The 68,429-nt window shown below is 55.0% G+C and overlaps 4 protein-coding genes across 8 annotated transcripts in view; 1 reads left to right on the forward strand and 3 right to left on the reverse strand.

The window, feature by feature from the left end:
* The first annotated feature begins 1,327 nt into the window (after positions 1–1,327).
* NID2 (nidogen 2) lies at positions 1,328–16,232 on the forward strand. 3 transcript variants are annotated; one of them, XM_050896785.1, is made up of 22 exons: positions 1,328–1,543; positions 2,285–2,593; positions 5,567–5,799; positions 6,096–6,526; positions 7,184–7,333; positions 7,411–7,656; positions 7,926–8,126; positions 8,290–8,508; positions 8,866–9,009; positions 9,382–9,510; positions 9,601–9,744; positions 9,823–9,942; positions 10,032–10,274; positions 10,945–11,181; positions 11,379–11,600; positions 11,756–11,925; positions 12,765–12,894; positions 13,103–13,274; positions 13,925–14,082; positions 14,358–14,481; positions 15,262–15,374; positions 15,464–16,232. In XM_050896785.1, exons 1-22 carry the CDS (start codon positions 1,349–1,351, stop codon positions 15,472–15,474), a joined length of 4,101 nt encoding a protein of 1,366 aa, XP_050752742.1. In that variant the 5' UTR covers positions 1,328–1,348; the 3' UTR covers positions 15,475–16,232. The 3 variants fall into 3 exon arrangements, with proteins under 3 accessions (XP_050752742.1, XP_050752743.1, XP_050752744.1); XM_050896786.1 differs by having other exon boundaries at positions 10,035–10,274; XM_050896787.1 differs by lacking the exon at positions 10,945–11,181.
* Positions 16,233–16,495: 263 nt separating this feature from the next.
* On the reverse strand, positions 16,496–30,732 carry RTRAF (RNA transcription, translation and transport factor). The gene is made up of 8 exons (XM_050896788.1): positions 30,626–30,732; positions 28,599–28,723; positions 26,947–27,046; positions 25,651–25,737; positions 24,417–24,505; positions 21,247–21,315; positions 17,499–17,547; positions 16,496–16,783 (listed from the first exon to the last, which is right to left on the reverse strand). Exons 1-8 carry the CDS (start codon positions 30,684–30,686, stop codon positions 16,629–16,631), a joined length of 735 nt encoding a protein of 244 aa, XP_050752745.1. The 5' UTR covers positions 30,687–30,732; the 3' UTR covers positions 16,496–16,628.
* A 5,429-nt stretch (positions 30,733–36,161) lies between these two features.
* On the reverse strand, positions 36,162–60,613 carry GNG2 (G protein subunit gamma 2). The gene is made up of 4 exons (XM_050897466.1): positions 60,474–60,613; positions 39,489–39,555; positions 38,164–38,279; positions 36,162–37,098 (listed from the first exon to the last, which is right to left on the reverse strand). Exons 3-4 carry the CDS (start codon positions 38,248–38,250, stop codon positions 36,970–36,972), a joined length of 216 nt encoding a protein of 71 aa, XP_050753423.1. The 5' UTR covers positions 38,251–38,279; positions 39,489–39,555; positions 60,474–60,613; the 3' UTR covers positions 36,162–36,969.
* Positions 60,614–66,004: 5,391 nt separating this feature from the next.
* The window catches only part of FRMD6 (FERM domain containing 6), an 11,142-nt gene continuing 8,717 nt past the window's right edge, over positions 66,005–68,429 (reverse strand). For all 3 annotated transcript variants that reach the window (XM_050898239.1, XM_050898238.1, XM_050898237.1), the window contains exon 13: positions 66,005–68,429. This exon is cut by the window's right edge and continues 128 nt beyond it. In XM_050898239.1, the coding sequence (XP_050754196.1) occupies positions 68,273–68,429 (157 nt within the window). In that variant the 3' untranslated portion in view covers positions 66,005–68,272.

The raw sequence follows: 68,429 nt of genomic DNA on the forward strand, positions 1-68,429 counted from the left end.
CGCCGGGACAGCTGGGCTTTGGAAGCTGGTTTGGAACCAGCTCGTCCCCGGTCCCGGCACGGGTGGGAGTTGCTTTCCAGGATGCCCGGGATGTGGCGGCTCGCACGCTGCCCAGGATGGAGGGGACAGGGGCCACAGTGACAAATCCCCGTCACTGCAACAAGGACGGGGCGGAGGGTGTCCAGCTGCTTGCCCTGTGAGGATTCCTGCCGGGAATGCCACGAATGTGTCCCTGATTTATTTCTCTCGCCAGCCTACGGGGTTTGACACTTCTCTCCTTGTTATCTGGCATTCCTCGGGCATGTATACGTTTTGGGACAGATGCGATACTAACGCTGGCCTGGGGCCAAGGAAGCGGGAAGTCCTCCAGGAAGATGGAGCCGAGCTTTTGGCTGCTCCCAGCCTGGATTTCCAGGAGCACTCAGTAAGTCCAGCTGCCTAGATTTGGGGGTGTCCTTTCACCCCAACACCCCAAATCAAAGCCAGGGAACCCCCTCAGGCTGCCCGTCTTGAAGCGTTGACCCCTCCGGACCTCTCTGGGCAGAGATGATGGAAGATGGGTCTGAGAAAAGATAAACAGCGGTGACCCTGGGGCCCGGGCCATCGTGCGTTCGTGGGGAGCCCGCAGCGCAGCCGGCTCCGCTCGCTGACAACTTGCCAGTTGAGCTGCACGACATATTTTGGCCGGGTGGCTGTTCCAGTTTTCCACCCCCCCTCTCTCCCCCCCCCTTCCCCCCCCCCCCCCCCCCCAGCCCCATCCCGGTCCCCTGTGGATAAGGAGTCACGTTTCTGTCCGGCTCAAGGGAGCGGGATCCGAGGGGAACGAGTGGGGAGCGGCCAGGGCCTCTCGCCCACGCCCCGGCCCCGGCCCCCCGACCCCGGCTGGCTGCGGGCCCGGCGCCGGGGGCGTTGCAACGGGGGGGGGGGGTGCAGGGCCCCGGGAGCAGCGGGCACGAAGGGGGGGATCCCCCTCTCCCCCCTCTTCCCCCCCCCCTCGCCCCGCAGCAGCGCTGAGGCCCCGGCCCCCGGGATGCCACCGCGGTACCGAGGCCGGAGGGGGGGGGGAACCGGGGGGGGGGGGGGGGGCTGTTGCAGCCCGGGGCGGATTTTGGGATAAGACCCGATTGGTCGAGGCCGGGTGCGGGGGATCCAATAGCGGCGCGGCCGCGCCCCGTCCCGCCAGCGGCGCGCCCCGCCCCGCCCCGCCCCACCCCGCCCCACCGGCTCCGGTTCCCTCCGCCGGGTCGGGGTCGTCCCGTCGGGTCCGCTCCTCCGCTCCGGTTCGCCCCGTCGGGTCCGGTCGGGGCGGGGCGGGGGGCGGGGGGAAGTGCCGTGGGTCGGCGGCGGGATGCGGGCGGCGGCGGTGGCGGTGGCGGTGCTGGCGGTGCTGGCGGTGGGGGCAGCCCTACCCCGCCCGGGGTTGCTGCCGCACGGCCCGGCCCGCGGTGATGCCCGGCTGCGGCCCGGCGACGACGAGAGCTCGCCCGGGGTGCCGCTCCGCAGCGCCCTGCGCCTCTACGGCCGTGCCGCCCGCCGCCTCTACGTGAGTCCCGGCTGGCCCCGGTGCTCCTTTCCCCCCCCCCCTCCTGCCCTCCTTCCCCCCCAGCCCCCCGGCCTCCCGCCGCTCTTCCTTCCAGCCCCGCTTCCTCCTCTCCGTCATCTCCCTCTGTCCCTCCATCTCCCCATCCCTCCAACCCCTCTATCCCTCCCTCCTTCCATCCCTCGTCTCTCCATCTTCCCACACTCCCCTCCATCCCTCTGTCCCACCATCCCTCCCTCCTTCTATCTTCCCCCCCCCTCCATCTTTCCATCCCTCCTCCCACTCACCCCCTGTCTCCCCAGCCATTCCCCTTGCCACCCATCTCCCCTTACTCCTTCTCCCCACCCCTGCCCCTCCATACGTGTCCTTGCTGCCTCCACCCCTGCCACCACCGCACGTGTCTTTTCGCCATCCATCCCTTTTATCCATCCATTTTCCCCCCTCCGCCCCGCTCCCGCTGGCTCCTGCCCGGTGTCTCCGGCTGCGGAGGAACAAGAGGGCTTTCTCCTTTGCAGCTGTTTCCCCGCCAGCAGCGGCTGCAGCTGGGATGGCCCCTGAGCTGCAGCTCTCTGGGGGATGGAGAAGCCCAAGGTCTTTGTTTTCTCCCTGGCCAGATGGGGCCATGCGGTCTCAGGGCTCTCAGCCCTGTGCCCCATTCCACCGGAGAGAGGGGGGACATGAGGGGGGACCGGTGGCGGAGGCACCTCTGCAGCTCCTGAGCACCCTGCGCCGCTCTCCCTGCAGGTGGGGACCAACGGGGTCATCTCCACCCAGGATTTCCCCAGGGAGACCCAGTACGTGGATGACGATTTCCCCACAGACTTCCCCGTCATCGCTCCCTTCCTGGCCGACCTCGACACCTCCGGTGACAGAGGGAACATCTACTACCGGCAAGATGATTCTCCAGACGTGCTGGACCAGGCTGCGGGCTACATCCAGGCTGGGTTCCCCCGCACCACCAGCTCCTTCATCCCCTCCAATGCGTTCATCGCCACCTGGGAGGATGTGGGCGCCTACCAGGAGGTCTCACAGGACACCGAGCCCTCCAAGAAGGTGAGGCCAATGGGCCGAGGTTGGACGCCCATCCTACGTGTCGTGGGAGGATGAGTCTTCTTTGTGTAGCACCCAAAAAGCTCGGGCTTTTCTTTCTGGGCAGCTGGATTGTGGGTCCAGCCTTGGATGAGCATTGGGGGAGACATGGAGCTTCTCCTCTCCGCTCAGAGCTGCGGCGTTGGTGGGTCTGTTGGCTTTGCCGATGGGCAGAAGAGGTTTAGAGGTTGCCTTCAACTCCATGGTTGGAGGTGCTCAGGCTTTTCCCTGCTTTTCAGGCAAAGCTTTACAGGGCCGGTGGCTCTGGATTTGCAGGGCAGAGTTGGGTCGGGGAGAGCTGGGGGAAGCCGTGGCCCAGGTCACCCCATCGGGCTCCAGACCTTTTGCCGGTGGCTTGGGGCTGGTCCTTCCTTCTGCCCGCACATTGATTAACGCTGCCGGTGAGGAACCGGCTTCAGAGTTTCCACCATGGGTTGATTTTATGTCTGGAAAACAAGCTCGTAGGTGGTCCGCCGGGTCGGGGAGGTGACCTGTGCTCTCCACCCACGGGCTGATAAGGCTCCTGCGTGGGTGCGTGCCGGCGGACCTACGGCACTGCCTTTCCCCGAAAACGCTGGATCCGCTGCTGGGGCAGGAGCCGTCGCATTAGGCTGATGACGTGTCGAGGAGGTGACGGTGACGCTCTGCCGGCAGGACGGGCTTCTTGAAACGAGCTGAATGTGAAGAGCTGCAAGAGGAAGACTCTCGTGATGAATACCCAGAGCTGTGCGATGGGTGACGGGCTCTCGCTGCGGTGGGGTGGGCTGAACCCAAAGCCCATCAGCAGCCACCGGGTCCCCACGGGCCACCGGGAGCCATCCCTGCCGGCCGTCCCCCCGCTCCGGGGCCCTTCGGTAGCGGGTTGCTGAGAGCGGTGGCCAAGCAGGGGAAGAAACCGAGGTTTGGAAGGAAACAACGCACATTTTTTCCTCTAATTTAAAACTTGGGAAAGCAGCTGAAGAGATGCCATCAGGGGCCTCGCAGCGACCTCGCAGCCATCAAAAATGCAGCCTCCTCTTCTCTTCCCAATTGTTTTTTTTTTCCTCTCTGAGAAGTTGGATCAGGTTTTAAAATTAAACCGGTCTTGCTTGGAAACAAGCAGCTCCAGGGAAAGCTTCGTTCAAGACGCACTGAAATGCAGCTTCTGCCTGTGCTTTGCTGGACTCCCCCTTAGCCAAAACTGTGAAAAAACTCCCCAAACACCACTTTTTTTTCTTACCAAATATGCCATTTATTGAAACGCTGCCCTCCTGCTGCTCAGAACCAGGATTGACCTCGACGCCTTTACCCCCCGCTTCGGAAAGTCACGGCTCATCCTTTTTGAGCCTCAAAAGCAGAAACCTGGGTTAAGGCCGGGGGGGTTGGAGGCTCCCCGGTCCCCTGCCTTGGGGGTCCTGCCTGGCCGGGAGGTCTGGCAGCGCTCCCGGCAGCGCCGTGTCCCCTCCAGCTCCTTGGGGACACTCTCCTAGTCCCTGCAGTGACGCTTTCCAGGGCCGCGGAACGGGACGAGAGCTGACCCAGCTTCTGCAGGAGCAAAAATTGCCCTTTGGGCTGGAATTTGCCCTTTGCAGCTCTTTGCCGGGAGCAGCCGGCCTCGAGCCGGGGGCTGCCCCTCCTCGCTCTCTGCCCTGCATCCCAGGATGCCAGCACGTCGGTGTCACCCACCGGGTCCCCCCCCTCGCCGCCCACCACAAGGCAAAAGGAGTCCTGCAGCTGCCGCCACGATTTGGCTGCGTGGGGGAGGAATCCAGCCCCGGGGGGGTGGCGGGGGTTATCCCCCCCCCCCCCCCCCCCCCAGCTTTTTGGCCGCCTTTGCACAGGGTCTCTGAATGCCCGAGTGTGCGACGCGCACAACAAGGCTCTTTATATCCCAGCGAGGCCGCCGGGAAACCCTGCGATGCCCCGGGGGCCCTGCGCCCCGAAATTGGGGCTAGTGCTGCGGGGACGGGCAGGGAGGGCAGCGTGGGGGGAGCCCCCACCCCTCCTGCTCACTGCTCCGGGGGTGAAACCAGGAGTTTAATCATTTTTCCTTCGCTCGGGCGCCGTTCCCTGCTTGCTGCTGCCAGCAGCTCGTGGGGAAGGGCTGCTGCTGCGTCCTTATATTTATTTATTCGGACAGCAGGACCTATGTGGGGTGGGGGAGCTGGCCCAAATGCTGCAAGCGTTGGTTTCTCCGTATTCGGGGTGACAGCGATGTTTGTGCGTGTGCGTGGATTCTCCGGTGGCTCGTGGGTTATTCTGCCCGCCCGTGGGTTATTGCTGCGGTCCCGCTCCCCGGCGCAGCCTCGCTCGGGGCTGGCGCGGCCCCAAGGCTCGCAGGGCTGGCACGGCAGGCAGCCAGCGTGCCTATAGCGGGACGTATGGGTGTGGGGAAGGCGGGAGCACATGCATGTTTTTTCCTGAGGAAACCAAGCTAAAATTGTTCTCAGGGAGAAGCGGGGGGGGGTGTGTGTGTGCCGGTTTTCCTCCGGTGCTGTTGGGACGGAGGAGGGGCTGCCGGTGTCGGGCGCAGGACAGGAGGAGGGGGGACGGGAGCGAGGGGCTCCGAGGCTGCAGCGTGCCAACCCGGTGCATGGGTTACATAGCCAGGGATGCTCCTGGGCATGGTACAGGGCTGTCACCTCCCTTTGTGACAGCTATGAGGGACACTCCTGCACCGATGACACTGAAAGGGGGGGGCCTGGCTGTGCCGTGGGCTCCTACGGAGGATGCTGAGCATCTTCCCAGCACGTTGCACCAGGGTTTGGCCATGCACAAGCAGCCCCCGCTCTTCCCCAGGATGTGTCTGCGGGCTGATGGAGGGCTCTTTTGGGGTGCTTACATGCACTGCTGGGTGCAGGGAGCTGGCTGTCGCGTCCCCAGTCCCCTTCCCTGTCTCAGTCCTCCGCTGGAGTCCTCCCCCTGTGACGTCCGTCTGTCCTGCTCTCCCCTCGACAGCTCAACACCTTCCAGGCAGTCATAGCTTACGATGATGAGGATACCTATGTCATCTTCCTCTACCCTGACGGCGGCCTCCAGTTCCTGGGGACGCGGCCCAAGGAGTCCTACAACGTCCAGCTGGAGCTGCCGGCCAGGGTGGGCTTCAGCCGAGGGGACGGCGATGACCCGAAGAGGGACGGGCTCTTCCACAGCCTGGCCAACAGCGAGCAGGCTCTGAGGCGGCTGGAGCGGTGCGTGGTGCTGGGGGGCCATGCAGGCCGGGCAGGGGGAGCAGGATCACCTTCTCCCAGGCTCCGGAGCCTTTTAAAGGCTGGAAGAAGGAGGGGAGTGACCTGGGGGTGATGGGCTGCATCAGGGAGCTCGGCTCCACATGCACAGGAGCTTTTTGGGACTCCACATGCACAGGAGCTTTTTGGGAGCTGCATTTGGGGTCCTGAGAGGGGTGGTGTGGAGCGGGGCTGGTACCTTTGGGGTGGGTTTCCCACCGTGGCTGTGATGGACGTGGATGTGTGCTGCTGTCCTGCAGGGAGAGCAACGTGGGGTTGCCCGGCGTGTGGGTCTTCCACGTGGGCAGCGCAGCCCCCCTGGATCACGTGGAGCCGGGGGGCGGCGGGGGAGCCAGCCCCAGCATGCCGCAGAGCCCCGTGCATCACGTCCCCGGCACCGCCGACTACGCCCGCGCGCTTTACAGCCGTGCCGACCGCGCGTCCACGGAGCTGCCGGCGCAGCACGGCTTGGAGGCCATGTCACCGCATCCCGACCATGGACCCCGTGCCCCGGCACCGCTGGGCATCGTCCCCAAGGGGCTGCCCGCATCCCCAGGGCAGGAGCGGAGCCGCCGGCTGCACCCCGATGGGGACAGCAGCATCTGGCAGAGCTACTCCACCAACCCCTCTTCCTACAGCTCTGGGCATCACGGTGTTGGCGTGGAGGAAGATGTGCATTTTAACCCCGACGGTGAGTGGCCGCAGCCCCTCCGATGACCGAACGGGGATGTCTCGTGGCGCGTGGCTCCCTAAAAAAGGCCTCTTCGCTGCAAGCTCATCTCTTCCCGAGCAGCCAGGGCTGGAGCTAGCGTGGGCTGGCATTGCTCCTGCAAAGCTGCTGCCCTTCCAGCTCCTCTCCTCCCAGCCAAATCCTGCTGCCAAGGGGCTGCCGGAGCTATATGTCCCTGCCCGCTGGATTTGCCGCTGCTCTGCCCCACGTTGCAAGGAGGGAAGCTCAGGGGATGGGAAGCTCAGGGGACGGGAAGCTCAGGGGACACATCCCGGTGCGGGACCAGGGCTGGCCCTGCCGCCACCCCCCCCGCTACCGAGCCGGCTGCGGAGCCGCTGTGGCATGTGCTTGGGGGAGCAAAGCCCCGTCCCTGGCCGGCTGTCTCCCAAAAATATGCAGGAACTCGATCTCTCACCCTCTGTCAGATCTGCCTGAAATCAGGCAACAGGTTCAAAACCCTCAGCCTCCCCTATGCATCCCGGGTGGCTTTCTTGGGAACCGCCACTGCCAGCTGGCCCGTCTCCCGACGGTGTTTTTGGGGCCTAGGAGGCAAGGTGCCCACACCCCATGAGGGGTGGCTTTGTCCCCGTGTCTCCAACCCTTTCCCCTTGGCCCCAGTGTTCACCTACAGCGCAGCCAGCAAGGAGACGTGCGCCCAGCACCACGGGCGCTGCTCCCCGCACGCCTTCTGCACCGACTACGCCACTGGCGTCTGCTGCCACTGCCGGGCCACCTACTACGGCAACGGGCGGCAGTGCCTGCCCGAAGGTACGTGGGGCAGGCGGCGGGGACGGGCACCCCATCGCTGGGTGGCCGCTGCCAGGGGTGCCCATCTCCCTGTCCAGGGGCCGTGCATCGCCTCAACGGGAAGGTGAGCGGGAGCCTGACGGTGGGACGGGCGTCCGTCCGCTTCCAGGACGTCGACCTGCACGCCTACATCGTGGGCAGCGACGGCCGAACCTACACGGCCATCAGCGGGGTGCCCCAGCCCGCTGCCCGTGCCCTCCTGCCCCTCCTGCCTGTCGGCGGGCTCTTCGCTTGGCTTTTCGCCCTGGAGGAGCCCGGCTCTGAGAACGGCTTCAGCATCACCGGTGAGCAGGGCCCCGGGATGCGCCTCCAAGCCTCGTTGCTCCGAGGGACGTGGCTCCTGGTGGGGTGGCCCCGGGAGGCGATGAGGGGTGCGGGTGGGGGTTCAGGGCATCCCCACGGTTCCTCCGATCACCTCCTCAGGTTCAGCTGGCTGTCACCTCCCTGCTGTGAGCCCTCGCGGGTGTGCCGGAGGAGCGGGGAAGGATGCTTTGGGGATGTATTCCCTAAAAATCCTACAACCAAATGCCGCCTGTTCCCTTTTCCTGCCCAGGCGCCGAATTCACCCAGAGCCTGGAGGTGACCTTCTACCCCGGGGACGAGAGGGTCCACATCACTCAGACAGCCGAGGGCCTGGGGCCGGACAATTACTTAAGCCTTAAGACACACATCCAGGGCCAGGTGCCGTTTCTCCCGGAGAACGTCACTGTCCACATCGCTCCCTACAAGGAGCTCTACCACTACTCCAGCTCAGGTAAGAGCCCGTGCTTAGCCCCAGGTTTGGTTTCTCACACACCATCCCTGCTTGGAGCAGCCCCAAAACACCCCGTCCCCACCGCGGTTCCCAACATCCGAGAGATATCGATGCTGAAGCCGGTTTTCCCCCATCCCGGGGTTTTTTTCTCGCCGTCTGGCAGCTGTAACATCCTCAGCTCAGCGGGATTACGTCCTGGCTGCGGGGACCGCCAACCAGACCTTGTCCTACCGCCTGCGCCAGAACATCACCTTCGCCGGCTGCCCGCACGCCCGCCTGCCCGCCCGGCAGCGGCTGAGCGTGGCACGGGCCTTCGCCCTCTACGACGGCCAGGAGCACGTCCTGCGCTACGCCCTCGCCGCCCGCGTCGGCTCGGCACAAGGTGAGCTCCAGCACCCACCCCAGGGGTGCCCACCCTGGGGTGCCAGCCCATGCTGGGGGATGCTGCTGTCTCCTGCCCGCTCCCAAAGCTGCAGCGTGCTCGCTTTGCCCAAAAACAGCCAAAAGAGAGGTTTAGTTTGGGTTTTTTTTTTTCCCAAGCAGCTTGAGCTGAAGCGCTCCCGGCATGGCGGGGGGGGCCGCAGCGGGGGTGGCACAGCCACAGGTCCCTGCATGGGACGAGGGTGCCGCAGTGCAGCGGTGATGCCCATGATGTCAGATACAAGTGGGAACGGTCGTTCCCTGCTCCCCATGTCTCCCAGGCCTTTTTCCCCCCACTAACACCTCCCCTTGCCCGCAGACGATGCCGAGAATCCCCCGGTGAACCCGTGCCACGACGGCACGCACGCATGCGAGGCGACGGCGCGCTGCCAGCCCGGCGTGGGGATGGAGTACACGTGCGAGTGCGCGGCCGGGTACCGCAGAGACGGACGGGGCTGCCGAGGTGAGCGGGGGCTGCGGGTGAGTGCGAGGGGAGGGCTGGTGCACCCCGTCCCCCACGGGGCACCATGGTGGGTGCTGCCATTTGGGGTGCTGGGATGCAGCACGGCATCGCAGCACCCACCGTCTCAAGAGCTCCTGGAGCTGCACCAAGGATATGGGTGAATCATGGGGGGAAACTGAGGCAGGGTGCTGGGGGGCTGCTGGGGGCACTTGGGGAAGCGTTCCGGGAGCACTGCGGGGACGGAGGAATCGGCAGACATGGGACAGGCAGCTTGGGGCAGGATGTCCACCCCCCAGGCTGGGAGCAGCCAGACTCTGAAAATGGGGGTGTCCCACCACTGCCGGGGTGCCCGGTGTCTCCCCCTTCCTCTAGACGTGGACGAGTGCACGGAAGGCCTGAGCCAGTGCGGCCCCTTCACCGTCTGCCTGAACGTGCCGGGCAGCTACCGGTGCGAGTGCCGCAGCGGGTACCGGCCGGCGGAGGACGGGCAGGCGTGTGTGCGTAAGTGCCGGCCCGGCGGTTTGGGGTCCCCCCACCCCTGTGCCCCACGGGCCTCGCCCCAGCCACCCCCTCACCACCCTGTCCCCGCAGCGCTGGCGCCGGTGAGTGACCCCTGTGAGGACGGGAGCCATCCCTGCGCGCCGGGGGACCGGGCACGCTGCCTGCCCCGTGCCGGGGGCCGCCCCGCCTGCGAGTGCCTCCCCGGGTACACCGGCGACGGCATCGACTGCTCCGGTATGGGGGCGCGGGAGGGACCGCAGGGTGCCACCGGGGTGCCCTGCCCTGGCTGATCCCCATCCTCCTCGTGCACAGACGTGGATGAGTGTGCTGAAAACCCATGTCACCCAGCCGCCACCTGCTACAACACGCCGGGCTCCTTCTCCTGCCGGTGCCAGCCTGGTTACGAGGGCGATGGCTTCCAGTGCACGCATGGTAAGGCTGCCTGGCTCGCCGTCATGCCAGCTCTGCCTGAGGTGGCTTCCCCCATCCTCACTCTGCTGTTGCTTTGGCTCTCGCGGCAGCAGAAGGGAGCACGCAGCGGCTGACGCCCTGCCAGCACGAGCGGCTGTACCCGCGGGCGGTGCCGCCGGGACCCTTGCCCGTGGGTGACGGGCACGTGCCCCAGTGCGATGAGGAGGGCCGGTACCGGCCCCTGCAATGCCACGGCAGCACCGGGTACTGCTGGTGCGTGGACGCCGCGGGGCAGGAGATCGCCGGCACGCGGACGGCGCCGGGCAGCACGCCGCCTCGCTGCGGGAGCCCAGGTCAGTGCCACCCCGCGGCGCTCGAGGGGGCAAGGGGAGGTGGGTCGGGTCCTTCGGCATCTCATTGGCATCCCGGTGAGATCGGCGGGCACCCAGCTGTTGGGGCGAAACATCTCCCAGCACCACGGCGCAGGAGATGCCCTGGGTGGCTGCGTTGGTTGTGCTCGGTGGCAGAGGGTGTTGAGAAGGTGCTGGAGCAGGCAGAGCCCTGCCTGTCCCTGCCCATCCTGCATGGCTGCAGCACTTTGGCCCCAGCCACCAGCAGAGTGGGGACAGTGGGGCTGCAGTGAGCGGAGGGGACCCTCTGCCTGACCACCCGGCTCGGGGCTTCACTGCCATGGCCTGGGTGCAGGGTGCTGCCGAATGGGTGGTTGGGCACATCAGGGGTCTGCTGGGTTTTTAGGGTGCCCTGGCCCATGGAGTTATAGTGGCAGTGGCCATGGGGGTACCTCCTGTGCCATCTTGCGATGGAGGGGACAGCCATGGGGTGCCGAGGGGGCTGGAGAGGGGCAGCCCCCTGCCCCCCTGACCCAAGAGGGGAGGCCAAGCGGTGCCTGCAGAACCTCACCCAGCACCTGGGTGAAGTAGGGCCAAATCTGGGTGCCAAGCAGGTCCAGGGGAACTGCGTGGCACCCCCTGAGCCCGGGGCGGGGGTGTTTACTGCCGGCAGAGTCCGTCCAGCAGCTGACCCCCTGCGAACACGAGCGGCTGTACCCACGGGCGGTGCCACCGGGACCCTCGCCCGTGGGTGACGGGCACGTGCCCCAGTGCGACGAGGAGGGCCGGTACCGGCCCCTGCAATGCCACGGCAGCACCGGGTACTGCTGGTGCGTGGACGCCGCGGGGCAGGAGATCGCCGGCACGCGGACGGCGCCGGGCAGCACGCCGCCTCGCTGCGGGAGCCCAGGTCAGTGCTTGGGGGAGCGAGGGGTGCCGTCCCCTCCCCGTAGCACCCCAGCCCCGTGGTGCCTCTCCCGCATACTTAGCATGGAGGGGCACCCAGCAAGGAGAGGGGGACCCGGGGCTCCAGCAAAGCCCTGAGTCCCCCAAGCTTGCACATGGGGTCCGTCACAGGAGGGGTGACTGTCCCCCTCCCTGTGCCAGAGCCCACGGAGCGGCCCCGCACCATGTGCGAGCGCTGGCGGCAGAGCTTGCTGGAGCACTATGGCGGCAGCCCCCGCAGCGACCAGTACGTGCCGCAGTGTGACGCCGGGGGAGAGTTCACCCCACTGCAGTGCCACGGGGACAGCGGGTACTGCTGGTGCGTGGACGAGAGCGGCAGGGAGATCCAGGGCACACGCTCGGAGCCCGGCAGCACCCCGCCATGTAAGAGCTTGGCACCCCAAGTGAGACCATCCCCCCCATTTAGCACAGCAGGGGCTCCCAGTGCTGCACCCCGCTCCTGCTTGGGTGCAGAGCTGAGGGGCCGATGCTCCCCGAGCTATCTCTCTCCCTGTTTCCCCCCGCCATTTATGTGCCAGGTATTCCCAGCGTCGCACCGCCCAGCGTCCGGCCCTCGCCCCGGCCCGACGTGTCCCCACCGGCCACGGGGACCTTTCTGCTCTACGCTCAGGGACAGCAGATCGGCTACCTCCCGCTCAACGGCACGCGGCTGCAGAAGGAGGCGGCGAAGACCCTGCTCTCCCTGCATGTACAGTATCTCAGGCACCGGGGCCGGGGTTGCAGGATCACCGGAGGGAGTTAGGGACAGGCTGATGCTGCGGCTCTGTGTTTCGCATCTCCCTGGACCGCTCTTGTCCGAGCTGTGATGGTTTGAAGGGTCACCTCTTGAAGGTTGATGTTGGTTTGTGGGGACATTTGGCTGTGCCGGCAGCCTTGGCGCCGAGATGGAGGAGGAACGTTCTCACCTCTTCCTCCAGCCGTCCCCCAGCAGAGAGGCAGGTCACAGCCCTGGGGCTGCCCGCAAAGAGAAGGAGCACGGGTGCTCGCAGAGCTCCCCTGGCCGTCAGTCACGGGCCCCGGGGCTGCCAGCTGCACGTCTCAACTGCAAACTTGCCTTTTCCCTTCCTTGGACTCCTCTTGGAGCTTGGCCATGTGCATCTCCAGCCAGGCCAGACCGAGGGGGAGGAACGCTGAAAGCTGGGCCATGACCCTCCCCGCACCCCGGGGAACTGAAACACCTTGCCAAGTATTCCCTTTCCCCATCCTGAAGGTCATTCCTCGGGCTGGCTTCACTGTTGGAGCAGTCTCTCCTTGAGCCGAAGGGTTTCAAACCCATCTGGACGTGGGTGTGTGCCTGCACCAGCTGGCCTAAAAACCTCGGCTGCAGGCTTCAGGCGGGGGTGTGCAGTAGGAGCTCGTCGGTGTTGGGTTTTGCCGAGGAAAAGGGATTTGAGTGTCCATTGTTGCATCTTGCAGAGTTCCCCGGGCAGCTCCCAATGCCGGCTGGTGGGAGAAGGGTGCTCATTGAGCCTCTTGGCCGTGGTCAAGGCAGGATTTCACCCTGTGTCCCTCTCCCAACCCTGGTAGGGCTCCATTGTGGTGGGGATCGACTATGACTGCCGGGAGAAGACGATCTATTGGACTGATGTGGCCGGCCGGACCATAAGCCGGGCGAGTTTGGAGCCAGGAGCTGAGCCGGAGACCATTATCAACTCAGGTGTGCTCCCATCACCAGTGACATCTGCCCAAAGCCACATCAGCGAGCCCACGCCAGTTTGTGCCCATCGCGGCTCTGGGACTGTCCTGCTTTGGGGTCCTCCATCTGCGCTCACATTCCTTGGCTGTGGGTCAGGCGGGTCGGGGTACGGTGACGGGTCCAGGAGCAGCATGTCCCCAGCTACTGACCACGTCTGTCCCTCCGGCAGGACTCCTCAGCCCCGAGGGGCTGGCGGTGGATCACCTGCGCCGAGCCATGTTCTGGACTGACAGCGGCCTGGATAAGATCGAGAGAGCCCGGCTGGATGGCTCTGAGCGGCGGGTGCTCTTCGACACGGAGCTCGTCAACCCTCGAGCTATCGCGGTGGACCCCGTCCGAGGGTGAGCAGGCAGCGTTTCTGGAGGGATTTGCACGCAGGGCTTTGCAAGGTGCTGGCAGGACGGCACTCGCCAGATTTGCAGTAGGAGCCGTATTTTGGGGGGCAGGGGAAAAAGAGAGGGACTATTTGCCTCCAGCCGGGTGTTTGCGGTGGTCTCCTCTCTCAGAGGAGAGTCAAGCGCATGCAGTGGTGCCAAGGCCCCATCCTGACCCTGGGAGCAGCTCTCCTACATTGCACACACCGTAGGAGGGATTGGCTCTGTTCCCTACCTCCTCTTTTATTTAATAATTCAGGATTTGGCTAAACCTGCTGTTTCAGTGTCAGGACGTACATTATTTTTAAAAGCTTTGAAACACGCCTGGCGTTTGAAAACACAAGCTGTGCCTCTAGGGTGCTGTTGCGATACAAAATGTGCTACTCCTAAGACTCACCCTCATCTAGAAGCTACAGTTTGGGTCGTAAACATGTTTGACATCATTCTGGTTTTCTTTTAGAGCTTTTTTCAAATCAAGTGATTTATTTCAGGCACTGTTAAGGGGAAAACCAGGCCTCTCTCCTGACAAGAACCAGTAATGAAGAGAAAGCCGATAATCTCCTACCGCTCCTTACTGGTTTGTGTCCTGTTTGTTCATTATATAATTATTTCCCAAGCAACCTTTACTGGACGGACTGGAATCGTGAAGCACCCAAAATCGAAACTTCCACTGTCAACGGAGCCGACAGGAGGGTCCTGGTGAATAAGGACATCGGCTTGCCCAACGGCCTGACGTTTGACCCCTTCTCCAAGCTGCTCTGTTGGGCAGACGCAGGTAACTTCACCGAGGATGGATCAGACTACGACACAGTAGGCCTTGAGGGGAAAAAAAAGCTATATATGTCTTTAGCCCATTGCTACCTGTGGGCTTCTCTGCCCCCTTCCGCTGTCCTGCCCCAAAGAACTTGGTGTGACGGGGTCGAGGGGGCTCGCAGCATGAGTTGCTTCTACATCCCTAGGCTGAGAAGCTGTTTCAAAACTTAGTGAATACAAAGAACACGTTTGGTGAGGGTTTTTTTGCGGCCTGGTAACTGTCTTGTGTTTGAAAAGGAACGAAGCACCTGGAGTGCACATTCCCCGACGGCACGGGCCGGCGCATCATACAGAACAACCTCAACTACCCCTTCAGCATCATCAGTTATGCCAATCACTTCTACCACACGGACTGGAGACGGTAAGGAAGGAAAACCCGCTCCCTCCAGTGGCCCGGAATGCTGAGCTAGCAGTTCCTAGGGCTCCGGTCCCCTCAGCGGCCGGGAGCCAGCCTCCGTCACTCCCTGCCCAGAGTCACGCTAGCGAGCAGCTTGGAGGGGCTTTGAGCCAGAGGGGGGGAAAGAAACGCTGTCCCCAGCCTGCTCCCTGGTCCCAGGTCCTGGCACCTCACCACAGCGCTCTCTTGGGTCTCCTGCAGTGCCACGTTCAGCAACAGCCGCTTGTAAAGCTCAGCGCAGAACGGTTGTTTAGAAACAACCCCAGCTTCCTGGGAGGGACAGAAAGAGGGGTTGGTGGTGGTTGTTTTTTTTTTTAAATAAAACTTGGCACAAGTTTCTGAATCTAGATTAAGTCAAAGAAAAGATTCTGTCCTCGGTCGTTCCCTTGCCCCTGCCACCCAAGGCCCTTAGCATCAGGAACTCGTCTCCAGCTGAAAGCTCTCAAAACTTCAATCAACTCTTAGCAGATTACAACAAACACTTAAGTGCTTGCCATGCTTGGAGGAGACTCTCAGGGAGCTAAGCTCTCCTTGGAAGGCTGTCTCTGTGACTCTGCATCACCAGAGAGAAATGTACTGAATGAGCTGGATGTAGATTTTATGGGGCAGATTTCTTTCCACTATTGTTCTGCAGGTGTTCAGACCAATCTTTTTAGCTGCCTCTGTTCTTAAGTGCACGTAGACGGGGAAAAAAACCCCAGGTTTCATAGATGAGTAAAGCACTTCTCCCCCTTTTATCACCAGGGATGGTGTCATAGCTATTGATAAAGAAACTGGCTCCTTTACCGATGAGTATCTTCCAGAGCAGCGATCACATCTCTATGGAATAACTGCAGTTTATCCCTACTGCCCTGGAGGTAAAACACACAACAAAACCCACCCCCTCTTTATTGTCTGACAGCTGTTATGTGCTTGACATGCTAAAGATACCCACTTCTCTCTGCAGCAAGGAAATAGTAACTGCTATTTCGAGAAACAACAATCTTTGCACCCGAAAGAACTTCAGACCCAGAAAACTGTCACTGCATACAACTAAAGGGAGAAAGCCCTTAACCAAGGCCAATGAAGCGACCTACTTTCCTGCAAAAGATTATCAAGTATTTTTTGAAGTTATCAAGTATTTTTTGAAGTGATACCTCAAGTCTTTACTACTGTATTTTTTTTTAAATGGAAAACATTGATATATTACAAAAAAAAATGGTCCTGTGAATCTTAGGCCATTACTCTAACTCTTGCTTATGCAAGCAAATTTAAAATGTAGCTTTCTTATTCAAATATTTTATTGGAAGAAGAATGGATTAATTTTTAATAGTTTTGACAATCTGACCAACAGGTCCTTTTATCTAAAAATAAGCGCCTACGGGGAGCTTCAGATGCAGTATCTTGCTGGGTCTAACTAATCTACAGCCCTGAAGACAGAGACTGTGTGTGTGTGCTCCAAAAGTGTGCAGAACAGTTATGTGATATGGCAAAGGCATTGAAGTTTTTCCAGAAGACAATTCTGTATTTTCACCACTGCCTCAATGCATGTCTTTTAGTATTTATATTAGAAGAATATGCTAGAATTGATCTGTTCATGCTTGTTGCTTCTTCTAAGTGCCTTCATAGACCTACCCAATGTAGACCAATACATGTTCAGAAATACCATTTACGCTGTAATGCTTCACTTTTTCTAGGTTACTTCAATAATTGAATAAAATGGTTGTTTTACGTTTCCCTTTGGATTTAGTTTTTAAATATTTCAGTGGTAGGGTAGACCATGGAGTAGCAGCAAGCAAGCCAGGAGCGAGCTGTTCATATGGCAGAACCTCAACAAGAGAGGAATCTGCAGAGCCTTTACATAACACTCCCCTCTCAACACAAAGCCAAACACAACAAAAAAGAAAAAGGCATATTTGCCAACTCAGAGCTAATCAGAACAACTTGTCTATTTCCCCCAACTTCATTTATTTAAAGAAAAATGATAATTCATTAGAAGTCAGAATTCAATTTCCTGTTTTCTTGCAAAACAGTAAAATAATACCATTTCAAACTGCATGCCAGAGTTGTACAGAGTTGTACATAGTTCCTAATTGTACTAAGTACACAAGAGACTACAAGCTTTTATCTGTTCATCTCCCGACTTTCCCCAGTCTGTGGTCCGTCTTGGGATCAGCAATAATCGCCTGAACTGCTACAATCGCTTCATTAATTTTTGTTTGCAGCTCTCGGAGCTCCTCTATATGCAGCAGTCGGAGAATTTGGGCAGCTTCATTGAGAACAGCATCTGGGTGAGTTGCAGAAAGAGAAGTCATATCAATCATTTTCATCTGACATGACGGTCTTAAGAAAAGCTTAATCTAAGTTACTGCTCTCCACTTCATTCATGCTTGCGGTTTTCATACTTGAAATAGGAAACAACTTTCCCTGCTGCTAGAGAGGGACAGGGTGCTCTGCAAAACCTCACTCAGCTTCCTGCAGCCCTCACAGTAATCCACAGCCAAGTCGGGTCAGTATGAAGCTGAGTAGTAATTTAGGTGTAAGTGGGGCAAAAGCGAAGCCAGACTAGTGGAGTCCCAGGTCATCTGGCTATTGCTTACAAAATAAGCTATCAGGTCATGCCAACTCGCACTGCCTCCGATTAGATTTTAGGTAAATGATGCAGCTGAAGCACAGGGCAGAGGCACAGAGGTCCTCTGCTGGTAGAAGCAAGATTTACAAGACAACAGCAGCGAGATGCATTCCTTCCGCTTGCAAACGTGGCTGCCATTAAAAGCTGTTATTTAAACGTTACTCTGAAACAACATATTCCACAGCTAAGATTTATGCTTTTCTGTTCCAAAACAAAACGCTCAGGAGTGCTCATAAATAACAAGCTGGGAGGGAGCAATTCTTTCCACTACAGGCTTTTTTACTGTACGCATTAGCTACATATTTGACAGTAATATACTCTGTCAAAGGCAAACATCACTATTAAAAGTAACATTAAGAGAACTGCTTACCTCCTGTGTCAAAACCAAGAATGTGCTTTTCTAAAGCGACAGGCAAACCCTTTAAAAAGAAAAAGCATGTTCAAGTATAATTAGAAATGTCATTTTGCACGTTTGGAAAATAAAATCAAGTACTACAGCAGGTAACTCTAGAGGAGACGACACTTGAGTTTTGCTTATATAGACACGTGGGACAACTTCAAAAAGTCATCATGCTTGATTACACACGAGTGCCTTTGTGTCCTGAAACATCAAACCCAGAGCATTAATAAAAATCTTCATGCTTAATAATCCCCCTACTTGTCAAGCAAAGCCCATTGGATACACACTGCCCACATTCAATCCTTAAAAGGCTAACAACAGTACTGCGAGAGAACACCCAATCCAGCAACATCGCTACCCAGACAAACAAAAAGCATGCACAAACTAGGCTTTCTTAGAAACTATTGCCTTTAAACAGTTGCCAGTTTTCAAAGCACTAGCTGATTTGAAAGAGTTGTAAAAATCCTCTGTAATCAAGTGAGTTTCTCAAGCCCTGAACTTGCAACCTCCATCAACATCGCCAGAAGCATTTTCTCATGTTAAGCTTAGGAATAAAGCTAAACATTCAATTTTCTAAACACTTGCTCTATTAAGACAGTACAAGAAAAAGTTTTATTAGTGGTCATTTATAAGCATTGCTCTCTTTCCTTTACACTCTCCAGCTGTGGAGGAGCGGTCATGGTAAACAATCACTCACCATGTTTCAACATGCACACAAAATTAGATTTAAACAATGCAAATCTCAGAATTTGCTTTTACTACCTCTGTAACTTTTTTCAACGTTTGCCTTGGCAAAAACATTCAAATTCAATACCATTAGTTTCTACAATGATGGGATTGTAAACCTTCTAAACAGTGAGGATTTCTTTTAAGGGCTTTTATATACATGTAGAAAAATCCTGAGTTGATCGAAACACACACTAAATACCAAACGGTGACTGTAAGTCATTAGAGTTACCCCATTTTCAAAAAGTGGTTCTTTTCCATGACCTTTACAATAAAATGGATCTTCAACTGCTATCTTAAAAATACATCTGCGTTGTTAAAATCTAACCCGCTTGTTGATAAGAATGCCACTTCAAACAGATTCTAGCAATAGACTTCACACATATACTTTTTAAGAAATCAGGTTTATACTTAAGGCTGCAAAGAGCTCACTGCCACCCCAGCGTGGTCTCAGAGCCACACGAGCAGCAACGTATTTCAGTCGGTTCTTTGTGGATGAATTCCCCAGGGCCACTGCAGGCATCTCCAACGCTGAGTGACCACAGTGGCACCTTCAGAAGTGGTCTTTTGAGACACCCTGGTAGCGTAGCATTACGTTCCCCGTCTCCCTCCCACCACCCCATATGTTAGCTCCCTCTTGGCTGGTGGAAGTTGTCTTTGACAGAGCAGTAGACCGGCCTTTCCCAAGCCCCATAGCCCGTAGCAGTGGTCTTGTAGCAGGCACTAGGCTGTACCGCACCCACTGCTGCTACAACTACAACAAGCACATGCCGATTTGCACAGCAGCTTCAAACAGGGAGAGAAAGGAAGACCACCTTTAAATCTGTAACTACACAGACTACTTCATTTCACAGCCTCATTCCTCAAAATTTAAAAATGCTGCACAAAACACTTGCAATGGGCCTGACCACCGCAGCCATCTCCCCTGTAACTGGAAGTGTCAACACAAACTAGATTCACTGGGAGTGGGAGGAAAAAAAAGTTTCCAGATTTCAGAGTAGGGGGAAAATGTACCCACTTTGTTGTGCTTTCAAATATGCCCCAGGTACAGCCTTCAGGAGCATCCTTAAAGTGATCCTGAAGGGCATTTGTTGTACTTGATCCTACCTGGGATACGCTCATCAGGCAAGGAAAGCCCAGAAGGACAGCCTATGAGTCTGTCAGTATAAATCTGAATCCTGTCTAGACACCGAGTACATTGAATTGCCAGCCATTCAAAATACAATCTAAAAAAGTGTCATGTGTTATCCTGAAAACCATACCTTGACAACCCAGCACGATAAATCTCATTTTATTTGGTACAGTTAAACCACAAGCACAGCAGTGTAAGTTTCCTCAGCATAGTCCTCACACATATCCTTCAGTCAGAGAACATTTCTGTATCTATTTTATCTTTTCCCCACTCTATCTTGATATTGCCAAGAACGCAACTCATGACATTTTGTATATTAAGTCATCTATCATGCAGCAGTCAGACATTTATAACCTGTTTCCAGGGACAAGGCTTAATATACAAAGTGTCACTGGCTAGTATTTTGGCCACTAACAAGCCAGCCAAAATCAGAAGCAGAGGTTTATTTTTCCTCTCCTATCCTGCAATCCAGCTATCCCCTCTTCTTTTAAGATATTTTCTTCATTCATCTGGTACATTACGACGTTGATGATCACTGCTGGCACAGATAAAGCTGTTTTCCTGCCTCCAACCCCCTGCCTTTTCTCCACCCCACCTGAAATTTAGCATTCCTAATGAGAATACACTCCCTATGACATATATCACGTTCAGTGACACAGTGACATTTCAGCCTCAGACCTGACCATGCTTTGAGGACCTATGGAATATGAAGAACTCTTTGTCATGAAAAAAATTCACTGTTCCTCAAAGAAGCCAGTTCTGCCAGACATACAGAAAATCTCATTTTGATCCCTGCATGTCAGCTGCGCAGCTACATGAACAACAACTAAAAGCAGCTTTTTATTAACACTAATTATAGAACCTAAAATGACTACAGCGGTCTCAGCTGCTTTCATATTTTCCTGCTCTTTTAATGGTTTTATGGATATACAAGACCAAAGCTTTGATTTACTGTTCCAACGCTTCTGGCAATTACTGCACTGCAACTCAGAGCACCTGCAATTGCCACTTTAGTAAACACCAAAAGCAGTGTTATGATAATAAATAAAGCATGGACTGTTCTGAGCAGCTGCCAGAAAAGAGGAAGGGACTTGTGCTCTTTGACCAGATCCAGTCACTTTAGCAGGGACACTTCCAAACACACACCTGCAGGGCAAGAGAGGCTGCCTGCCCTGGCTGCACCCAAGACCCAATGCCAGCAGCTGCTGCGCCAAATGCCGGAGAGAAGAGCTGGAGAACTGGGACGTTTGAGAAATGACAATCTGAAAAACCACAGTCATCCCCTGGAACATCTTACAGACAGACAGCCTGTGGTTAGAAAATAATTCTGCAAAACCTGAGGTTTAAGTGCAGAAGTTTCCTTCACCACCTCTTTTTGGGGAAGGAGGGGGGGAGGGAGGAGTTGGGATGTCCAACATCCCATTCCTCAAACACGAACGAGGTGTACTTATGAAGCCAAACACTCCACACAAGGAACATTTCAACCTGTTTACACAGCCAACACTGCCAATTCTAAGGAAAAGCCAGGTCATACATTTCTTCTCGTACTGCAGGCCTGCTGCACTGAACAGTAAGGGTAATCCTCTAGCAAGTAACTAAGATAGGGGAACAGCTATTTACATGATATATCATACAGGTACATATATTTGTATTCAACTGAAACAAAAAGAGCTTTGTATACTACTCTCCATAATCCTCTTTTAGAATCAGGATGGTGAAGATAAAGCAAGTTTCCACCACCCTCCTAAATGAAGTGTTTAAGCAGAATCGGTTTTGACCGAGGTGGCAGACATTGACGCTTACACTTCTTTACTCAATATGGAATAATTAACACTAGACTCATGCAGCGTATATACAAACCTCCTTGGACTGACTGGCCTTCGCTATGGCGTCCTGCGTCAAGCGCTCTTGAACCAAAATGCGAATTGCCTAGGAAAAACATTTAAAGGTGAGAGTAATTAATTCAAGTCTTGATGCATTTCTCGGCAATTCCAAGGGAAAAGGAGCCAACGTTATAACCTAGCACAACCTCAAACCTACAATTTTGTGAAAGACTTTTTGGAAAACTCTTTCAGACCTTAAACCTTTTCAAACAGCACTATTCTTGCAAGTAGTATCTTACACCAGTATAGTCTTTGGCTGCGGGAAAGCAGCTTAACCAGAAGAGACAAGGACATTACACTATTAATTTCAGCCACTACTGGGCCAGAAACCACAAAGTACTAGGAACAGTCAAGAAAGCTTACGATTTTTAGTCTGGAGAAGAGGAGGCTCAGGGGAGACCTCATGGCTCTCTACAACTACCTGAAAAGAGGTTGTAGCAAGGTGGGGGTCGGTCTCTTCTCTCAAGTAACAGGCAATAGGACAAGAGCAAATGACCTCAAGTTGCGCCAGGGAGGTTTAGATTGGGTATTAGGAAAAATTTCTTCACTGAAAGGGTTGTGAGGCATTGGAACAGGCTGCCCAGGGAAGTGGTGCAGTCACCATCCCTGGAGGTATTTAAAAGACGCATAGACGTGACATTTGGGGACACAGTTTAGTGGTGGACTTGGCAGTGTTAAATTTACAGTTGGACTCGATGATCTTAAAGGTTTTTTGCAACCTAAATGGTTCTATAATTCCAGAATGGGCTGATCGTGATCCCAAAGCAGCAGCACCATTTTTATTTTCCTGAGATCGCACACCTTTAATGCTGCAGCAATACAGCTTCTTCAGGAAGGAAATCCTGCTATCGGCATCTTTTAGTAGGTGCTGAACCATCTTCCACATGCAGAGAAACCTGGAGCAAGGCTACCCACCCAGGTTTTAAAAAGATTGAGAGCCGAAAGGAATTATTTTTAGACACAGGAACAAGAACAGCCTTGATTTTAACAATCCTGCTGCTCATCTGTTTTTACTGGCTCCAGCACATAGGATGAAATCTTATCGGAGCTATCAGTTACTGATACCTACAGCTGTAAATGCCTCTAAAAATAACTGAAGGAATACCATGCAGGCAGACTTCCACCAGAAAGAACTGGGTCTGTCAAACACATTCCTCAGACTTTCCCTGATGAGTAGCCAAATGTGACAGAAGCAGACTTACTGCTCCATGTTTCTCCCCCAAGATTTCTCCTGGTTTTGGTCATGATTAAAGTTGAAATACTAGAAAGTTGCCACTGAATACTTCTAGAATTCTTTCTAACTGAAGGGAGTAGCCTGGACAAAAGAGTGATTTGATGAGGAGTTCAACTTTAAATTCCAGCAGTGAAACCAGACCTTGTATAAGAGAATTTTGAGTGCCTTTTGCATTAGAAAAAGGATATCCAACTGTGTTACACAGATGCTTTCTGATCAACTTGCCAGATTTAAATGAATAAAATGGGACTCCCAATATCTCTCTGCTCACTCTGGCCAAGGTCTGGTCAGATGTCTGTGGCATGCTTGCACCCTTTGGCCTTCCCTAAGCATCCACTCCTGAGTGTCCAAGCCTGAACAGGGATCATGAATTCTCCGCATGCGCACAGCAAACCTGCTTACTGCGGTGTAGAATTAAGAGCTTCACTGACACATTCTAATACCATCAAACCCTGAAAACTAGCATTGCTGTTGTTCATGTAACATTAATTGCCATTGCAGGAATCTATTCTCACTGTAACTAAAAGCAAGAAAATTCAGGCTGGTGGTTTTGTCCAACCACTTCTGTCTGAAAAAAGCGAGACTAGAAATGCAGAAATAGTGACAGAAATGTAAATACATTTATGCAGAAAACACATCCTGCTATCTCGTCAAGTTGCTAGTACCAAATTAGATGAACCCAGATAAAGTTTGCTAGCCTTGAGACAATCCCATGAGAAGACCTCAAGGAACTCCATCTAATAAGGGCTGAGCTCATGCTGCAGATCCTCAACATCACCATTCACAGGGCCTCTTCTCTCTCTACCTGATATCCCTTTTCACTGATTTTTGTACGGTTTGGGGTTTGGTTTTTTTTTTTTTAAGGGGTTTGATATATGAGATCTCCACCGCTCTTTAAAGATTGATGAAGGGTTCAAAGGCTATTTTGGGAACGCAAAGGAGGATACTATACTGGAGAGAATGAGAAAGTGGTTGATGGGATAACTGCAGGCCATCATTTTCTTCAGAAACCAGGCTAGCATTATAATACTGTTTAAGTATACCTCTTATAGACTTACGCACACTATATAACCTTCAATACTCATGGCATTTAGTTTCTCCAAAATAAGTTTAGCAAATATCACAGCTACTGTAGCAAATGTACCTTCTTGTTTTTTCAGTGAAATGAGTTTATTTTGGTGCCAAACAAAACTGAGTTTATTTCCATATTATAACATGATCAAGAAGGAACTCAGGATCGCTACAGTCTCAGTAAATACAGTACTTCAAAAATACAGTACAGAGTTCCACCAGTAAGTCACAAATTTTCTCAAAGTCATAAAAAAGATGCTTTAGAAAATTAATTAGCCTATTTACTGCATTTAAAAGCCATGATTAGTTGTCAAGGGTAAATTAAACTGACTTCAGTCGTGACAAGGAGTAAACAGTTCATAGGACCAAAAGGAAGAGGAGAAAGCTTTTAACTGTGGCTCCTCCCTAGTATGTTTGTTTTAAAACATCCTTTGCATCACTTAGTCTCTATGTTTTCAAGTTTCTCTTAATTTCTAGCACTGGAATACAATCTTCTCCTTTGAGTGTGCTCCTCAACATTTCTGAGGTTCATTAAAAAACACATAAAGCAGTACTTCAGCTAACCTAGGACACTTCAAATTCTGAACAACAGTTCTCAGTGTTGGAATTCCAGGAACTCAGCTACAATTGAACTGTTTACCAAGATAATTATCCCTGCATTAATTTCCATGATTTATATTCTGTGTTCTTATCTGCTTGAAAAGGCACATACAGGATGAGTTTTACTTTCTATTTGTGCCTAAAAAGTCATAGTTATCAGTAACTCTGCACCACAAGCTATTACACACCAGCCACTGGGGAAAAGAAGGAAGAAAGGAGGTCTTAAAATCTGTGAAACTCACCTTAAGCATTACCAAGTAATCATCATGTCGCTGAATTTGAAGCAGATTAGCTAAAGCCATCACTCCAGCCTTGAAATCAGGATTATTCACTGTAAAAATAATCATCGTCATTAAAAATATATGCTAGTCTAACTGGGTCCAAAAGACAGAACTGGCTTCCTGACTGCACGGTATCGGATTGCTCTCAAGGATGGGCAAGGCCATGGATACACAGCAGTGAGCAACCACTTAGTCTGGCTACAAAGCAATCAGTGTGCAGTAGGCTTCGTAACCAGGTTGCAGAACACCATCCAAGCACAAACAGCATTGTTTTCAATGTCAAACACATTGCGTAAGTCCTACCGCACAGGAAACCTGCGTTAAGTCTTTGAAAATAAAGCCAATTACATGAAGGTGTTCTCTTTTATATATCTTTCTATCACTGCAGAGCAGAACTGTGCCTGCTGGGCGAGGGCAGGACCAATTCCTAGCTGTCTTTTTGTAGAAGCAGCAATGGAAGAAGACTTGGGGGACTTAAGGCTAATTTTAGTAGCTATTTTCCACCACTTCCGTTCATTGTGAATGTGCCTAGCAGTCAAAAAATTAAAATGATTATGAGAGGTACAGCTGGGGAAGACCGAGCCAACACGTAATATGTGACAGTACTGAAGTAAACAGTCTGCCATTGTGTTTCCTTAGCTTTTTCTTTTTTTTTAAAGATATGTTAGAGTCTAGAGTCAAAAGGTATCTTGCTATTTCACCCTAACCCACAGTAAGTACTCATGTCTTATAGAGCTCTCTGCAAAGCTGTTAAGGTAAACACCCTTCAGCTGCTTCCTCATTGCCTGATAAGAACCCTCCTAACTTATTTATATCCGATCAAGTCTCTGGGCACCTCATTCTGCTGGGAAATATTCTCCCCTCTGCCCTTCCCCTTCTTCCCAACAGGAAAAGCTCTGCATCAGTGCACATCCAGACACCTGGGATTCACATGGAGCAGTTCCTCTTTCCTTTAGTAGGAATGCAGACAAGTGCAAAGAACTCAAAGTAACTCTCAAAACACTGTTCACAGACAGGCAGTTTCAGCCAGCAGTAAAAGAATATATGAACTCTGCATTCCTAAAGCTTTAAATGGGGCTTTAAAAAGGTATATGTATCACAGTATTATAACAACTTAAAATCTGAAGAACACCACACAGGCCATGGAACACATTCACATATGATGCATCCGTACAGTAGGCTGCTGCACACTTACCGTCCAAGTTAATCAGCGGTTCTGCATTTTTTGCTGTGTTGTCAGTATTTTTAGCACCATCAGGGGTAGAATCCTTATACTTATCAGCTGTTAAATTAAGAAGTAAACATGAACACCATTAGAGCTAATGACAAAAGGTTTAGAGCCAAGCTGCAGTTTGTGATAGCTGTATTTTTGGGGTGTGGTAATTGCCCAAGAGCCTTCTGGGCTTATACACTGACATTTTGGAGCTCCCTACTGAGGTCCCCAAAGGCTGCCATTCTAGTGAGCTATCCTAACAGCTCCCATCTGCAGAGAGCTTAGGTGCTATCCAGAGCAGCATCAGAGCATGCTCCACACTTACGCAGCGCATTACGTTCTTGACTACGGCTCTTCCTGTAGTCTTCATCCCAGAAGGCTGAACAAGCTGCACCTTACAGTTCTACTGCTTTTAAAATCCATCAATTCAACTAGCATTGGCCCTCTGCCTCAATCAGCAGCATATGCAGAGCTCAAGAACTACAGATTGAAGTTGGTTCTGATCAGCAAGTAAAACATTTCCAGTGAAGGCTTTGTTTTATAGACTGCAGCATTCATCTACAACCCACACAGGGGTTTTTCAAGCCTTTTGAGGATGGGACCTCCTGGCTCCTCCATCTTCATGTACCCGCAAGTCACAGGCAGCTCGCTTTCTCCATCATGAGGACTGAGAACCAGCTCTACAGATTGCAGGTATTCATATGCCCATCCCTGTCTTGGGCAGAGCTCAGCCCTGCAGAAATTCAAGGTAATGGAAAACAGTACTTTGGCTATTATTATGTTTGCCACCAGTAATTACATTTGTATCTGCATCTTCACTACAAGGAAATGAAACTGCTGCTGACTGTTGAGATTTAACTCAACTTTTTCATAACCTTGCCCTAGTTCCCAAGGGTTCCGGACCTACTCCCTGTGAAACAAGGGTCTAAGAATAACTTATTCGAATAAATGTAGTACTAAAGAAAATGCATTTAATCCACTTCCGAGTAAGTTCTCATAAAGGCAAACCCGCAGGTAGAAGGGTATAAATATATACAATGGGGCTTGCCATATCCAGAAATAAAGTAATAAATGCAAGTATGCTGCTGCATTGTCCCACAGGAGCTGAAGAGAAACAGTTCACATCTGAATATGGTGCAAAACCAAGCAGATGAGATTATATTTTTATTTTTTTAAGAAAACAATACATACTTTTGACATTGTCTTAATCTGATGACTACTTCATAAAATAAACGCATTTCCCTACCATTTTGAAATATTAAATATATTCACCCATACCATTATCTCCATACTCGAGCCTAACCGCTAAGCCGAGAAGCCAGTCCACTGTTTCTTGTCGTTCTTGTATTTTGAAAGGACAGTTTACATCTTTCATATACTGCCGAGTAGAAAGAGGAGAAAACAAATAGATGTTATTGACCCGTATGAATTAGCTAGGAGCACAGAAGTGTTTTGTAAACAGTCACTTTCCCACAGATCTTACAGTTGTTAGAAGATAGTTATTAACAAGAAGCATCATTGTGAAGTGTCCTGATGTGGCATCTGATCCATCTGAAACATTTTAGAGCGCTCCAATCCACCGCTAACTCGAGTCTGCCCTTTAGTAATGGCACCTGCTTTTTAATGCATGTTATTCATGTTATCCATTGTCACGCTGCAACCAGAGAAACCAAAATACCCCTTTCTTTGCTCTCTGTTCATTTTACACAGTAACTGGAGGCAAGGGAAAGGGAAAGGACAGAGAACAAACTACAGCTAAAACTTCCCATCCAAAGCAGGAAGGGAGAACCATGCTACCTAAGGCTTTCACGATGCTGGTATCAGAGGATTCTGAGGGGCAGCAGAAGTAATTTTCCCTTTCTTAGGGATTGCGTACAACAAGAGAGGACAAAATGCGGCTGGGACACTGTCTCTGCTCTTCTGAAGCCAGAACGCAGGATCCAGCCCAGCCTGCTGCCAAGACTCCCAAAGTCCAGGACATAGTCACATTCTGCTGCGCCCCTTTGCTGGAAGGAGAAAAGGGCCACACAGCCTCCGCTCCGGCAGCAGCAGCATGGAGGGAATGGGCACCAGGGGCTGGAGAGCACTAGCAGGCAGGGCTCCCCTGGCAGGCATGCAGAGAAGGACAGCCTGGCCAAGCCAAGAAAGATACCACTGATACCACAACAGTACCAGCTGCCAGTAATTCTAATATCACATACATTTATATACGTGATATTAGAATGCTTTAGGCTCCCTCCTGCAAAGCATGAGCACTGCAACTACAATACTCCTGGGCATTGAGCAAGGCAAGTGGTTCCGAGGGGAGGGAAAAAAAAAAGTGAGATGAATGGGCACTGAGCGTTATGGAGCAGCATTCTCAGCTCCTCGCAGGGCTGTTTGGAGAGAATGGAAATGGGAACCAAGAGGGAAAGCTCAACAGCCCTGTGGTGACTCAGAACGCTCACAGGCACACAGGAGATCACTCACAAAACGATGGCTGCTTGCCATGCTTTGCGCTAGCAGTGGAAAATCATCTATCTGAAACAACAAGAGGTGCAGAGACGAGCTGCAGTAGCTTTCTTCGACACGCCTGCAAAGCCTACGAGTACATTAGCCTAATCCATTTTCCTTTTGGTACATAAGAATCATTAATGCAGAAAAAGCTGTTTATTTGTAGTCAATCTTCTTTCCGCTTCAAGAGCTGAATCAAGTCAGGCAAAAAACAGATTAGGATGGATACTCCACCTATTGCAAAAACAAAGCTGGGTGAAAATTACATACAAAAAGTTCTACCATCTTAATAACTCCTACAGTTTGGCTTCAATAATACATTTAAATTCCTAGAAACGTAGAAGTTCAGAGACAGGACAAATATTCAGTCATTTACATTCAACAACTACACCAGCTGTTAATTTTCATTTAAAATTGTGTTTGAAACAACGAAATACCTTTTCAAACGATTTAGGCCAGTCATCGCTGTGTATGTTTCTTAAATTCCCTCGGTCTTCAATCTTGTAATGTCGGATTTTCTGGTCTTCGAGCCAGACAATAAAATTTCTGAATTCTGTTTCATCTGTTGGGAGAAGTAAACAAAGCAAGAATTAACCGATATCTTAAAAGCAAAAACAAGCCCTTAAGTTTTGATCCAATTCATACAGATACTGGTGCCCCCGAGCGCTTTCGTATCTTACCATAAAGAAAGATACATCTAACACTAAAATCATGTATTCCAGGACAACCTCTGACTAAAACTCAACACTGAGTGTTTTTCATTTTTCAAGTCACTTCAAATTGGCCATGGTTGACCGACTACACTAAAAGGCACCAACCAACAGATTGTTTTTATTGGGAATATAGTTATAACTTAAGTGAAGAAGAAAAGGTGAAACAATGATAGAGAAATTCAGTTCCTAACCCTGTTATCTGGACAAACAAGTTACATGTAGCAGTAACCCTCCGTCTCTTCCAAAGAGCAACACGCACAACTCGTGACTGTGCAAAGACATTTTCTCCCTTCACTGTTGACTCAACTTTTCCTGGTTGTTGACCCAACATCTCATTATTTGGGAGCTGGAATTCCACAATACAAAGACCATGGTCCAAATGAAAAATATTCCTACCGGACAAAGCAATTAGCCTGCACCTGCGCTTCAGTGACAGAATTCATTTCTGGACACAGCAGATCACAGCTCTACGGTATCACTGGCCCCTCAAAAACCAGCAGTGATATTTTGGCTTTGGATGAGCTTTAATATCCCAAGTTAATGAATTTAATATCCTCCTGCATCTCAGAGTGGGGTAAGCACATCATTTTCCCCATCAGGGACAAGAATGATACTTCTGCTTCTCAAAAGTGGCTTCTTAAGTGATATAAGTGCCCTACTTCTATCAAACGTGTTGTAAGAAACAGAGACATGGTCACAACACACGCGAAGGAAAGCTTTCAGCAAGACCTTTTAAAACTTGTAAACTGATAAAATGAACCTTAAAGGGGAAAAAAAAGGACCGTTAACCATAAGGAACTTAAGACTCACAACAAAAGAAGATGCCAGTAGACAACATCTCTTGATAGAGAAGCGAGTCTACCAGAAGCACTGAATAAAAGACAACCTATTAAACAGATGACCTGAAGCTTATAACTGATCACACTGGGTAAATAAATTTGCTACGGGGCCCTTTCAAGCAAGAAAAAAGTGTTGCAAAAATCAAAGTATTGATATGTATCAGTGTATCAGAAAACAGCTCTAATCGTGTTACTAGACTACTCTTATTCACCACGCTGTCTCTGCCTTGCTTCGTGTACAGGTCGCACCAGGCTCCAGGGCTAAAGGCAGGCTAACGCAGCAGCTGAGGGTGTTTTCTGTGGCACGCGTGACTCCCGTCCCTCGTGTTACGTAAAGCAAGCCTCTTCACGGGAGGAAGCCAAGAACAGCAGCGACATTGTCCATCCCTGGATCGCGTCTCTGCTTTCACTCTGGTCCTGGACAACGCTCAAAGAGCCACCGAAACCGAGCGAAGCGCGCGCACCCGCTGCAATGCCTGGGGGTCCCGGTTTTCCTGGTGGAAACTCGGGATTTTCCCTAAATACTGTGCTGCAGCTAAAACTTTGAGCCCAGAGAGCTGCACTAGCGCTCACAGCCCAGCAGACCCTTTCGGTCTTAACCTTCCTTCCTCGGTGCGTGTCGTGTCCGTCCCCGTCCCCCCCCCCACCCCCCCCCGCCCCCGGCTCGGGGCACACGGGGACACCGCGGGGGTGAGAGCGGGAGATTTCCGAAGCGCTGAGGCGAGGGGATAGCAAGGGGAAAGGCGAGCGGCCCCGGCAGCCCCCGGCCTCGGAGAGGAGCCCTGGGAGGGAGGGAGGGGTGAGGGCCAGGGCCGCCGGTGCGTGAGGAGAGCGGCGGGAAGGCCGGGGGGGGGAAGCGGGAGGGGAAGTCACGGTGCCGCGGCCCCGCGGAGCCCCGCCGCAGCCCCTCACCCCTGCAGTTGAAGCCGGCGGGGTTGTGGTAGTCGAGTGCCGAGAGCTTGCGGCGGAACATGGTGCCGGTACCGCCCGCGGCGCCTCCGCTGACGGCCGGGCCCAGCCGCTCGCCCCGCTCAGGCCGAGCCGACGGGCCGGACGGGAAGGAACACCCCCTGCCCGGCTCTCTGCCCGCCCATTGGCCAGCGCGCGCCGAGCGGCAGCCTCAACTACCAATCAGAAGGCGGAGGGGACTGCCGGGAGGGGAAGCGGCCCTTCATCCAGCTTTATTGACACGACGGCGGGCGGACAGCGACAGGGGCGGGGCCTAGGGCAGGGGGCGGGGCCTAGGGCAGGCTGGGGTCGGCGTGTAGGCCGCGGCGGGGAGCTGTGGGGCGCGGGCGGGGCGGTACTGGGGAGCACTGGGCAGCACTGGGGAGCATTGAGCTGTACTGGGGGGCACTGGGGCAGCCCCACAGCACCTGCCCAGAGCTGCATGTGGGGCCGGGGGGCACAGGGCCCCCCATGGCCCTCTGCCACCCCATGTCTGCCCCACGTCCACCCCGGCACCACCTGAGGGGCAGAAGGGCCTTGGGGGGGGCCCAGCCCAGTGCCCCCACACTGGGACGGGATGGGCACCCCCAGCTCCTGGGCACGCTCTGGTGGCTCTTGGGGCCAGCCCTCAGGCCCACCATGCCCCCCCAGTGAACGGCACCGTGGGGCCTGGTGCCCCTGAGGGCATTTCTCAGGGCAGTTGCCCCCAGCCGCCGCGCTGGGCCGTGCCCTGGGCCCGCAGCAAGAGCTGTGGGGAATGAGGGGGTCGCAGGCTGGCCAGCAACGGGGGGGCTTTGTTGTCAGATTCGGGGGGGAGGTGTTCGTGATTCCACCCCTATTCGTTCTATTTTTAACACTGCACTGACGCCACTGCAGCGTGGCAGCGCAGATGCCAAGAAGTCCCTCACGAAATGAGGCAAGAGCAGAAGTGACCTTTTCGGAGGGGAAGAAAAACCCAGCCCACCAGAGAAGGGGCAGTTGTTTTCCCTTCTCGGTGCGTGTGTTACGTTTTGCTCTCCAGAGTTTAGAAAGCCGGCCTTTTTTATAGTCTTCAAACCACACGTAAACCGTCCCAATTTTGCGCAGATCCGTCCCAGCCCGGAGCTGGCTCAGCAGTGCTCCGTTGTCCTGGGAAGCAGTGAAGAGGGTTTCTGGGCAGGGACAGGCAGGGGATGCAGCTGCCTGCCGAGCCTGAGCCCCCCTCTCCTTTCCGTGCCACGTCCAGCTTGTAATGAAAGTGTTTTCCATGCGAACGCTGTTGCTGCTGTTCGTCGGGTTTTGCTCCCAGATATATTTCAGTCATCTCTGGGGGGGTTATGGGGTTTATGGCCAGGAAAAGTTTCTGCTCTGGTGGCATCTTGAAAAAAGGGCTCTGCGCTAAGTGCCAGCCGGCAGGTGAAGGATGCCCGTTTAAGGGTTTTTTGGGTGGTTTTGCCTGGAGAAGGCGATGAGCCCGGGTTGGGAGCGAGACCACCCCCGTCCTCCCCACCCCTCCCTGGCTTGGGTGCCACTTTGCAGACGTGGTGCTGACAGCGCGACGAGCCAATGCAATATTCATCCTGACATTTCTCTCCGCGCCAGCACTTCCCAGCGCTCCAGCTGGCAGCCGGCACAGCCAGCAACTGCGGCGGTGCGATGGCAGGGTGGCACGGGGCTCAGCCAAACACCCCCCCCCCCCCCCGCGGCCACCCCAAGCCCCGGGGGGAACTGGGGGGGCTTCTGCCTCCTTTCCCCTTTAGGAGCATTCCTCTCCCATTCAGTGTATCTCCTCCGGCTCGCTCCTGGAGTGGTTTAACTGAGGGCAGAGGTCCCCCACCCCGCTGCAGCCCTGCCTGCAGCAGGCAGAGAGCCAGCTCTGCCTCCTTCGGCTTTCGCAGCCGGAGCCCACGAGCGCTTCAGCGTGTTGCCGACACGTGTGCGAGCGGTGACATGCGAGTGAGCAGTAAAAACACAAAGACTCCGGTGTGGTTAAAAGGAGCTTGGGACCATCCCCAAGGCGTGCGGCCATCTGAGGGCACGTGCCCTCAGCCACGCGAGTGTCACACGTCCACCCCAGCAAGGGTGACCAACGATTGAGGTAGTGAAACCTCTGCGTGGGTGTGGGGGGACAAATACGCAGCCTGTGGCCGGCATGGTCCCGTGCCAACAGTCGGATGGGGCTCTCCACTCTTCCTCCACCTCTCCTGCCTTCATCACCCTCAGGACAGCCCTTGCCCTTCCTAATCCATCCTGTTTTGCCATGGATTTGGGGATCTTCCCCTTCCCTGGTGGGTCCAACCCCTCCTGCAGTCATCCCCAGGAGCTGCGACGAGGGGTTGTGCTTCTCCTCTCCTCTTCCCACTGCATGCTGCAAATCTAATGTGCTTGCATCTAACGAATGCAATTAGTGCAAATGGGTTTCTTCTCATTAGTGAGCCGCACAGGGCCGGTCTCGGGGTGTGTGGGGCAGGCAGCAGCGTGGCGTGCGGGGAGCAACATCTCGCCGACGCTTTCCCCCGGCGCTCCACACCTCCTCCGGCTCGGCAGATGCTGCTGGCTCGGCGTGCCGCTGCCGCTCTGGAGCTGAAGCCTGGGGAGGTGAGGATGAAACAGAGCGAGCCTTGGAAATGGAGGAGAGCCAGCGAGGTATGGCAACAGCTGAGCGTTGCCTGGCTTGGCATGCCGAGCAGGCAAGGCGTCGCGGGAGCGACAGTTGGCTCGCCCCTTCGCAGCAACTCCGGTGTTTTTTCTTTTAAGCTGGCCCGATGGACACAGCAAGGGATGGGGAGCTGAGAGTTGAGCCAGCCGGTGCAGAAAAGTCAGGGCACGCTTCTGCCATCTCCCCCGGGGTAGGCAACATTTGCTGCTCACTGAGATGCTCTTAACGTGTGCGGAAAACTGAAATACCTGCACGGCATCTGCGCCAGGCTCCGTGGCCATGGATTTCATTGCAAAACCCACGCTGCCACTTTGCTCCTGGCCTCAGAGATGACCTGAGGCTAAGCAGCCTCAAACCGTGGCCAGCTGCTTAGCTGGGAAATCATTGGTCTGCAAGGGCCCTACAAAACCGGAGAGAAAATTCAGGGCATGGTAAATTTGGTAGGAGCAGAGCATCTTTCTGAGCACCGGGGAAGGGAGGTGGGTGTGAGGGGGGGCATGGGGGGGATGCTTTCCTGCAGCCAAGCTGGGCATGGGGCTGGGCTGCTGTCTTGCTCTCCATCACTCCTTCCCCAGCCTCCCACCGCAGTAAGGACGGGGCTCAGACCCTCAGAGTTTCCCCAAAAGAGCCCCAAATGAGGCCATTCCTGCTCTGGGCCCCAGGCTGGACCTCAGCGGGCCGGATCCTGTGCTGGGCGTGCTGGAGGTGGCACTGGGGAGAGCCTGTACTCACTGCCAGGGATGGGAGAAGAAGGAAAACGGGGGGGAGAAGGCATGGACACCGAAGCTAGAGCTTTTAGGTGTCTCTCAATTTCTGAGCGATGGTGATTTTGAGCAAGGAGCAATGTCCCACCCTGAACGAGCCCGATCCCTCCCTGAGCTGGCTTGTCCTGCGGGAACAGAAAGCTGCGGCTCAGTGGGAGCTGAAAGCCCGAGAGGCTTCGCTTTCCGTCGCCGACAGGCACCAAAGCTCCTGCCAAACCCCGCACCCCGGCGGGGAGACCCCCTAAACCCACTGGGAAGGGGATCCAGCCGTAACCAGGATGGGAACCCACCTCCCCAGGGGCCGGCGCGCACAGAGCATCATCTCCAAAGGCTTGAAACAAATCCAAAATTTTATTTCCAACGAGTACACAGACCACGTGGGATGGGGATGCGCTACATCACAATGCCGACCTCCCCGTGCTGGCTTTCGGTTACAACCACCCCCTCCCCAAAAGCCTGGCAGCGGTGGGTTGGCACCGGAGGGACAGACTTGCCCCCGCCACCAGCAACCTTGGCAGGAAAAAAAAAAGTCCTTTTCCAGTACTCCAGATATTTTTCTTTAAAAGCTTGGGGGTAGAGTTGAATGTCATTTGATGCCACGCTGGAAATACAGCATCAGGATGGAGAGATGGCTGGTATTTTTGTTGCGAGGGGGGGGGGAAACGATCTTGGCAGGCGATCTCTACTTGGCTAACAAAGGCGTATCTGTGTAAATATAAATACTGGGGTGAAATACCTGGCAGCACACCAATGTCAACACCACTACCAACATAAAATAAAGACCAGCAACATAAAACACCTTCAATGAGTAGTTTAGGCTAACTCAAAATTCCCCCCCCCCCGCCCCCTACTCTTCATGCAGCTTTATTTCTTCGTTTATTTATTAAGAATTCGAGTTGTAAAATACGCAAGTCGTTAAAAAAATTATTACAAACCACTTCATGAGAGCATTTGAGAAGGGTTGGGGTGTGAGCCCCGGGTCAGACCGACTGTGTTTCACTCTCTGTGACGGTCAATCAGCGTTAAAAAGAAAAGACAAACCCGGGACGGGGTATTTATATGTCTGCCTTGTAACACCAAGAGTGAAACCAGCTGCAGAGCAAACGACTTCATCCGTCCTTCATCCTAAAGCTACGTGAGCTGTAGTAAAAAGATCGAAACAGGGAGGTTAGGGGGGGCCAAAAGCCAGCGCGGGAGGGCTGGGACCGTCTAGGCTACTCGTGTCGTATAAACGTTCCCAGATGCCAAAAGTTTTGAGTCCAGTGTAAGAACAACTGGTCTTCTCTGTAGAAGACTAGAAAAAGAGTATGAAAAGGTAGAAAAACCAAAAATGCACTTGTTACGGGCTAGAAAGTTTCGCCGAAAGGTACCTAAAGACTATTGCCCTCTTGAATCCACAGGGATTTTTAAGCTGATACCTGATTCGGAACTGCAGTTTAGCGGGGTCACTGCAGACCCCCAAAACCCCTACGTGACACCCACCTAATTTTGTACGCAGATCCCCAAGTTATGATTCCCAAAGTTTCCCAGGAGTGTAGATGAGCGGGGAAAGCCAGGAGGCGTTCAGCAGCGGAAAGGAGAGGCAAGCCAGGTCCGCAAAAGTATTAACCCGAGGCGGAGCCAAAAAAGGTGGCGTGTGTCCCCCGAAACGCTGACGGCGGATGAACCGGACCTGGGAATAATTCCCCAGCCTGATGTGGAGCTCAGGCTGCGTGTAAACAAGGTATCAGGCACATCCGTGAAGGGGTGGCCCCACGGCTCCCCAAGCTGCTCCCCTGCCCCTTGCCCATCGCGGCAGCGGGAACGGGAGAGCCGGCAGGAAGGGGCAGAAGCATCCCGCTGCGGAGCAGCATCCCACCGTGGAGCAGCATCCCGGCCCAGCCCCAAGGGGAGGAGATGCTGCCGGGGAGCTGAAAGAGCAGGAGAGGGACCAAGCGAGGAGGGCAGAGGCACAGAGGTGTAGGAGAAGAGGAAAGACCCGGAAAGAAGTGGTCGACTTTGATTTTCGGATTGCTAGCTACCTCACGACGCCTGGGGCAGGGGCCACCCCGAGCCCCCGCACCCGGGGGCTGGCACCTACCCTAACGCAGGAGGTATTTCAGGCACGTCTAAGGCATCGCAGGAGTTGTCTTTGCTTTCGGAATCGCCTCGGTTTCCTCCCTACAGCTTCTCCCACCAGCACGTGGTGTCAAACGATAGAAAAGAAAAGTCTGGGGCGGATGAACAGTGATAAACTCTCATGCACTACCACCGAACGTCGTCACAGGAGTATGAAGCACCAACCACGACACATGATTCACTTTTACTTGCAGAGCCGAAGCTAACCATATACAAAATGTTAGAAAGTGGGGTTCGCTAGAAACACGGAGCTGCCGGCGTCCTCGCTAACCCACCGCGGGGCCGCTCAACCCCTGTGCTATGCTACCGCCAGAAATTAAAAAGCACAAGACCAAACATTGAGTAACATCATAGTCATCTAACCTGTCGCTATATATCTGACAACTTAAATAAAAAAAAATATTCTGGAAAGAAACCAACAATATCATTCCAAGAAGGTTATACACATCCTTAGCAGTTACTTTGCTCAGCACAGCTCTGGTGCTTTAAATATGGAACAATCAAACAATTTTGTGAGCAGAAAAGTGACACAAATTTATTCTTTACATATTTTTTTTTTTTCTTTCTAGGCAACTCTACAGACTTCAGATCTTTTGCCTCGCAATGCAGATCATCTTATTCCCCCAAAGGTGGCCAGGTTCTTTAAACATGCACATCTCTGTAGCTTCCAGGCCGTGTATTTTACTTATTTTTGTTTAAATTCTGTGGACTAGCAGGTCGTCCCCGTTCCTAAAAACTCTACGTCAGTGTTCAGGGTGGCCTGAGTGCCGGTCAGGCTCCTCGAGGGTTTACAGGATCACGCAGAAGAACTTCTTCTCTCTAAAGGGGTTTTCTGAGGCCGGGACAGGGGTCAATAGAGGGTCCTCCTTGGCGTGGGCTTCGCAGTACGCCATCAGGTCTGCTGCTGCTTTTGATACCTGGAATAGAAGGAGCCCGCGTTAGGGACGGGCTGCGCTGGGGACATCCCACCCCGAGAGATCCCGCCGGTGGGGCTGGGCTCACAGCATCCCCAACCCAGGGTACGCAACATCATACCCTGGCCAAAGACCAGACCGACGAACCGACAGCACGTCCCCGCTGGGGCTGGTTTTTCACCTCTGGGCTCTGAGCTCGCCTGTCAGCGCACGCTCCCCTGAGCATCCTTCACCCATTCGCATCCTTCACCCGACTTGATCGTAGCGAGGACCGACTTTAGCAGGCACCGCATCCCTGCCGTCTCTCCCCCCCATCCCTCAGCAGGGACATCCACAGCTGCTATAGCAACGTTTGCTGCCCGCAGCCACCGACTTGGCTATTTATTCAGGACACGGTGGCAGCTCCCGAGTCACCGGAGCTCACCCCAGCCCTGAGAGGCGAGGTTTTGCTTGCAAGCACCCAGACGTGCCTGCAGCCAGCAGCCGGCCCCGGAGCACCTCTCTCCCCGGGACCAACTATCGTCCAAAACCACCTCGATGGAGAAGACAAATCCTCTGGGATCTCAAGCTTGAAGCTGATGAGCTTTCACGTGCCCAGAAGCAGCAATTCCACCGGGGTGGAGCAGAAGCAGTCAGAGCAGAGGAAACGCCTCCCAGAAAGGATTGGGCTTTCCGTAGGAAAGAGGCTTCAAGACAATGTTGCTTTCAGAATTTCCCCGCTAACCTCGAGGCTGAGCACCGAGCACTGCCCAAAGGACAGTTTTAACATCAACTGCAACAAACAGCGTGGGTTTAACCTGTTCCCAAGAAGGTGAGATGCCCTGGGGAGAGTCACTCCTTCCCACCCCGCAGCAGGGCTCCAGGTGATGCTTCCAGCTGCCTTCCACGGGCGAGCATCTCCCGCTGCCTTCAGCCACGGCCATCGGGATCACTTCGACGAGCATCCTCCATAAACACCACCCACCACCTCATCCTGGCTCCCACAACGTGCTTTTGGCAGCTGCTCAGCAGCAGACACCACCTTGCAGCATCCCTCTGAACCGACAGCCAACTCCCGAGCCACGCTACCTTTATCCTGTCGATGTTGGCCTCCATCTTCAGCTGCTCCACCAGCTTGCGGGCTTGCGCTATGCTAGCAGTGTTGTTGCTAGCCATGGGCGGGCCAGGCGTGATCTCCGGACGGGCTGCGGGCACAAACACACGTGGGTGAACTGTTGGGCTGGGCAGAGAGCTGCTCCCAGCCCTGAAATCCCCAAAACGATGGGCTGCGATTGCATGTGCGGAGCTGTTAGAACCGAGCCGTGTGAATGAGGGCGTGAGGATGGGAGATGCAGACCCAGGCATTTCAGCCAGCGTCTAATCCTGCGTTTATACAGGGGCGGTGAGCCGCCAGCCTTTGTGGGTATGCGGGCAGTCACACGCTGCCAGTGGTACCCTCCTGTGCCCTCCTCATCGTCCTCAGAGCAGGGGATGCCCTATGAGCCACGCTTAGGGGACACTGGGACCTTCTAGAGCAGGACCCCAGCTGAGCTGACTTTGGCTTTTGCTGTTAGAGGAAAGGCTGTGGTGGCCACAAGGCAAAAGGAAATCAGAGAATGGGCTTCCCCTGAGCAGCCCCGCGCTGCCCGGAGCTGCCGTGCCAGGCTCGTTCCCCTGCCCTGAGCCAGGCACATCATCCAGCCCCGCTCCGGTGCCCAGCATGCGTCCGGTGTCCCTCGGCCTCTCTTGCTTTGTCCCTGCTGCCAACTTGAACATTGAGATGCTAAACAGGATGCTGGAGTTTCCTGTTTCTCGAGATTTCTACCCCAGGCAGGCGGAGGTGGGGGGGAACGCTCATTAAGTCCACGCTGTCTTGATCACGGATGTTTTTCCGTTACCTTATAACAGCCGCGAGCTCTGGCAGTGGCGGCCAGAAACCCAGCGTTCAGATCCTCTGGCAGCCGACGCTTTTACGAGCGGCGAGTATTTTACAGCGGAGGCACAGCCGTGCTGTGCTGGCCCCTGCCTGGCCAGGGCTGCCTGCGAGCTCGAGAACAGGGGGTGTTTTGGGGGTGTCCTGCAATAGCAGGCTGCAGCGAGCCCCCTGCCAGCCCCTCGGGCGATGGGGCAAGGATGGCACAGCCCTAAAATGAGGGACTCGTGGCGTTTTAGGGAGGACACTGAAAAGCTGTGGGCACGTTCAGCTCGAGTCCATCTCGGGGGATATAAGGGTGTTTGGACAGAAGCTCATCTTGGGACCTACAGAAAAAAGCAACCTGGCACTGAGCAAGGTGCCCATGCTCGGAGGTGACCGGGGAGCGAGTCGTGCCGGGGCCAGCCGGGGTTTCAGGATGAGACCCCTCCCCAGCCACCCCCTGCCTGTTGGGGAGCGCGAGGAGGAGTGATTTTTTTACCAGAAGCAGGTCTCTCCGGTGATTTGTGCCTCTAGGGGAAGATCTGCTCCTCTTGGCCGTTCGCTACCTTTAAATAAAGAGAATATAAAAAAAAAAAAAAAAAAAAAAGGAGCCAGGTTAGGTTGCTGTGATGCCAGTCAACGCAACGAGAACATTATTTATGGCACCAGGAAACCCAGAGCCCTTGGAGACGCTGAGTCCCGTACCCGGCCGGGGAGGCAGAAAGGCTGTGGGTTTCCTTCCGTATTCCCCCCCGCCTCGTGCCCTCCAAGCACGGCCCCCAGCGACATTATTTGTTTGCATTCAGCGAGGTTTTCGGCACAGGAAGAGGTTTCAAGTCGGCGGGCAACTATCCGAGGGCTGTTGGCAGCCAGGCTTTGAGCTGTTCCGCAGCTTGCGGCGAGCCCCGCGGCACATCCGAGCACGCTGGAGGATGCACGGCGAGAAGGGATGCAATTTAACCGTCTGGTGCACAGAGCACGTGGCGGGGCAGAAAGAGCATCCCCCGGGGAAGGCTGCCAAAATCCTCCCCCCTTCACCGCAGCCCAGCTCCCACCGAGCGTCCCCGACAGCCCGAGCTCCTGCCTGGGTCTGCCCTCATCGAGCAAAGCTCTGCACCATGGCTTGAGGTTTTAGCTCAAGCATTTGTGCTGTTTCCGCACTGGTTTTTCTCGGCTCTCCCCCAGTTTCTTTGCTGGATAGGCGTTTGAGCAGCAGGCTAACAGGTTGCCTCTCTCTTGCTTTTGCTTTCAGTTCTCCCTGCAAAGCCACGAAAGGTGGTCCCACCACCTTTCTGGCGTGGCAGCCGGCACTGGGCTAGTGGGAAAGCCGGTGGCCATATAGGTTCACCGAGGCGTACATCAACCAAGATGCCGTTGCGTGGTTTGGATGCCGCAGAGACTTTTCTAATGCAGCAAATGTTATTGTCGGTGATGTTGTGCCATTTCATACAGGGGACCGTGGTCTGGTGCTGCTGCGGTGGCGAGAGGTCACTTAGGGAGTGAAGTTTAATGTCATGGAAGGAGGCATGGGAGCGGGGACGACTGCTGAGAGCTTCTGTACAGCTGCTACAGCCCTGATCTTCTAAAAAAATATATGTATCCAACCCTGCTACCACCCTCACGCAAGGAAACCCTCCCATGCTCTTACTACAGCTAGCCCTAGAGGCACTAAGGTAGAAAAGACAGCCCCAAAAACGAGGCCAGAGGAGACCGAGACCCCGCTGGGAGAGAGGAGGGGACATCTGTGTGAGCACCTCGCCGTGCACAGGGCTGCTGGGACGATGCCGGGGACCCGGGGGCAGCTCAGCCAGCTCGCAGGACCCCGGCGTCACCAGGAGCTGGCCCCGCACCCCGGCCACGCTTGGTCCCTCTGCAAATACTTCATGTAGGAACTTGAACCAGTTTGGGGCCAGTTTGACAGCGTTTCCACGCTGCGAGCAACTGGGCGTGCTTCCTTCAACATGAATAACAAAAAAATAGCAGGTGACACTTCGAAGTGAGCTCGTGAATATCCCCCACCGAAAAACAACCCCTGCAACAGCCCAGGCACCGCTCGGGCAGCAGCAGAGCTGTTCAAACAGGGCAGCCACAAAAGCAGCTTTTTTTATCCCAACGTGAGGACACCCCACTGTACCCCCAGGAGGGTGTGGAGCCACCAGGAGTAAACCCAAAGCCTCCGTGCCTTTTCATTGGGATTTGATTTAAGCCAAGCCAAGCTGCTAGAGCATCTTCCTCTCCTTTAACCCCCAGTGCCTCTTTACTACTAATTGCAATCAGCCAAACTACACCCTGGCAAGTGCCGCTACCCCACACCACAGCAACACGTGTATTTCAGACTAGATACAAGGAAGAAATTTTTTACGATGAGGGTGGTGAACCACTGGCACAGGTTGCCCAGAGAGGTGGGAGATGCCCCATCCCTGGAAACATTCAAGGTCAGGTTGGACGGGGCTCTGAGCAACCTGATCGAGTTGAAGATGTCCCTGCTCATGGCAGGGGGTTGGACTAGGTGACCTTTAAAGCTCCCTTCCAACCCAAACTGTTCTATGATTCTATGATTTATTTCTCTTCCCCAAGACCCAACGAGGTGTGGGGTTCCCTGCTGCCAGATCCCATGCTGAACTAGAAAATACTTGTTGGTGGGTAGATGCCAAGAGCATCAGACTTCAGACAAATTAACACCACCCCGGAAAGTATATACATCCTCAGATCGGAGGAAAAATGCCAAAATATTTGAGGATGGCTGTTAGAAGGAAATTATCTTTCCAGACAGCTTATTTCCTAGCGGTGTCATCCCTCCGTGGGCAGGCACTGGGACGGGAGCTTTCAGAGCCGGGGTTGGAGACCCAGTGGATGCAGCGAGCCTGCCTGACCCTGTTAGGGGAATCCAGGTATTCCCAGCACCGCGGGGTGATGGCAGCCCTTGGACACAGCGGGTTTGTACGGGGAACAATGGGGCTGAGCGAGCGCAAAAGGAGCCATCACGCAGGAGGGACGCGTGCCGGCACTCGCCACCTTACTCCGATTTACCTATAGGTCCCCTCTGGCTGGCAGAGCTCGGCTCCTGACCCTAACCATCAAAATCCCAACCGTAAAGCTAAAAATCACCGTGCTTCCCAATATTTCCCATCCCCCCGTTGTCATGGGGCTGTTCTCACACCCGATGCTGTTGTGCTAGAGTTTGCCTGCAAAGAAAGGGGTTTAATGGCGCTCACAAGGGAATACGGATGGCATCTTATTTCACCCGCTTAATGGCTCGTGTGCCTGGATAATAGGATTCCTGCCTTGGAGCCCACAGGTTAATGAGTAAGGATGCGATTTTATTTTAATGCTAATGATGTTTAGCATGTACAGTACATGGATATCATCTGTTTTGGGCTCTGCACTGTAATTACAACTCAGGATCTTGCCAGGTTGTTTTGATACTTGTCCGTTGCGCAGAGGGGTCACGGGTGATTTACTGCATGTGGCAAGAGGTTGAATTCATTTAAAAGGATGCAAAAGCGCTTGCAATAAATGTCTGGAGTCGGAAATTCTGCTGCTGATTTTTGCTAGCTGGTACCTACGCTCCAAGAAAACACCTAATTTGTTGTTGTCGTCTCTTTGTTTAACGAAGAGCGATTGATAGTCAAATGGTACTTTCTTCTTTCACCAGCGGCACCCAGCCAAAACAGGCACCAAAAATTGGGATTTAGTTGGGCAACCGGTGAGTGACACCCCTGACATCGGGGCACTGATCCAACATTTACGGCTGTGTCTGCTCTTGGTCTGCTCGCTCCGGCTTTGCCAAAATCTTCAGCTTTTACCCATGACGTGGAGCAACAAAACCCAGCCCACGAGCTGCCCACCGTCGCTGTTTCAGCGTGCGCACAGCGAGCTGCTGCCCAGCGGGATGAGATTGGGGTTTAATTTGCTCTGTGTTAAAAGCCACCATTGTTTTGGGCCAAGCGACAACCAGCCCTCCTCCGTCCCAGTAAGCTAATCACATATACCTTGCTTTCTGGATGCATTTCTCCCTCCCAGCACATTTATGGATCCTGCACCCCCTTTAAATATTCTTCTGATCCAGGGGAGAGCATTGGCGCTGCTCCTGTGGCCCCCCCCGTCCCCGAACGAGCCGGCACAGAGGCGTTGACCCCCATCCCTCCTGCCAACACCTAGCCCAGCCGCTGGAGACTCGTTTAAGTCAGCAGTAAATTAATTTGCCAAGTTGCCTGCTGCTCCCCATCCAGCTCCAGCCTGGTGAGCTGCCAGGGCTGCCTCCTGGCACAGCCTGGCACGAGCTGCTTTGCCACGACCTCGACCGAAGAGCGAGGCAAAATGCCGCGTACAACCCAAAAAAGCCACTGCGAAAGGAGCATTTCTTGATGCCAGAGCAATCGAGCCCTCCTGCTAAGCCGCCATCCTACTCCTCCCTCCCAAACTGGGCTCCTATGGGGCTCTGGCATCCCGCAGCTGCCAGCCCTGCTTGCAAGAGTAATTAGCCTTCGTTTGCCAGCTCCTCGTCAGCACGAGCTGCCGCCTGCTTTGCACAGAGCTGTGCCGAAAGGCTGCAGAGCAAGCGCTTGGGCAGAGGGGTCCCCGGCCGCCGCACACCTTGCACCAGCTCCATCACCAGCCCAAAACCCACAAAATCTGAGCCCAACCTCCCCCCTGGCTTTTTTCCCCCCTTTCGTTTAGGTTTTATCTCAAGTTGCATATGAGTGGAGACCGGAATTCTCCTAAATGTTTAAAAAAATGGCACTTTAAGGGTGATTATTTAGTCCAATTACCTTAAATAGGCAGCTATCATTACAGAAGGGGTATCTCGAAGCACATTTTGCACTGCGTTGGGTCCGTCACTGTTCAAAGGCAGTGCTAACCCCGGCTGGGACACCAGCATCCTTGCAAAGCATTTTCTTACATTCTTGAAGGTGCAAACGGGCATCGAGTGAGATTTTACAGGTGTCACGAGACACCTCCTGCGTCTCTAGGGACCTGCAGCCTTTGCCCACCCCACTGCGGTCCTCTGCGTTTTTAAACCTGTGGATCACATCCTCTCCTATCGCCCAGTTTTCCAGACTTTTTTCACCTCCCAGTGGGTTTTTCTCTGCTTTGCAGAAAACCATTCTCCCCACACCTCCCGGCTGAACCGAAAGGAAAAGCGGTGGCTCTGCAGGAAAGAAACCGAAAGCGCTGACATCTGCCAGGGCAAAACCTCGCCGTTCCTCCGCCGTAAAGACCGAAAGCAGCTCCCCAGCGCACCGCACGGCATCACCCACCACCGAGAACAGCTCCTTTGCGGAGTGAAAGCAGGAGCCTCCCTGCTTCTTGGTTTCAATTAAGAAGTCATGCTTTCCATCACTGATGCACCAGTATTTTCCACCCAGTTAGTAGCAAAGTGGGCGAACCCCATTGGGGCAGCCAGGATTTTGGGGAGCACAGGGCTCAGGCTTGTTCCTACCAGGCAGGCATCACCCAGGGTTTTTTTTTGGTCCAGAAAAGGTGCCAGGCTGGGTACCGTAACGAAGGGATTTGTTCCAGCTCTCATTCATGCTGGGATTGTCCTGGCCCCTGCGCATCCCAGCGGCTGAAGCCAGTCCAGCTCGCTGCATCCCAGGGGCGCAGCCAGGCGCAGGACCAACACGGTCCCCACCGAGGCAAGCAGACTCTCCAGAAAATTGCCTTTGCCTCCCCAAAAACCAGGTGTGACACAGCATCCAGAACAGATAACCGAGCGTACGGCTGTGCCGTCGCCCCACCGCAGCCGGCACTGCCGGTCACCGGCCGGCTGGAGCGTGGGAGTCCCTCGTGCTTGGCTGGCTGACTTTTCAAGCCATCCTGTTGCTTTTGCTAAAAGCCATCGCTAAAAATAGGTGGCTCAGCTGAAAACTAATTCCTAAATATACATAGAAAAATATAAAAATATTACAGACAAAAAGAAAATAGCAAAAAGCCACGTTTCCAGGGGGTGGGAGCTGGTGTAGTCGCATTGATCTCGACAGCAGTTGCAGACCTGGCTGGGAAAGGAGCCTCAATACGCCCAAATTACATGTGTTTCATTATTTCCTTAAGCAAAGAAAACGTTATGAGCTAGATTTGTGCCCGTGGGCTACCATCACACTGTTTCGCTGGGGCAAAGGACCTTAATCCTCAGCGGTGGTTACAGCCACAGCTCTCAGCCCCCGTCCACAGGGATTTTATTCCCTTTTCCAACGTCCATTTTTTACGCCCGATATCCAATACGGTACTTAAATCACCGAAAAGCAGCTCGCAGGTCAGAGACATGCTGGCAAATAAATAAATAAATTAAAAGGCACCTGAGTGGAAAATGAGCCTGTTTCCATGGAAATGGCTTCGTTATCACACCAGCATCCGATCCTTCCCGCCAAACAGGGGTGAGGTGGGATGGGTGCCCGTTTCGGCCCCAATGCCAGCGTTTCGCCCGTGTCAGCAGGTTTCAGTGCCTGGCCTCCCACTGCTTCTGCGGCAATCAGGGAAGGTGCCAAATCTGTTGCCCATCTTAGCCTTGTGCAACCCTATTCAGCCATATTTCACCCCAAAAGCAGCACCGGGGTCAGACCCAGCCCGCCGCTGGCTCAGCCAGCCTTGGCTCTCCCTGGCAAATCTCGTTATCAAGGCAATGCAAAGCATACAGAATGAGAGGGAGCCGCAGCAAAGATTTTTCTCTTCCTTAATTTTGCTGGGGCATTAAATAAAGAGCTCAGCGCTGGAGCTGGCTTTGCAGAAAGCCCGGCTCAAGATGTCCCCTCCATCCACCTTGTGCTGCCGGAGCCGACCGCGACTGCAGCCCAGACCTCATTAATATCCGCAGTCGATAGCACGCTTTTCCATGAAGTTTGCAAGCAGTAGAGGTTTTAGCAATGTCCATCCCTCGGGAGAGCTGAGTGTGTCCCAGCGCAGCCCGCCCAGGCTGAGGCTCCAGGAGAAACCTCCTTCCCAAGAGGCACGTACAGACCCGGAGAGGAGCAGGGGGGCAGCTGCCATGGAGCCAGGCGGCTCCGGCCCCACGGGGACATTTCAGGTCTCGCAGGGCTGTCCCTTTCGCCTGGAGAAGTCACCGTGCCGTGGGCGTCACGCGAAAGTGAGAATCTCAGCTTTTTATTTTCTCACAGGCGTCCTAACGGCTCAAAACGAAGGCAAACAGAAACCAACCTCAACTTCCTTTTTTTTTTTTTTTTAGTTTGTTTTTTGGGGTTTTTTTAAGAGATTATTCACGTGAAGGACCAGCTACCAGACAGCACAGCCTGGGACATCTGCTCCAGTCCCTCCTACCACCGTTCATAGGAAATGGTGGCTCTCTCCGGCCGGGGACCACGGGGAGGGAGCATCAACCCATCCTTCTCCCGCTCCGGGGTCGGCACAAGGCTCTGGCACTGCGGGAACGCCGCCGGGGTTGCCGATCCCTGTGCTGAAGGTCAGGGGTTTAACAGCAGCATCGTTTCCCCGGCTGACAAAGCTGAAGATTTCCAGCAAGCCAAAAAGCTGTGCGACCCCCCCACCCTGCCCCAGGGCCTCCGGGGATGTACCCGTGAAAAGGAAAAGCGCCGTTTGGGGGAAAATCCCGGGGAAAAGTGTTTGTTTTTAATGCACAAGGGACAAACCCAGCAGTGTGCGCAGATCAGGCACTGGGAGGATGGGTGCCCTGGGAGCTTGGCCAAATACTGGGGAATAAGGATGCCCAAATACATGGTCCAGCGGTCCAAGCAAGCAAAGCTGCAGCCGAGCATCGCCTTCTTCCCGTAGGCCGAGTTTTCATCCAGATTAAAAACACCCATCATTTTGCCGACTCACTTCTGACCTCCGGTCAGCCCCTCGTCGTGCTCTCCGCACCCACGCACGCTCGCGGTGATGCTTCCCGGGGATGAGCGGGGGCAATGCCTGCCGGGGGGGGCAGCCGGGCTCCTCGCTATCTGCTTATGCTGTGGCACAGAAAGAAAAAGGCCTCGGCTGTCACATTTCGGTGTGACACACCAGAAGGGACAGATAAGGGCACGCATCCTGTCACGCCATCCCCAGCACCGCCTTTCGGGCTCTCCTGCAGCAGAGGGTTTAAGCACAGGCTCCGCTTCTGCGGTCCCCACCGGGGCTGAGCAACGCCACTGCTGCACTTCACCGAAAATGAAAATGATTTAAGGGTTGAGGTTTTTTTTGGTTGTTGGTTTTTTGGTTGGTTTTTTTTTTTTTTAATTTAACGAAACTTTAAAACACACCCAGAGGTCAACAGGAGACTGAAGGCTCGCTGCAGTGCACGTAAGCGGAGGAGCTGGAACTCAATGAGCCTCTGCCCTGCAAATCCCCGGGCGGGCTTGCAGCGAAACCCTCGCATTAAAGGACATGGCTGCCCCCCATGCAAGCTGCAGTTAGCCTTCATCCTACCCAGATTTAAAAAAAAACACTAATGCTTTCAGTTGCTTGCATTTTATTTTTATGAAAATTGCCTGAGAGAAGAACACGTAGCTTCAGAAATTCCCTAAAACCACCGGCACTCCCCGGAAAGCCAGGGTTTCTCAGAGATGCCCCACTGGCCGCCTCCTCCAAAGCGGTACCCGTGCTGCCTAGGGCATCCCTGACCTTCCCGTCAGGCTGGGAGATGGAGACATCTCCACAATCTTCAAAGTCCTCTGGCCCGACCAAAGTGTCTCCAGCACACAGATGGCCCAGTAAATACAGAAAAGAGAAGAAGGAATCAGGCAGGGAGGAGAAGTGCTGAGGAGGGACGTACAGACGGGTCATGCTTCGCCCCAGGGTCCTGCAGGTGTTTCTGGTGGAGGAGCTCATGGCAGCCCCCCGACCATCGCCCACCGATGCAGACCTCCCCTTCCCCACGTGCCTGCAGTCCCCACGGCAGAGCTCTCGCCTTCCTTCCCCCTCGCCGGCGTGTGGGGCTCTCCTGTGGTCCCACATCCTCCCACGAGTCGGACACTCGGATTTCTCCCCATCGGGTTCACAAAACCCTTGGAAAAGCGGCTGCTAAGCCTCGGGACAGCACAAGGCCACAGGTTTCTCCCGCGCTGGAGGGTCTCTCCCCTGCATGGTGGCGAGCCCAGGCTGGAGGTCAACGGCACTATCTGCAGCCCTGGCCAATGCACCTTTTAACGTCAGTTAAAATACTACACAGATATCCTTGAAAATATTTGAATATATTATTTTGCATTTCTACTGCAGCAACGGCCAAGGAGAAACTAGTTCCTCTCCTATAATGCCCTGTACCTACACTATATAACACAGCAAACCCTTTCTTTAGGATTACTCTCAGCCTGGTAAAACACTTACCGAGGGAATGACTCTTCCCAGGCTGGAGTGACCCTGATATAACCATGTCAGGGGCAGCTGGTGATAACCCGGCACTACCAACGCCCACGCGCCGATGGAGCAGCAACTGTACAGTAAAAGGACAATTGAATCGACCAAATAAAAAATTCCTGTTGAAACCTGATCGTCTCTTGACTGCCAAAATCCACGCCAGAAAACCTGTCTCCTACCGATGAAGCGGCAGCAGGCTGGGTAGTCCCTTACTTCATGGGGCAGAAATTTCTGCTGTAAAGGAGACTCTAGGTCTAAGAAACATGCATCACCTCCCAGCTGGCCAGAAAAGAGCAGAAACCCTCAAAAAAAGCTCTTTTTTCCCATGGAGAGACCTCTAGAAAACTAAAATGACCCTTTAATTAGAAGCATCATCACACCTATGACTTCTCAATTCCTTCACTTCTTGATTCCTTCCCAAAACCAACTCAAATTGACTCTGAAATAAATTCTTTTTACGCACCTTGCTCAGAAATCCCAGTTCCTTGCCCCTTGTCCCAGGAAAAAGAGAGACGGTTAAAGGTGCCGAGGAAGCAATGAGCTCCTGTACCGGGAAAAGGAGTTCTACATCTATTCATACAGCTCTGAACTCCTGACCCTTAATTAAGGGAAGCAGCCAAGAGCTATTATTTCATGTTAATTAACTGATCCATTCTTGGGTTTCAGTTTTTAACATCCTGCTCTTAAGTATTTGCCAAGGGTCAAGATAAAGACCTTTAGGGGAAGGTGTGAAATGAGGTTGGAAAGCGAAGGGGAGAAGAAGGGAGCGCTGGAAGGCGGAGGCATCTCACCCAGCATCACATTTGCAAAAGGATTTGGGTATTTGGCTGTGTCAACACCGCTCTCAAAGGGACAAACCCACCCTGAGCCTCACGCAAAGTCACCCTGAATTCAAGGCCATGATGATTTACCAACCGCCTGCCCGTCAGCATGGGGGTACAGCCACCCCGAAGGAAATGGGGCAAGCCACTGAGTTGCCCTGGTTTGGGCTAAAATGTCACATTTTTAGGGGGCAACCTCCCCATGACACCAGGAAATCGGAAGGAGCGCATGGATTTTGCAGTAGCTCCTGCCATGGTGCCGGGCTGCTGGGCTCATCCTTCTGCAAAGCATTTTTCAGCCCAGCTAAAATAAAACCAAAACCGCTCCTTCAGCTTACAACGCAAGAGCCTCACCTTTTCGCCCGAATGACTTCTGCAGCACGTGAAGCCCTGAGCTGCAGAAATCATTGCCATGAGAAATCATTCTCCGATGAGTTCACCCGAACCAAACCTTTATTAGAATTTTATTTTAAGTAACACTCACACGAAGCCTAATAACCCTTTCCAGCCGCTGGGAATCACCCAACAAGTTACATCAGCAAAGAAACAACCCCGTTAACCATCCCATTAGTTTAAGCCCCCCCAGGAATTACCTTCGACTGCTTTAATTAGGTATCCACCGTACAAAAGAATTAATTAATTAGTGATAAGCACCTGAACCACATTACTCATAAGGCTCTATTTCAAGCTTCAAATACAGCAAACAGGTCACAGCCTATCTGTTACAGTAGAGCAAAGCCCCGGTGCTGCTGCCTGGTATTTCTCTTCCCATCCCTGCCATCAAAGCAGCAAGGCTGGGAGCTTTTTTCTTTTTTTTTTTTTCCTTCTTTCTTTCTTTTTCAGGTTTTTCACAGCATCCAGAGCTGGTGCCTTTAGAGCTACTGCTCAAATAGTGGATGCACCATGCAGGGATGGGAGAGCTTTGTAATTACTTTCTGAGATTTGGTGTGCTTTAGGCATGGGTTATGGGGTAAAACCCTGCATCTTGCAGCTACAGTTACCCTGCAAAGGTTTCACTACAAAGCTGTTGCTCCGCGGCATCACTAAGATACCCGTTAAATGAGTAAAGCATTTGCTGATGGCCAGATCCCAAGCTGGAGGTGGAGGATCACCACTAAACGTGGGCGATTTTAGCAGGTTTCGGGGGGGGGGAAGAAGGGGGGAAAAAAAAAAGGGAAAAAAAATAGAGAAAAAAAAATTCCCCATGCTATTCTGTATTTTCACAATCAATAACTTTGAAAAGTAATTTATTGTGGCTCGCACTGGCTCCGACATTTCATGGCCTGCAATTTCCCCGCTGGCAAACTTGAGGCTACCAGGGGGTTTCTCCGAGCTGACAGCCCACGGCAGGGATGCGGGCAGGGATGCGGGCAGGGCTGCAGAGCCCTGGCAGTGCTGCAAACCGGGTTAGCTGGGGCTGGCTGGGGAGAAGTAGGTTGCTCCTCCGTCCTCGGTCGGTGAGCTGACCCATATTATCTCAATTAAATTTAACTTCTGCGGCCCACTGCTGCCTCTTTTTTTCCTGTAACCTAATGCGTTTCGGTCTAAAGTAGGACCCGGTTACGGTGACAGGGAGTACACTTGTGTCCTTCCCGATGCGATGAGGAGAGGAGGGCACGGCCATCGCAGCAGAATTGGGACAGGGACGTGGAGGGGGAATCGAGAGGCAGCAGCACCACGGCCGTGGGCTCGGCAGCTTCCCTTTGCTCAAGTCCTGACCCACCTGCATTTCTCCTGACCGCGATGCTCCTGCAAATCAGCAAAACTTGCTTTTCTCTCCCGAGCTGCGCCCTCGGAGCCTTTCCCACGCTATTCCCCCAGCTTGCCGAGCCCGTCTCCATCCTCACCCCCTCTCCGGCGTGCTCATCGCTTACTAACCTCCGCATACAACATCTTCATTTTCCCGTGGAGCCCAAAATCCCTGAACCAGCCCGTTTTCCCCTTAAAATGCAGGCAAAGCATCCCTGCCACGCTTCCTGCTGAGTCAACGGCCCTGCTTTTACCACCACACGTTATTCTGGCTATATCGTGAAATGACACATGCTCAGCAAACACTGATATTACACAGACAAGAGGAGAAAGCCACCCCAGAGCTGCTAGCCTGGGCGGTGTTTTTACACTTGCAATATCAAGCATTGCGAAAAAAAAAAATAAAGGAAAAAAATTTAAAGCCAAAGCAACTGTGCAAACCCCGGATTAAGCAGCATAAGACGGCGTTGCCCGTGCTGGCTCGCCCTCCCCTCCCGTGCATCGATACCTCCTGTGCCGGAGATCAATCCATCCTGGCTGTGCCACGGGCCCCGTGTGCTTCATTTATCCCCCCCGTGCCCACTCCCGGAGCATTAATCCTTCTGCCAAACGAGCCGGAGCCACTGCGTTTGGGCCCCGCTGCTCTGCGAGCTGCTTTCCCAAGGGCAAGCGCCTTTCCCTGCCTACCTGGCTGCTGGGAAGCCTCAGTGCGGGGCTGTGCGGTTGCTCTCTATATTTTTCTCAGCATGAGCGATGAAAATCAATGAAGGCAGCCGCTCTTTGGGGGGCCAGGTTTCGGTTCCAGGTAGGATGGAGGAGCAGCATCGATTCACAGCCAGCCTAACTTTTACAGCAATTAATGGAAACACTTACACAGGGCTTAGATTTAGGCTTTAAAAAAAAAAAAATATATCAGTGCCTCCCTTATTTGCTGCTTATACCTCCCCATGAGCCTGGGTTGCTGCATTAAAATCATCTTTTTATTCCCCGCTCACACGGTGCGGAGGGAGGAGGCAGGGTCCCCCCCGCCGGCGTTAGCTGGGGAGCGAGGGAAGCACCGGACATGAATACAAACCCCCCAAGTGAGGATGTGAGGCTGAGCAGCAATTATATTAAATCAGCTGATAAATAATGCAACGTATTTTGATGGTACCAGCCCTGCAAGCACCGCACAAACACCATCGCGTCTCCACGATATTAAAAATACAAGGGCTGAAGCGCAATCAGGTCGGCATGACTTGAAGAATTGAACCTAAAGCCCTTCTGAAACGCTGTCCTTGGGGCACGCCGGAGCTCCGGCCCCCGCGGCAGGGCCACCAGCCCATTGCCTCTTTGCAAGGTCCTACACAAACCGATGGGACTCCACCAGACCTGGTCAACGTTCAACACTTTCCCATCCAAGGGGAGAGACCTCTGCTTGAGCACTTTCCAGCGTGAGCAGAGCTGCTCCAGCAGCAGACACGGTGCTGAAGGCTGATTAGAAGAGGTCCGAATAGGTTTACAGGTTGTGGATGGCTGGTGACCCCTAAGGACCCCAAACCACTGCAGACCCAGCGAGGGGTAGGAAGTCACCAAGAAGGCACGTAGAGACGTGGAGAAGAAAGACCTGGTCACCTTTCTGCGTGACACCCTGGGGGCACCTGGACCCACACGGACTCATACGATGTCCATGGGGACAGCACTGATCTGCCCATGGTGTTGGCCCTGTTTTGAGCAGGAGGTGGGACCAGAGACCTCCAGAGCCCCGCTCCAACCTAAATGAGTCAATGACCATGCTGCTTCGTTACCGAAATCCCCGTTCGCTCACTGGAAAGTGCCTGAGGGATCCGGAAAACAACATGAAAATGAAGGGGAGGTGGCACAAATCCTCGGGCAGCTCTCCCCACGGCCACCAGTGCTCGGGACTCACACATCCCAGCCTGGCAAAAGCCAAAACGGCAGCCGGAGACTTCTTCCATAACACACCTTCACAGCAAAGGCGATCGTTATTTACCCTTCGGCCTGAACTCAATCTGCAAAACCAGCTAGCCCACTCCTTCATCCCCACTCAGGCTGTCACGGAGAGGTAACCATCTCCCCGTGCTCTTCCTCCAGCTCCTGCCAAAATGGGTCAAATTCAAGAGCTGATACAAGCAGAAGGAGCCCTTGGAGCCAACGCATCGACAATGCAAGTAAGATAAAACTGCGTGACGTGCCGATGGAGCATCCTCCCAAGCAGTAAAGAAGCCAAAACCCAGCCGTGAGGACAAAACCCAACCTCCTCGCACATGGGCGGCCACGGGTGAGGAAGCCTCCGCTGTGCAAATGCAACGGTCAGATGCTTTCTGCACGCCCGTTGGGACCCCGGGAAGGAGGATGCATCCCGCAAAGGATCTGCTGTCCTGCAGCAGCTCGGGGTTCACGAGAGCCTCGCTGGGGGCTGGAGGGGAAGCGCCAGCCCAAGACACCTCCCATGAGCAGCTGCGGTCGGAGCAGCAAACAGCACAGCTCCGCTCAAGAGAAACTTTATGGAGATCACGAGAGGTCTGGTTTTGTCAGATAAGAAGAAAGAGCAGGAAATGTCACAAGGTTTACAACCAAGCAGCTAAAGATTGAGTCCGTTCACCTCGAGGGTGACTAACGAGCTTTGTGCAGCTCCCAGTACATTCAGGCCACGCTTCAGGGCTTCCCAAGGCTGCAGAGAGGGAACACCCGTGATAATCCCCCTCCTAACAGGTACCAGCACTAGGGCTGCCCATGCCCCCATAATTCCTTAGAAAAACGGGCACTGAGAATTTCTCCTGTTGCTTTGGTCCTCAGGAGACTCAGACCAAGGTCTTGATGTCCCTCCATCTGAGATGACCCTTTCAAGAGGCAAAAGGCAGCAAGGATCTGGCAGAGGAGTTTGGGAGCAGCAATGCAGCAAGGAGATGGTGCCCCTGGGCTCCATGAGTGCAAAGGGATCTCCAGGGACATTTAACCTTCCCCTAAAGCCATAAACCTCAACAGGCTGGATGCAGCCCGTACGTAAGGAGCCACTAACATCATATTGACCTGAGAAGGATGTCTGCAGACACTGGGGACACACTAATCCCCATCAGAATGGTGTCTGCAGATATGAAACCAAAAGAAGCAGCGAGGGAGAAGGTGGTCTCCTCAACTCATCCCCCACACATCTCCTGCCCCGCAGTGTCCCCTGCATGCATGGCCCAGGGCTCCCCGCAGGGCACAGCCCCAACCCCACGAGCAGATGATGGATGCTTATTTACTCTCCTGCACCCCCGACACCTGCCTGTTCCTCCCAAGGTCTCCTTGAGGAGGAACACATCAAAATGGAGAATAAACTCTTGCAAGGTGATTTCTGCCTTGAAACGGCTCACGTGTCGCCTTCCTCCTGCTGACAGCAGCGGGGAGAGCAAGCTGGAGCCCCGGCCTCCCCACCCCGACTTGGCTGGTGATCACCATCCCGCTCTTCTCAACCCCCATGGGTGATGGATAACTCACGGCGGAAGGTTTGAGGCAATCCAGCCCAGCCCCGCGGCGAGGCTGAGGCCACGGCAGCCATGCCGCAGCTCTTCAGTTTGGGTTCAGCCCTTTGGAAAACCCAGACCTACCCGATGCTGTTGAGGAAGGAGAGGGACAAGCCCAGAGCCCAAAGCTCATCTCGTGGGTGCTCCTCACCCCAGCCCTACCCCAAACTGGGCATCACAGCTGTAAACATAATGAAGCCCTAACAGTGATACCTGCTGCGTGCAGGGACGTGCTGGCACCATCCTGGCATCCCCCAGTGACAGCGGGATCATGAAGACACGTTTCTGGCACCCCTGTCGCGTTCCAGATCCGTTCCCTGACTCCCAACGCCTTCTTTATCCTGCTTCCCTCCCTTCACTGCACCTACTCCAAAGCAAAACCAAAGACACCAGGACCGAAAAGGAATTAAATCAATACTAAGCATCTCACATCTGCTGGCGGCTGGCGCTCTCTTACCCAAAATGGCCCAAAAAGCACAAAACCTCCAAACCCAGGGCTAGCGCAACGTGCTCAATCTGCAGGAATTCAGGGCTACGAGAAGGGTTTTAAGACGACCGAAGCCTGAAGCATCCCTTCAGCATCCCCCTTAAGGGGATCCCGCCTCAGGTTCGTGACTCTCGGATACCTGGCAGTGCTCCCCATGCCGTCCCAGGGGGATGCTGCAACAGGTTAAATGCTCTTGCACTTCATCCAGCTTCAGCTCCCGGTCTCTCCTCTGGGACACGGCTCAGACGGGAGCAGGCAAGAGAGAAAACACGGCTTCTCCACATCCCTGCGGATGCTGGCGGGTGCACGAGGACACCCTGCCTGTCCTCAGGTCCCCAGGCTGGGGGAGCTGTAAGAGCTCCGGTCCCACCACGACCACTGCTTTTCCCTGGCTGCAAGGACTCAACGCCACGTTTGCTTATTGGCAAATAAGCCAAGAAAAATTTTTATTAGCAGAGAATCGGCAAACCCGGGTGGCAGCGTTAGCGCAAATCCTGCCCTTGCACAAGCCCGGGGCTGGAGCGACGCTGGCATTCACCACGACTTGGCATAAAACCCAAACCACTGGTGAACCCCTCCCCAGTTCCCACGCCACGGCAGTTTCAGAGCCCTGAGGAGGTGCAGGGCCGGGACAGCCCTCTTGGCCACCAGGACAGCCCTCTTGGCCACCGTGCCGGCGATGCTGCGGGGACCGATCTGGCTGCAGGATCCGACCCCGGCTGCGCTGTCACCGGAGGAGCGCGGTTTTCCTAACACAGCAGGGCTGACACAGAGAGGCACGACAGCACCGAAACGACCTGACTATAATTAGCGCACAAGCCCACCCAAACCCTGTCACTATTTTCCCCGAGGTGCCAGTCAGGGGAGCACCGGGGCTGCTGAGCTGCTCCCGTGCGGGCAGGCGGAGGAAGGGGGTTCCTCAGCACCAACTTACTCTGAGCATCTTCCATAATTAGGTCTGTGTCTCTGAGCAGAGGCGCCGGTGGTGGCACGGGGCACCGACGTCCCCGCGGTCCCCCGCTGCAGCTGGTGGCTCTGCCCGTGGGGATGGGCACAGGCAGCTCTGCCCTCAGGGATGGGCACAGGCAGCTCTGCCTGCAGGGATGGGCACACAGGCAGCTCAGGGAGGCAGCTCAGGCCACAGCAGGCAGGCTTCGGGGCTGGGATTTAGCTGCCCCGGGTCGGGAGGATGCTGTAGGCAGCAGGAGGAGGGATGCCGAGCAGCGTGGCGAGGGGTAAAACCAGCAACACGGCGGAGTTTGCAGTGGGAATATCCCACGCTGTGCTGGGGATTTTTCCCCTTTGGTGGGATCTCACGCAATCCAGGAAGGAGCACTGATGCTCGGGATCCCTGATGAGCTTCAAGGCTCGGGCAAGGCTGCTCCTTCCCACGCAAGTTGCTCCCTCTTACAAACCCAGCTGCCCAGCCAGGACCTTCCCGGCCAGGAGAGCCGCTCATAGGGAGCATCACAGGAGGGACAGAGCCAACTTTCCTTCCCAAAGCCCTCAGGAGAGCAAGCAAGGGTGGGACAATAAACCTGTTAAACCAAGACTAAACTCAGCTAAAGGAGCTTATCTGCTGCGGCAGTGCCTCTGCCCTGCTCCGGCTCCCGGGGTGCCCTGCCACGCCGGGTAGAGCACTTTGGGGTTCACAGCAGCACCCCTGAGAATAACCAACCTGCAGCTCAGCTGGCTTTTGGATGCTAGACGAAAGCATCACCCACCACCGGAGACCTCCCTGCGATGCCGGTACCCGCCGACCACAATCCAGCAACGCCTGGACCTTCCCTTGGATAAACTAGTTAGCCCGAGTCACAACGATAACAACAGACAACAGGGGAAGCAAATTGCTGTGTGAAAAGCAAGGGAAGGACGAGATAAGGTGAAAACTAATTGTGTGTGGTAGGATAAGCAGGTCCTGGTGCAGCTGCCGCCCAGGAATTGTCGAGGGTTTCTCAACTGCATGCAAATAGCAAGGTGGCGATTTTTTAAGGTTTGGTACGATGCCATTTCAGGGATTTTTTTTTTCCACTGAGCCTGTGAAAAATTGCGTTTGGTGTTTGGAGTCCATCATACCTACATGAAATGCGGGAGATGCATGATTTTAGACTTCAGCCTCAGCACGGCTGCATCCTCGCACATCCTCGCCCAGCCCAGGGGCTGGCTGCATCCAGCTCCCACTGCCACCCAGCCCGCAAAGCGCTGGTGATTCGCTTACACGGCTCTGATTGAAGACATCATTAATTAATCACCGGCCTGACCCAAAGCCCAGGCTCGACGGACACCATCCCAGAGACTTCGGATGGGTTTTGGAGCAAACCCTACTTCTCTGCGGAGCCAAATCCGTGTCCTCCCGGCAGCTGGAGCCAGTCCGTCTCCCCAGCTCAGACCTGCCTCTAAACGGGGCGAGTGCCAAGCGGCTCGTGCCAAGCGTGTGCGGAAAGCCGGGAGAGAGCCTGCGTTCCCCCGCAGCCATCACGCGCTCCCCCACGAGCAGCAGAAGCAGGAGCCCCCCCCCTTTCACTTCTCCCCATGAGTCTGGGGGGGTCAAAGCTGCTCCTGCGCTTTAAAGGGACAAGTTTTGGGGGTGTTTGCACTGTGCATGTTGCATACAGAAGACAAAAATACTCATGAGGAAGGGCTGAAGTGCCACTGGAAGTGAGCAGGCAATAAAACCGTGCAAGGGCAAGCACAAAAATCCCCTTGCCAATGAACCACGCTGCACCCCATGCCCTGCCCCGCAGCGTGGGGTAGCATCTCCCTCTGCCTTTCATCCCATCCCTCCTCCCAGCAGCCGCTGCGACCCCACGAAGCGGCTGAGCAAGAAACCAGAGGGGGAGAAACAGCGAGAAAAGAGCCTGAAAAGCAAGAAAAATTGAAAACCCACCCTAATCCCTTTGCTCATTCCTCCCGCTTCTGCGCCGGCTGCGAACACACATGGCTGTATCCCGCTCCCGCATCCCGCTCTGGGCGCAGGAGTGAAACGCTTGAAGTCACGCTGAGAACTGATGCAACTGATGAAAACGGTACTTTTCCTGGGGTGAACCCCTTATTTCCCACCCAAAACGGGGCAACAGGCCAGTGGGAGGGAGCAGGCGGTGCAGCCCTGTGGTCCCCGCTGGCAGCACACACGTCACGAGCGTGCCGGCCTCGAGCATCCCAGCACTGACACACGGGACAGAGAAGCACGGCCACCCCCAGGCAGCGCTTTTTGGGGGTGCGGGGGGTCCACGGGGCTCTGGCACCAGCTCGCCAGCCCTAATTTCTATGGTAACAGCCTGCGCCAGCGCCTGGCTGTCCTCCTTCGGTGACTCACTGGGTTTCAAAAGGAGAAGTGGAGCCTCAGCAGCCGCCGTTCGGAGGCCAAAGCACTGGAAGCCCAGCGGTCACATCCGCATCTGCGGGGCCGCCGGGTGGGAAGGCATTGCCCACCCTTGCAAAGTTTGCCTTTTTATCGCATTTTCCACTCGCAGCCACCCTGGCACAGGGTGGCAAAGCGGCAGGCTGGCTTGGGGATTAAAAATAATAATAATAATAATTATTATTATTATTATAGCTTCGTCACCGGCTCGCAGCCATCTACCCACGGGAATCCCATCGGGTGCCCCGCTGCGATTGCCCGCTTCTGGTCTCGATAACCCCCGTGCCACGAGGCAGCCCTGTGCCAGGGCCCGATGCACGCCGATTATCATCCCCCCCCGGGGCCAGCCATGCCACGGTACGGCCGCTCATCTCAGCCCGCATGCAAAATGTGCCCCACGGGGCCACCACCGGCTCACGACTGCAAGGAGCCCGGAGAAAAGGCAATGAGCATCCTTAATACCGGTACGTGCACTGCTAGGAGCAAAGCTGGCAGCTCCCGGGGAATCTGGGAGAGTTGATGGGCACATGCAGGCATTGTGCTAGCGGCGGGAGGACCTGCGGGTCCCCCCCAAGCTGGGGATACCCCATTTCAGAGGTGAGGCTGACTCCAGTCGTCATCCAGGCGATGCTGAGACTGCCAAACTCGTGTCACAGGTGAGCAGCCAGCAGCACGCGGTGCCAGCAGCAGCAAGCAGCAGCCCCTGCTTGCTCTTGCAAGCAAACGCAAGGCTGAAAAAGCCAAAAAAAGCACCAAAATTAGTGCCACGGGAGCAGCATGGCCCATGCCCGGCCTCACGGGGCCAACATGGGAGCTGGGGCAGGATGGGGCTGAGCCACGTACCCCCACACCCCGTGGCACGGGGTGAGAAAAACCCCGTTATAACCCTGGGAGCACCTCAAAACCTCCTCCTGGAGAAAGACTTCGCCCCGGGGCTTTCCTGGCAATAATTAATTGAGTCATATTTCAATCCAGCCAACGGCCATATGGTAGGAAAGAGGATTAAAATCGCATGCTCCAGCTGCATTCAGGGAAATCCAGTTATAGGGAAAAATCCTCCGTGCCCGGTCCCAGCCTGCTGCCAGGGTACGTGCCGCTGCCACCCGCACGGCCCCGGCCCCTTTCCCTCTCGTGGCTGGGGAGCACGGGCTCGCTGGCTGGGCGATGGTTATTCGGTAATTCGGGGGCCCAGAGGGAAACAGGGAAATAAATAACATACCGGACCTGCAGCAATCCCCTGCTCTGCAGGCAGCACTGGCAGATAATACGTGCTCCGAGTCACTACCCTTTGGGGTAGCACGCTTTAAGTTCATTAGTAACTCATTAGTAATGGGTGGGGGATCGCTGTGCTTCAAGATTTTCCTTAAATATAAATCCATTTTCCACCGAGGAGGCAAGAAGGCAAAAGTTTTTTGCTGGATTCCCCTCCCGCCGGAGCAAGTGAGCCCTGGACCGGCTTTCCCCGAGCACATCTTCCCGGCTGACCGGCGATTTTCCCAGGGTTACTTTTCCCGAAGCGCTCGCCCCACAAACCGCCGCTGGGAAAAATAAGGATTTCGATGGAAATGATAGGGAGAGGGCCGCCAGCGCTGCGGGGATGGCAGGGTGGGGTGCCCCTCCGCCTGCATGGCTGTCACCCCCAAATCCCCCCCCTCCAAGCCAGGCTGCGGGCAGATCCATCCCAGCTGAGGTTCCTGCAGGGATCTGGGGTTGGGAAAGTCTCACCCTCCACCCAGGGAGGGGAAAAAAAAAAAATAGAGAAAGAAAGAACACTACGTCTCATTCATCCGTGGAAAAAGCCTTTCCTGTGATGGCAAATCCGTTGATTAACTGAGGATCAAACCCTCTAAACCAAACCTTTGTTGGGGAGACTGAACTCTTCGTGCGAGGTACCTTTCCCCCGGCTCCCAGCCCCGGCGGGATGGGGACCCCCGCGCCCCCCCCCTCCCACCCACCCCCCCGCAGGTGCCATCGCCACCCGAGACTGTGGGGTTCCCCCGTGGGGCGGCCAGCGTGGGGTGGGGGGTGATGCAGGGATTGGTACCCGGAGCGGGGGGGGGGGGGGATTTTCTGCTGATTTGGGCTTGCGGGTAAGCGGTTTGGGGGCCCACGGGGGCCACTGGCAGCGGGCGGCCGGGGCTGGGGACCGCCCTGCCAGCTCCAGTGTACCCAGTGCTGCCAGTCTCAGTCCTCCCAGTGCTCCCAGCCCCGGCTCCCCCCCCCCCCCCCCCCACCGTGTGCCCGGCGGTACCTGGAGGCGGGCGGTGCTGCCCCGAGTCCCCGCGGGGCGGGCGGCGGCGGCGGCGGCGGGACGGAGGGATGGAGGGACCGAGGGATGGAGGGACCGAGGGATGGAGGAACCGAGGGAGGGAGGGATGCGGGCCGGAGGCAGGAGGAGGGTGGTCAGCAGCAGCCCCGAGCGGCGAGTCCCCACCCAGCTTTGTCTGCGCTCATCCCTCTGCCTACAGGAAGCGGCTCGGCCCCGACTTCCTCCTCCTCCTCCTCCTCCTCCTCCTCCTGCTACTCTCCTCTCCTCTCCCCTCCTCTCCTCTCCGATCCCCCGGGTTTTGCAGATTGCTTTTCTCCAGACCCCGCTGCCTCCCGCCGCTGCCCCTCACCCTGCCTCAGTCCCTCTCCCTGTCTCTGCCCATGTCCCTGTCCTGCTCTCTGTCCCCATCCCTGCCCTCATCCCTGCCCGTTTCTGCCCCAGTCCCTTCCACGGCCCCTTGTCCCTGTCCCCCCCGACTCACTCCCCCGACCCTGCACCCCACACATGCTACACACCAACCCCACAACCCTCACACCCACCCGCTGTACCCCCATCCTGCACCCCACACCCCCCTGCACCCATCGCACACCCTGCACCCCACAACCCCCCTGCACTCCACCACACACCCTGCACCCCACAACCCCCCCGCACCCATGACATACACCCCAGAACCCCCCTGCACTCCATCACACACCCTGCACCCCACAACCCCCCTGCACCCCATCGCACACCCTGCACCCCACAACCCCCCTGCACTCCATCACACACCCTGCACCCCACAACCCCCCCGCACCCATGACATACACCCCAGAACCCCCCTGCACTCCATCACACACCCTGCACCCCACAACCCCCCCGCACCCATGACATACACCCCAGAACCCCCCTGCACTCCATCACACACCCTGCACCCCACAACCCCCCTGCACCCCATCGCACACCCTGCACCCCACAACCCCCCTGCACTCCATCACACACCCTGCACCCCACAACCCCCCCGCACCCATGACATACACCCCAGAACCCCCCTGCACTCCATCACACACCCTGCACCCCACACACATCCCTGCACCCACAGCCCCCCTGCACCCATCCCTGCCCTGTCTTGCCCTCCACACCTCACAGCTCCAAACACCCCATGCCTGGATCCCCTCTTCTCTCCCCTGAGCCCCCCAAACCCTCTAGCACTCACACCTCTGCCCCGACCGACACAGCCCCCAGCCCCCTGGCACCCCCAGCCCCCTCTTCCCAGCTCATAAATTCCCGTCTGAGCCCCTACCTGCCCCTCCAGCTCGGGGGAACACCCAGCACTCAGTATTTCGTATTTTCTTTTTAATCCATGTGAGCGCGCGTGCCCAGTTTTTAGGATTTCAGGTGGAAGATTTCGGAGGCACAAGAGAGCTGGCGAGCGCTGGTTGGGTTTTTATAAGGTGGCCTTTTTCTTTCCTCCATCTGCACCCCGAAACATCTGCAGCCCGCCCAGCTGTGTGCCCATGGCCGTACCTTCAAGCCTGCTCTCTGGAGGGCTCAACAGCCCCGTGTTACACATATACATTGAAAGTACATTAATGTGTTCCCCAGGCAGGGCTGGGGCAGGGGACAGAGGAGAGCTGGGGTGCAGCCCGGCCCCCTAAAACAGAGCGCTGCAAGCTGTGCAAGTCCCCCCAGCAGCAGCAGCAGCGCTGAGTCCCATGGGATGCAGCTCCCTGCGGGCCGTAGGCACAGGCATCCTACAAAGGGTGGCAGTGGGAGCCCCCCCGCCCCAGGGCCAGCAGCGGTGGGCATGGGGGGGCTGCGTGTCACCCCTCCGCTAGCCAAGCTCTGCCGGGTTCCTGGCGGAGAGGCGCTGGCTGCCATAAACCGGGTTTCCCCTCCCGTTTCCACAGCAACACTCGATGACTGATTTCCTTCACTGCCCTGCAAGCGGGGCGCAGGAGCTCAGCCCTGGCACGGCACCTCGGCACCCCACAGAGCCCACCCAGGGCCCTGGCACCCCCCAAGCAGCACCCAGCACGGGGTCAGGGCTGGCAGGCTCCCCCCCCCCACCCCGTACGCATTGAGCCACTGACCCCCAACCACAACGCAGGGGACGCGCAATGCTGCATTAAATAAAAGCGTTGCATCCAATGATAATTTCAGGGCGCAGAAAGTCCCCAGCCTAAAGAGACACCGGCACGCAGGGTATCTTTGTAATTATCACCAATTAGTCGTTGGTGCCTGATTGGGGTGATGTCGAAGGGTATCTCCTGCAATGCTTGTTTTGGAAGGGCTGATAAAAGGAGGATGCTCTGCGAGGCACCCGCCCGGGGACAGCCGTCGCTGCTTAACGGCAGGAGAAAGCACCGCCTGTTTTGATCCGGCGGCAAAATTTAAAAAGAAAATAAGGATGCTACTGCAACATTTCACTTTTTTAAGTGCATTTTGCAGTTGGCTCCATAAAAGTGGCATTTGCACATCGTCGCCCTGCAAATCCCAAGTCTTCGACCTCTCGGGCTGCCACGAAATGGTGACAGGAGATGCAAAATCTGGAAGTGAAGCCACTGGAGATGAAATGGCCCAAGTGCAGCCTTTTTGTGAGAGCTTAAATTCGTGAAATGGTAACGCAGAGCAGCAGAAAGGCTACCAGCACCGGGGAGCATCCCAGGGAAAAGGCCAGCAAGGGTGCAAGGCTGCCTGGGGACACGCTGGGATGGGAACTGGAGGACCTTTCCCCCCTGGGGACCTCTCCTGCAGAGACATGAAGGAGCAATGGAGGCCAAGTCATCAAATGCCTTCAAACGGAGAGCGATTAATTTAAAAGTGTAGCTGGGGGTACTAGCCTTTGCTAAACGCAGCCTACAAGGAGAGGGGAGCCCCCTCCCTCTCACCCCCCCGGGGCGGCAGGGCAGGCTCGCTCTGCAGGCTCGTGCAAAGAAACATTCAACATCTGGTTTTAGGAAAATGTAGTTTTTTTACAGGCCAAGGATGAAATCTGGAGGCTATACTTAGTAGCAGACAATGCAGCCCCCCTCCTCGAAGTCGCTCGCTCCCTCGTGCTCCTCCCTCCTGCGTGAGGCAATTAGCCGCCCCAAAAATGTCCGGCGTTAGCAGCAATCAGCAATTAGGCACCCAGACCCGCGGCTGCCTGGCGGTCAGCACCCGCCTCGCTGAGGACGAGGGCTATTTTTGGAGGACAAAGGGAAATCGCTGGTAACATGCAATTATTGTCGGAGCCCGTATAGGAAAGGCACAGGATGCTCCCTGGCACCGCTCCACCGTGGATGCCGAGGGTGCCAGGGGAGGGGGGCGGCGGGGATACCCCACACCAGAGGTGCACAGCCCCACGTCTCCATCCTCATCCTTCTCCCAGGGTGTTTGGAGGAGGGATGGACGGCAAAGGCAGGCAGGCTCCAGTGCAGGTCCCAGGGATGCCCCAGGCTCCTGGGGGGTGGTGGAAAGCTGTTGTGTGAGGTACTAATAAGCACAGCCTTGGCTGGAGGAAATAGGTGCCAGGATCAGCAAACCTGGCAAAATCAAGAAGAAAAGAGCTGGCTAATTATGTTCCGAGGAGTTTAATTAGCACTAGTGGCATGGGAGATGGGAGGGTGGCCCTGGGTGCTGGGGAGGGGGAAGGCTGCAGCACAAACCCTCTATCAGACACTGGAGAATCCACGTTTCCCCCAAAAACATCCGCTCGGGAAAATGAAGAGTCTTCCCTGCCCACGCGCTTGCAGGGAGCGGGGCCTCGGGAAATCCTCGCTGGGCGCCTCGAGAGGAGCTCTCGGAGGCGGCAGCTCTGCCAGCATCCCCGCACTCAGCCCAAGGCTGGATGCTGTCCCGGGCTCTCGGGCAGGATCCTGCTCGGGGTCACCTCTTTAACTAACACGGTGGAGCTTCCTCCCTTGGGAAACTCACCTGGGTGCTGCTCCCAAATACCCATCCCACCCTCCCCAAGCAGAGCCCGCTCCAAGCAGAGGACGAGGGAGAAAGGGGTATGAAAGGGGTGGAGTGTGGCAGGCAGAGGACGGCCTCGCTCATCACACCGGTGACTGCTGCCTCTCCCGCTGCCCGAGGCGGGGAGCCGAGCCCCGGCTCCCAGTAGCCCCCAGCCCCAGCCCAGTCCCGCAGCCGGATGGCAGCAAATGCCGCTGCTCAGCGCTGCCAACCGGGCTGGGGGGGAGCAGGATTGGTGGGTCTGGGGGGACTGGGACAGGGTATGGCCCCCCCCAGCCGCTGCAGTCCCCGTGCCCCAGGGCCCTGCTGTCACCGTCACCTGCCCAGGCTAAGGGGTGATGCCCGTGCTGGGCTTCACTGCTCTGGAAACGGGGGAGCATTTTGGGGGGGGGAACCATTAGGAAAAAAGCAAAAATCGTGCCTTGCTCAGCAGCCTGGCCAGGGCCAGCGTGGGGACACAGTGAGCTGTGGGCTAATGGCCCGCGGGGATGCTGGAGCCCGGCTGACACCCCAGGGTGGCCCCTGCTGCAAGCAGGCGGGGTGCCCCAGCCCCGTGCAGCACTGACCCCCCCCATCCTTCCCACTGGGACTGCTGGGCCCACCCAGCTCCACGATGGCAGCCACCAAGGAGGGGCTCAACCCTTTATCCCAGAGCAGAGCCCCTCCAGCTCCTACAGGTTGGGGACCCCCGCCGAGCACCCCGCACAGGGCTCACCGGGGTGCACGGCCAGAGCCATCGGTGTAGCACAGCTGCAAGGAGAGCAGGCACCCCCATCTGCAACCCTTACTACACCCCCCATGCCCCCACTTATTTCAGGAGCTCCTGCGGGTGCCCCCGCGCCTCCTCCCAACGCAGAATTCATAGAAATCACCAAAAACCAGGATTGAAAGGATCAGCCCATCCATTCCCCCGCCCGAGGCAGGAGTTGCCTTAGCCTGTTCTCCTGAGCCGGGCAATGCTGGAGCAGAGAGCACAATAAATGTAACGCGTTCGTTAAATTCGTACATGTTTCATCACTCACTTAAGCCCGGGAGCATTTTACATCGCCAAGAGTCAAAGTAATGCAAACAACTGTCACTTTATTGTCATTTCCAGCCGTACCGCAAAAGGCACACAACAAACTTCATTGGTACAAAATAATTTCGCTGCGCGGTTTTTTTGTATCGTTTTCCTTGTGTTTTTCTTTCGCAACACAGTCACTGGCTCTCCCATCGCCCTGACGGGAAGATCCTTTCACAGAAAGGACTATTTCGTTTGTGCAGACAGATAGCTCATTATTGCAGGGGCAGCGGCACGAAGGGCAGGCGGGCACGGCCACCCCGTCCCCCACGGGACCCACGCGGCCGCCCCGGCCACCTGCAGAATAAATGGCACCTCTGTGTCCCCCAGCTTCCCGGCACGGCCCCGCCGGCTCACCCGGCTCCGCTCCCGCTTGCCCAGGGGTCAGCTCCATCGCAGCCCCCGGCATCGCTCCAATTCCAGCTGGGACACTTCGGTCCGGGTTCGGCTGCAGGATAACGGGGCTGGGGGGGCAAGAAATGGAGAGGCCCTGGTGTAGCTGCCCCCCCCCCGCCCCCCAATGCTTTCTGAACAGCATCGAGCATTTCTTTACACAATTTACCCTTTTGCTCGCTCCAACTACGTGTTTCTGAAGAGTAGCAGGGTGAGGGTGCCGTGGAAGGCACCCAGGGCTCGCCGGCGGAGGGGGTGCCAGCAGGACCCCCCAGCTGGGTGCTGCAGCCCTGCTGCCTCGCAGGGGCTGACGCAGGGGAAAAAAAAAAAAGAGGCTGGAGATGAATTGAGGGGATTTTCCTGCTCATACCAGCCCGGGCGGTTCCAGCACGGCAGACCCAGGTTGCTGGTGCACACACCAATCCCCCGCCACACCGCAAACCCGGCCGTGGATGGGGCTCTGCAGTGGGGCTGCTGCTAGCAAACCCTGGCATGCCAGCCTGGGATGTGGTGCCCATAAGAGAGGCTTTTGGGGTGTTTGCTGGGGTCCCCCCAAAAGCAGAACGGGGCACATAGCCCTGAGCCCCCCGGCAGCATCCCTCCGGCTCCCCTACGGCTTCAGGGGAGATAAAGAGAGGCTTGAAGGGCCACCAGCCTCCTGCTCACCCTGCCAGCCTTCGGCTCCCTACATTTTTTTCCCCAGAATATCCAACGTCGCCGGCCCTCGTGCCGGGTGAGATCAAGCTCTGGGGTGGGGACACGCCGTGCCGGTGCCACGGTCCCACAGCGCAGAGCCACGGCAGCGCCCGATGCTCTCCCCTACCAGCTCCCGTATTCCAATAACACTGAGGGTTTTTTTTTTGCACTGTGCCAATAGCTACGCTCCATTTCTTTTGGTACCAGCTCCCCCTTCTCGGCTCCCTCCCCCAACATTTCTTATAAAAATAAGATGGTGCTTATTTATAAAATAATTATTTTCTTTTTTTTTCTTTTTTTTTTTTTTTTTTTTTACGAAAAGCTTCCAGTTAAAAAAAGGTGGTATATCAAAATATGGCAAAACTTTGGCTGTCAATCGCTAAACTCTAATTAAAAATATCGACTAAAAAGGCATTGTGCTGTGAATATTAGCTGCTGTAATGCTTTACCCTCCGGTACCGACGGTAAATGTTACACCTGGGCAGGCTGGCTTCCCTAGGGCACACTCAGAAGCCGCCCTTGGGTTTTTCTAGCACATCACCATCATCCTTTAGCAGAACTATTCAAACTGTAAGAGACTTAAAGACGCATGAAAAGCCTTGGTAAAATACAACGGAGACTGCACCGGGAAGAGCCACACTTACAACGCGGTTGCATACATATTCTTCTCGAGAGGAAAGTCTATTTTCTCACCTTAGTGCTTAGAAAAAAATATGATTGTTTACATGGTTCATTAAAGAAGAGAGGCAGATCCTTGTATAAAAGGTATTTTAGAGCAGAAGTAAAATGCAAATGGGTCTATAAGATCCAGACATATATAAACATACATACGTCGATATATTTATATATGTAATCTCTATATATTCAAAGTTTGGGATGCATTATTGCGATATCCTTACAGATGACTTATTCTTTTCCATTCTCCTTTGCTTTTGTTTTTCTTGGGTGGGGTTTTTTGGTTTTTTTTTTGGTTTTGGGGTTTTTTTTCCTCAAGGGGGAAAAAAAAAAAAAAGAGAGAAAAAAAACCAAGCTGCAAACGGCTCCGAGAGCTCCCAGCCGCCTCGCTAGGATCGCTCTGGCCTGACCTCCAGCACGTGTTTTTGGAAGAACTGGGTCGATGCTCTGCCCCAGCGGCTGCTGGCCGTGCCTTCCTCCACGGTACATCACCCGTGCCCGGAGATCCCCGGCTGGTTATTGCTTAATTCTCCCTCCCCGTACTGGCCTTTAGGGTATTTACATTTCTTTGGCTTGACTTGAACACAACAGTCTGGCACTTTCTCTCCGGCGTCGGCTGCCACCAAGCCACCGCCGGAGCCGCCGGCAGCGCTGAGGATGGAGGCAAGGAGGAGAAGAGGCCACCTCGCCACGAGGCAATGAGAAAACAGGAGTTGGCTTCCGCTAGCTCAAACAAGTTGTGCTTCTCCCAGTCGAAATAAGACAACTTGTGTTTGGCACAAACTGATCCGGAGGAGAAAGGATGCTGGGGGACCGCCGGCGGGACTTCGCCATGCCCGGGGGTCTCCATCCCGCCCGCCATCGGGGCGATTCTCCGAGTGCAATGGTTTCCACGGCCTCGGTTTGCAGGGAGCGGTGCGGGGTGAGGGGAAGGCAGCATTGACGGTCTCCGATGCAGGGCAGGGAGCTCCAGCCTCCCCCCCGGCCCCCGAGGGCGGGCAGCCGGTCCTGCTCCCCGCGGCGCTCAGACGACGAACTCGGGGACTTCATCATGGGTGAGATCCAACGAGAAGTATTTGCTGGTTCTTTTGACGGGGAAGGTCTCCTGGATGTTCATGCACTGCTGGGCCAAGCAGCCGTTGCAGTAGAGCCCTTCCTCCTCCAGCCCATGGGCGCAGCCG

This window comes from Gymnogyps californianus, chromosome 5 (assembly GCF_018139145.2).
Source record: "Gymnogyps californianus isolate 813 chromosome 5, ASM1813914v2, whole genome shotgun sequence".
Classification (NCBI taxonomy): domain Eukaryota; kingdom Metazoa; phylum Chordata; class Aves; order Accipitriformes; family Cathartidae; genus Gymnogyps; species Gymnogyps californianus.

Excerpts from the sequence above, each read along its gene's own strand:
- GNG2 (XM_050897466.1), bottom strand. The coding sequence starts at position 38,250 with ATGGCTAGCAACAACACTGCTAGCATAGCGCAAGCCCGCAAGCTGGTG. Across the intron at positions 37,099-38,163 it reads CCAACATCGACAGGATAAAG|GTATCAAAAGCAGCAGCAGA; the intron begins GTAGCGTGGCTC and ends CTTCTATTCCAG.
- NID2 (XM_050896785.1), top strand. The coding sequence starts at position 1,349 with ATGCGGGCGGCGGCGGTGGCGGTGGCGGTGCTGGCGGTGCTGGCGGTG. Across the intron at positions 1,544-2,284 it reads GTGCCGCCCGCCGCCTCTAC|GTGGGGACCAACGGGGTCAT; the intron begins GTGAGTCCCGGC and ends CTCTCCCTGCAG. Across the intron at positions 9,010-9,381 it reads AGACGGACGGGGCTGCCGAG|ACGTGGACGAGTGCACGGAA; the intron begins GTGAGCGGGGGC and ends CCCTTCCTCTAG.
- RTRAF (XM_050896788.1), bottom strand. The coding sequence starts at position 30,686 with ATGTTCCGCCGCAAGCTCTCGGCACTCGACTACCACAACCCCGCCGGC. Across the intron at positions 21,316-24,416 it reads ATTACTTGGTAATGCTTAAG|GCAATTCGCATTTTGGTTCA; the intron begins GTGAGTTTCACA and ends TGTTTTTCCTAG. Across the intron at positions 17,548-21,246 it reads AGGCCAGTCAGTCCAAGGAG|GGTTTGCCTGTCGCTTTAGA; the intron begins GTTTGTATATAC and ends TTCTTTTTAAAG.